General features: G+C 36.7%; 1 protein-coding gene and 1 non-coding gene across 3 annotated transcripts; one reads left to right on the top strand and one right to left on the bottom strand.

Moving 5' to 3' along the window:
* Positions 1-23,204: 23,204 nt before the first annotated feature.
* LOC125494032 (small nucleolar RNA R71) lies at positions 23,205-23,311 on the top strand. The gene has a single exon (XR_007270422.1). It is a non-coding gene; the product is annotated as a small nucleolar RNA R71 (small nucleolar RNA).
* A 19,489-nt stretch (positions 23,312-42,800) lies between these two features.
* On the bottom strand, positions 42,801-68,613 carry LOC104897210 (mRNA export factor GLE1). 2 transcript variants are annotated; one of them, XM_048637480.2, is made up of 15 exons: positions 68,239-68,610; positions 67,976-68,155; positions 67,713-67,877; positions 66,403-66,523; positions 55,987-56,135; positions 55,577-55,745; positions 54,028-54,226; positions 52,316-52,425; positions 50,746-50,816; positions 46,803-46,884; positions 45,919-46,002; positions 45,221-45,304; positions 44,790-44,921; positions 44,567-44,689; positions 42,801-43,752 (listed from the first exon to the last, which is right to left on the bottom strand). In XM_048637480.2, coding segments are annotated over exons 1-15 (1,956 nt in total). In that variant the 5' UTR covers positions 68,241-68,610; the 3' UTR covers positions 42,801-43,467. The 2 variants fall into 2 exon arrangements, 1 of the variants encoding a protein (XP_048493437.1); XR_007270346.2 differs by having other exon boundaries at positions 43,611-43,752; positions 44,830-44,921; positions 68,239-68,613.
* Between the last annotated feature and the right edge of the window lie 3,476 nt (positions 68,614-72,089).

Here is a 72,089-nt window from a genome sequence, read left to right as displayed (position 1 = left end):
ATACTTGCATATTAATTCACTTTTCAACCAAGACTCAATGTCAAAAGAACTCAACTCAACACAAACTAGACATGCACTCCACTTTGGGGAAAGTTTGGCCATGCCTTATTATGAGGGTTAAGCAAAAATAGGATAGAAAGGCTCAGATGGGTTGAGAAGCGGATAATTATGCCGGTATACAAGCTTTTGGCTTCGGAGCTCCTATTTCTAGCAAAAAGTAACGCTCTAAATCATTCTTCTAAAGGCTCGGTCTTATGCAATCTTGGGGAGCTAAAATGCAAGTCACAAGTTAGGCGATCAATGGTGAGGGTTGTGAATGAGTCTTACGAGGTTCTTGGCCCTCCTTCAGAATTCTTCGCGCAAGGGGCAAGGCAATCCATTCATCCAACTCGCCTAATTTCAAAAAGACTCTACCAAAAGTTATCATTCTCAAGAGTCGCTTAAAGTCACAACATGGCTTCCAAAACCATCAAGTCTAATGTAGGGAAGGTCTTCCAATCAAGTTATGAACACTTTTAGACACAAATCATGCAAGCAACCAAGCTATCCTAAATGCATAAAAATAAAAAGGAAAAGAATAAAAGAGAAAAATGTTTTTTTTTTTTATATGCAAAGCAAAACTACCAAAACAAACTATAAAGCACACGATGTACAGGTGAAAGAGAAGAAAACAGGGGTGGGAGGAGAGAAGATCAACAGATAGGATCAATCACCGAATTACACCGAAACCCAATAAAACCCCTAAATCACTAACTATCGATGACCCCAAACTCCCAAAGACATAAACATACATGCAAGACCCCCAAGCTTAAGCGAAACTCCGCGCTCGAAGTTGCAAAAGGAGGGAGAGGGAGAGGGGGGGGGGTCATGAAAAGCACCTAATAGTTCCCACCATCACCCCCCATCGGGAGGGGGGTTAGGCGGGAAATACCCACCAGAGTACCCGTCAGGAAAGTAAGACGGGTAGTGGGGGTAAGGATGGAAAGGAGGCTCCTCAAATGGCCCTTGGCGAGGTTAGGGAAAGGGGGCTCGTGTCCGAAATGGACATTGGCGAGGTGAGTGCGCCAAGCCACCCTAGACACATGGTCAAGGTCGATGCGGATACCGGCGAGAGTAGCAGTAACCGCACGGTGATTGGCCTCCTGAGAGGCCTGCATTTAGGCGATGGACGCCATGATGGAGCCCATATCGAAAGACTGAGAGGATGAAGGTTCGGCCACCTCACTCTCAGGAATGCGGTGGTTGGACCTCGGAACTCTCGGAGCCCGTGGTATGCCCTCTGCAAGGGTGGACTGAATGAAGGTCCTATCAGGAACGTCCTGAGGGGCGATATGGGAAGGAGGAACCCGCCAACGGTTTTCATAGTTAGCTGGGGGTTCCAGATAAACTCGTTGTTTATGTAAGTGTAACAATATGGTCTCCCCCTACAAGCCAAATGTAGTTTGGCTTCATGTAATGCCGCAGAAATTTCATCTGGCTTGCACCATCCAATTGGTTACTGACCAACAGAAGGTACGCTAGATTCCAAACGAGCCAGGTCCTCGTCCAACCTGAGGTAAGACGCTATCCAGGTGATCATTCCACCACAAACAATCTCCCCAGATACCGTAGTACCCCCCCGAATCTCTTGCAGTCCATTAAGGAAGAGAGCTGCAAAATTAATTCTGGCTCCAAGGTGGGCCTCGTCACTGGCTACCCAAAGAACCAAAAGCTCTTCCTTTCTCAACTGTCCGTCTTCCTGTTTAGGAAAGATGGTATAAACCAACATCCTAATGGAAGCAACGGAGAGCGATGTGGATAATCTCCGATGCTTTGGACGAGTTTGTCTGAAACGGAGTGGTGCCATTGGTGATCTTAGCCCACCATTCCTGTTCGTTGTACCCCTGCCAAATGGTACCTAAAGGGGCATCACAAGGGGCACTGAAATTCATCCCAAAGGCTTCACAAAATTCGTCGAACGAGAGTGTTCTAACATGATTGAAAAGACGACATTGGATAATTAGAACACCCGTGTCCGCCTCTCGGCTTATGTTCAACGTACTCAAGAATTCGAGAGTAAGCTGATCATAAGTAGGCTCACGGACGGTGAGAAAGTTCGATAGCCCTAGATTATCTGTCATCTCCCTTATCATCGATTCGATGTTAAGATTAACGCAGGTAATGTAGTCATAGAACGCACGTAATACAAACTCTCCACCTAGTGACAGTTCTAGTGAAGATTGTTTCTCCTTTCTCATTCTCAACTACAGTCATGCCTCCTTTTTTTTGGAACCACGTGAATCGGGCTCACCCACTTGCTATCTGAGATTGCGTAGATGATTCCCGCGTCACACAGTTTCATGATCTCCTTTTTCACAACCTCTTTGAGGTTGCGATTGAGCCTTCTCTGATGCTCGATGGAGGAGGCATTACTATCGATGATATGGATACGATGCTTAGCAAGAGAAGGGCTTATCCCCTTAAGGTCATCAATTGAATACCCAATGACATCTTTATATTTTTGTAGTATTTCAATCAATTTTGATATAGAGATGTCATCAAGACTCGAATTAACAATAACAGGATAAATACATGCATCATCAAGAAAAACATATTTGAGAGAGTAGGGAAGGGGTTTGAACTCTACCTTTGGAGGAGGCTAAGAACACTCCTCTTTGTCATTGGATGAAGCTAGAACCTGATGGGTTTTAAAATATACCGCAAGTGCACGGTGTCTATTTAGCAGAAACTGGCAAATACGGGTCGATCCACAGGGAGAGGAGTTCTACAAATTTATGCTCAATTATCTAACTACTTCAAGAAAGGAAATGATTGAAGAATTAATAACTAAACTAGAATAAACTAGAACACAAAAGATGGAAATTTATCAAATAATTAAAAGCCTAGGGAAATCGATCGGTCCACCATGCTTATACCAATTTAATCACTACAATGTAGTTCAACAATACTTGGATTGAGATTCGAATAAATAGGGTATTTCGTTAATCCTTAGTCAGGCATTAACAACCCTTAAATTAACAAATGCCAGTACGGTCGCTCAACATAATCAAATCTACCTATTGTAACAAGCCTCTAACGAATACGATCTTTCCATTCTAATTCTTATTAGCTAAACATAACTCATGATATTGCGCAATTACATGAATTAAATAAGCATAACAAATCAACAGGAATTATTCTAATTCAATCCAAATATCGAAGAACATCAAACAACAATAAAAAAGGTATAAACATGGCTTCCCTCTCTAAGCCCTAGAAAGAAACTACTCACTCATGATAATAATAAACTCAATAAACATGATCAAAGTAAAAGAATTCATTAAATTAATGAAAGTAAAGAGGAATACCGAATGATTGAAGAACAATGAAAAGGAAATCAACGATCTCTGTAATCTTCAAAGGTAAAAGTTCATACAAATCTAGAGAGAGAGAAATTAAGTGTTTAGCCCTTAAAACGTAGAAAATAAGATCCCCTAATCGAAAATACTAAAAATCTATTTAATCTTTTTGCAAAACCGGCTAAATAAGGCAAAATAACCCGTCTCGGAAAACGGCCCGGTCAACCTGGCGAAATCCGCCCGGTCGGGCGACGGTGATTCGACTTCTACGACAAAAAGAAAAATCCGCCCGGTCAACCGGGCGAACCCGCGCGGTCGGGCGCGCAAGAAATTTTGGCTCTTTTCTCGCCCGGTTGACCGGGCTAACATGCCTTGCATCCTGGTGAAATTTTCATTTCGCCCGGTCGGCAAAACCGCCCGGTCGATCGGGCGGGAAAACTGTGATTTTACGTCAACTTGTGAATGATGTATCTCTCAAAGCAGACGTCGGATTGGGGCGTGTGACCTATCATTGGAAAGCTCTTGAAGTTTAGTTTCTAATACAACTAGAAGTTTTTGATTATCAATTTTGTATCAAAAGTTATGATCAAAATAGTGAACATGAGTCAGTTTTGGCACTTCTTTCACTAGCTCTTTGCTTCATTCTAACTCGAAATTGTCCCGAATGGAAATTGTGATCCTTGTGCAAGCTATCTTCATCTTCAATGATTAATAGGCTCGATCGTAGATAATCATAATCAATTTACATCAAAATAATCTGAAAATCATCAAAACACGCAAACGGGGAGTAGTAGAGCACAACTTACGTTATTCATGCCATTATGCACCTAAATGCTCTAAAGGGAGTCTAATTGAAATCAAAATGCATCTAAAAACTATATATAAATGTGAGATATCAAACTCCCCCAAGTTAAGCCTTTTCTTTTCCTCAAGGAAATAAGACATGAACATGGGAACAATTGCCTCACCCCTCAGATAGAAAAATCACTGTTCAAAATTTTTTCGTGACTAAGAACCGTTCAAGTAGGCAAAATTCAAGTTCAGCTGTTTAGATTAATCTAACTACCAATCGCCCAAGCAAGCAATCAAATGCTGGTGCCTTATATGACATGCAAATCTCGAAAAAGGCACTCACTAAGATGTCACTCCTCTCAACATTTTTGTGGCAGGCAATCGATGTGCGTGATCACTCACCATCCCAACCATAAAAACCCTTCCCACTCACACTCTCATGTGTTTAAAAAGGTAATAATGTCACTCATCCTAATCATGTCGACTCAAGTAGCGAACGTGCTCTTTAACTTTGACAAACTGACTCCACATCGATCCAATAAACAATGTAAACACAAGCTCAAGAGGACTTTTTCAGGGTTTAAATGGGGCTTAGGTAAGGGTAGGGAATATGTATAGGAAATGTGGTGGAAAAACCTAGAGTGGGGGAGCAAAAGTCACTAGAAGCATCAACTAAAACACAACCAATAATAATGTCCCAACTCTATGAATCAACAAAATTTCAATAAACCCATCCTTGAAGCAGTGTAATGAATTTTTCTTTCCAAGCAATTGTGGAGGAAAGAATTTTTAACCCTTTGTTTATTTTTTCAATCTTATTTTTTCTTTGCATCTTTTTGATCCAACAATCATATTTATTTCACTTTGCTTATTATTTTCTTTTTCTCGAACTTTGAACCTTACAAAATACAATCAACTCCATCCAAAGTAACTCATAAAAATCATTTCAGATACTAACTTAGACAGATGCTCCCCCAAGCTAGGCTTGGGATTAATATCAAAATAAGTGCCATGGGCATGTAATGAGGTTTAGTAACATGAAATAGTCATTAGGCTCAGCGGAGTTAAGGAGGATAATAGTATGTCAAAAAAAATCACTCTAAGGTTCGAGAATCAGACAGAAGAACGCCTCTATCATAGCAATTACCATAAGTCATCATATATCAATAAGTACGTTATCAAAATCAAGATTAGTCAGCTAATGAGGAACTAACACCCAAGAACATAATGGATATAGAAATAAATCCATGGCTAAGAATGAATCCTCACAGTTTAACCAGTTCAAGCAGGCAGTCAAGATAAGCGCGTTATCGTCAAAACTCACTTAAAGTCAAGGCATTTAAATTTCACATTCCAGCATCACAATCTCAAGTGCCCAGCTATCCAGATAAAGAGCCCAAATATACTTTCAAAGAACATCATGGGGCATAGGGAAGCAATCACATCAATCTAGTCAAATCGTATTTTCGGTATTTTTTCAGCAATATTTGTTTTTTTTATTTGAAAGCAAATAAATCTGGCCTAAGAAAGCAAAAAATCTACACTAAAATGTAGTAAACGAGAGAGAAAATACATACAAAAATCCTCCCCCAGGCCGAACGTGGCAATGTCCTCAGTGCCGCAAGATGAACTATAGGACGATGCTCAGAGAAAAATTAATGTTAGTACTCTCCCGCTCTCTCACTCTCTAAAAGGGAAAAAATGAAAAAAAAAAGAGATAAGAGAAAAAAAAAACTATGGGTTGCCTCCCGCATAGTGTTGGTTCATAAAGGTCCCGCACGATCATATTACCCCTTCAATCTCAAATCGGAGGGGCTTGACAATGAGTGCCCCCCTCATCAAACATTTTCCTCCTGCAGCAAGTTTGCTCAAGCATAGGAGACTTAACATCATTGGTTAGTTTAAAAGTGACATTATCATCACCAACACTCAAAGTTAAAGACCCAGACTTGACATCTATAACAGCACCAGCAGTACACAAAAACGGTCTACCAAGAATAATAGGAATTTGGGCATCCTCCTCCATATCAAGCACAATAAAATCAATAGGAATATAAAACTTTCCCATCCTAACAGGAACGTCTCCTAAAACACCTAGAAGGTATTTTATAGAACGATTGGCCATTTGCAAAGTAATTTAAGTGCACTTAAGTGCTCCCATATTCAGTTTCTTACTAACAGACAAAGGCATGACAGACACAGATTGTTAAGTTCCCTGGTTTGACTTTTGAGTGATGACAAACCACATTGAACTATTATATTGCATGCATGTTTCTGTTTACATGTGTAGGTGCCAAAGTACAAGTTCAATGGATAGAAAGACGAAGCCAGTGAAGCTAAGTCTTGAAGAATTGCATGAAGACCAAGATCAAGTTGTAGTATTTAGGTCTTAGATGCAATGTAAGTGGTATAAGGTTTTGATGCACTATAAAGGTTTGAAACTAGAGAGATGAGTAGTTGTGGATGACAAGAAACCTCAGTTGCTTGTCATACACAACTACAAGTAAAACTTGGTTGATTGAACAGTCTGGAACAGATCTGAACCAGTCCTCTAGGATTTACTTCATGCATTCGTATTTTAGGAAATTTTCTTTCCGCGCAAAATTGATTCTCAAAAACACGGATGCATGGTTTGTTGTGTAAGCAAGATTTCTTAAGTATGGTAAGTGTGTTATATGATATTATACTGAGTATATTTTCCTTGGAATAATTTCCATACTTCCGAGGAAAATATACTCTCATAATATCATGTAACATTTATTTACCAAAGGCTTATTTAAGGAGATCTGCTAGCACACAAAAGCAAGTTTTGCACGCATATTTTCAGTATACTCTAAGCAGAAGCATCCTCTCTCTCAAGCTCTCAAACCTAGCATAAACCCTAATATCACATAGATCTTAAACTACTCTCATCCTAAGCATGTTAGGCTGTTTTATTCTTGAGAGAAAACTTGTTGTATTTGAGCATTCTGGAGTTCATTTGCTGGGAAGTTGTCAGGGATCAACTTCATTTGACCATCATAGTTGGTTTGAGTCGAACTTCCATAAGTGGAAGTTGGGGAATCATCTTGTGCATAGGTGCATAAGTGATTGAGGTAATTCTTTTGTTATTCTGAGTTGATTAATAAAAATGAGTGAGTGTGAGGACCTAGATATATATTAGAAGTCGATCCTCGTTAAATCCTTGTGTTGTTTATTCATTGTTTTTGTTTCCGTTGCTAGAGAATTGTTCTTACTATAATCGAAAAAGTTACAACATTCGGACAAACACTCAATTCACCCCCCTGTTGAGTATCTCTTGCACTTACAATTTGTATTAGAAGCCTAACTTCTTAAAGGGTAACACCTAGAGAAGGAAGACACAATGACTACTCAAGAAACAACCAGTGGACCCGGAGAATCAAGGTTGCCAAAGTTCAATGGAACCAACTATCCTTGGTGGAAAAATTGCATGAGAAATCTGATCATTGGCACTGACTATGAGTGCTGGATGATCATCAAAATGGACCAAAGAAGGTGGCTAACAATTCATATAGAACAGAGAAGAAGGAGAGTGAGTACACTACTACAGATATGAAGACTCTCGAGAAGAATGCAAAGGCCATGTCACTACTTCAACAAGGTATTGCTGATAACGAGGTAAGCCGTATTTAGCATGCTCATACTGCTAAGGAAATATGGGAAACCTAGAATTAGCCTATGAAGGCACTAGTGAAGTCAGGAGATCTAAAGTTGATATGCTTATGTCTAAATATGAAACTTTTGATATGAACCGAGATGAAAATATAAGAGATATGTTTACTCGTTTCATGCAATTATAATGAACTTAAATCTCTTGGAAAGAACTTTACTAATGAAGATTTGGTGAGAAAGATCTTGAGAAGTTTGACAGGTAAATGGCTGCCCAAGGTGACTGCTATTCAGGAGGCTAAGGATCTAACGACCTTGTCCATAAACAACTTATTGGGTCATTAATGACTCATGAGATGTTGGTGGATTCAAAGGAGGAAAGCACAACCAAAAGTCGTGGGTTAGCTTTGAAGGGTGAGGAAAATGATGAAGATCTCGATGAGATTGGACTCATGGCTAAGAGGTTTGAGAGGAGTCTCAGAAGCAGTTCAAGGGGAAGTCTTGGAAGAACAAGGGCAACTTGAAGAAGACCAGCTCCAGCACTGGTTGCTTCAAATGTGGAGAAACTGGACACATGATCAAGGATTGTCCAGCATGGAAGAATGATAAAGGAGGACAGAGAGAGAAGAAAATGACTAAGAGGGCTATGCTAGCCGCCTGGGGTGATTCTGATTCAGGTGGTGAAAGCGAGGAAGATGAAGCCCTAATGTGTGTGACTGCACTGATTGGAGACATAGACCAGAAGCAGACCAGTTTAGGAAAGAAAGGACACATGTGTCTCATGGCAGGAAGCAGCTCTTCGACGAAGAACAGTAACTATTTCTAATATGCAAGAACAAATGAGATATTGTGATAGAGATGAGTTACTAGGTTTTATTGATTCTGCTATTGAACAAAATGTTAAAGGTAATGCTGCTTATAAAGCTAACAAAAAGAAGTTGAGAGAGGTAACTCGAAACTTAGACCTAAGTGAAAGCCGTTCTGCTGAACTTGAACTTATTTGTACAGAACTGAAAGAAAAAATTTCAGAGCTTGAAATAAGTTTGGATCAGAAGAATATTGAGCTTGAGATGCTAAGACCTCAATCAGATTTTTCAAAAACTGATTTTTATCAAAACAATGATAGAGGATTTAGTAAACTCAAGGAGGCTGAAGTTGAAGGTATAAATTTCGAGTTACTCAAACAGAAAAACTCTACTTTAGAACATTCTGATTTAATATTGGCTCATAATTATCTGATTGATGATGTGGAAGAATTGTTCAATGAGTATGTGGATTTGAAAGCTTCTTTTGCTAGCACAAGTGGTCCTAGTGTTAATGTTGAAGACTTATGTTTGGAATATGAGGGTAAGATCTGTGATCTTCAATCCGAATATAAGAACTAAGAAAAGGCAAGAACATTGCGACCACTTCTGAACAGATCCGAACTGGTTTCAAAACTTAAGGATGAGCTTCATAAGGCAAAGTTGGATCTTGCCATTGCTGCAGAATTTAATGAAGCTCAACTTAAGAAACTTGAAACCAAGGAACAGGATTTGAGTGACTGCTTGAGACAGATGAACAGGCTCTCGATGCTCAAAGTACTTAAACATTCTGACCTCACAACCTGGTAATCCTCAGAGGTTTGGATTAGGGTATTCTGGAACCAGTTCCCAACAGCCACCAAAGTTGGGAAGAGATGAGACTTGGATTTCTGAATTCAAGAGAGGTAAGTACGTGTTTGCAAAAGGGATGCACGTGTGTACCTACTGTGGTAAGAATGGTCATGTTATTAATACTTGTTGGACTAAGCAAAAACATGATAAAAGAAACCAGTCTCATGTTCACAATGCCATTATCAGAAGGGTCAAACACACAATTGGTCTAACAATGGAAAACATGATAAAACAAAGAAGACCAATGTAAAACAAATCTGGGTTAGAAAGGACAGAGTCAAACCAGTTTCCAAGGACAAGGAACCCAAGAAAATCTGGGTTCCTAAAACTAAACCTTGATTTGTTGTGCAGGTTAGAGTGAGAGCAAAACCATACTGGTATTTGGACAGTGGTTGCTCAAGACACATGTCAGGAGATAAAAGTCAATTTCTCTCACTCGTAGCCTATGAAGGAGGAAGTGTCACCTTTGGAGACAATAGCAAAGGTTTGATTAAAGGTATAGGTAAAGTTGGTAAGACACTTTCTCAAGCTATTAATGATGTTTACTTGTAGAAGGTTTGAAACATAACCTCTTGAGCATTTCTCAACTATGTGACAAAGGAAACCATGTTGAATTTGAAACCAATCTTTGTCATATAGTCAACACTGAAACAAGGGAACTGGTCTGCAAGGGATTTCGACATAACAATGTTTACATAACATTTTTAAGTCAGATTCCAAAGACCAGTGCCACTTGTCTTAGTGTTATAAAGGATGATCATTGGCTGTGGCATAAGAGACTTGGACATGTAAGTTTTTCTTTGCTTAATAAACTGAGATCTCAAGACTTGGTGACAGGTTTACCTAACATCAAGTTTGCTGCAGATCATATTTGTCATGAATGTGCTAAATGTAAACATGTCAAGTCCTCTTTTCAGCCAAAGAAGTTTGTAAGCACAACTAGACCTTTCGAACTTGTACACATGGACTTGTGTGGGCCCATGCGTGTGCAAAGTCGAAATGGTCATAGTTATGTGTTTGTGTTAGTTGATGATTATTCTCGTTTCACTTGGACAATCTTTTTGAAGTTTAAAAATGAAACTTTTGAAGAATTTGAAATTCTGGTAAAACAAGTCCAAAACAAGATTAGTCATCAACTGGTCTCTATCCGGTCTGATCATGGTTCTGAATTTGACAATGTCAGCTTCGTAACCTACTGTAATGATCATGGTGTATCTCACAATTTTTCAGCTCCTAGAACTCCACAACAAAATGGAGTGGTTGAAAGGAAAAACGCACTCTAGAAGAAATGGCAAGAACAATGCTTCTAGAGAGTGGTCTTCCTCAAAACTTCTGGGCTGAGGCTGTGAGTACTGCGTGTTATATTTTGAATAGGTAATGTTGAGACCTTTACTGAAGAAAACACCTTATGAGCTCCTTAGGGGAAGAAAACCAAACATTGTACATTTACGTATTTTTGGGTGCAAATGTTTTGTACACAACAATGGTAAATCAAGTTTGGACAAGTTTGACCTAGGAGTGATGAGGCTGTTTTCGTTGGATACTCTTCACACAGCAAGGCATACAAAGTTTTCAATAAAAGAACCTTGTGTGTTGAAGAAAGTATCCATGTCTTGTTTGATGAGACTAACATGTTCAGCAAGCATGTGCAGGTTGAAGATGCTGATGAGTTCGAAATTGGTATGCTGAACTTTACAGGAGCTAAGGATGAAGAAGGTGCTGAACCAGGCTCACCACACAACTCTCATAGAGAGGAAGAGTCTGGTCCAGCACAGAATCAGGTAGCTCAAGAGGTAAGGGAAGGAGATAGTGACTCAGATGCTCATCCACATGAAGATGATGCAGATGAGACCACTATGGAAACTGGTTCACCTGCTCAAAACAACAATGAGACAGGGGGAACCAGTACAGGAACAGGTTCAACATTAGAAGGCACAAATGAAACTTTGATATGAACAAATCTTTTAAGTACAAGTCCTCTCACCCCACTGATCTAATCATTAGTGACATTAACAAGGGGGTGCAGACAAGGAACTCTACTTTGCAAAACTTTTGTGCATTCTATTCCTTCTTATCAAATGTTGAACCTACTGACTATAAGGTTGCTTTAACGGATCCAGATTGGGTTCAGCCATGCAAGATGAACTCAATCAGTTTGAGAGAAATCAAGTATGGCATCTTGAACCCAGGACGGAGAACATGTCTGTTATTGGAACTAAATGGGTGTTCAGGAACAAATTGGACGATTCAGGAATTATAGTCAGAAACAAAGCTAGGCTAGTGGTTCAAGGGTTTAATCAACAAGAAGGAATTGATTATGATGAAACCTTTGCTCCAGTAGCCAGGCTTGAAGCTATCAGGATATTAATTGCATTTGCTGCTCAAATGAACTTTAAACTCTTTCAAATGGACGTTAAGACAGCCTTTCTTAATGGTTATTTGAAAGAAGATGTTTATGTAAAGCAACCCCCTGGTTTGAGGATAGTGACTTGCCAAATCATGTTTTTAAACTCGACAAAGCTCTTTATGGTCTCAAACAAGCTCCTAGAGCTTGGTATGAGAGACTTTCCAGTTTTCTTTTAGAAAATGGTATAAGAGAGGATCAGTTGACAAGACACTATTCTTGAAAGAAAGGGGAACTGATCTGTTAGTGGTCCAAATATATGTTGATGATATTTTGTTTGGAGCTACTAATCCTGATTTGTGTAATGAGTTTGCAGATTTGATGAAGAGCGAATTTGAGATGAGTATGATGGGAGACTTGGATTCTTCCTTGGCTTCAAATCAAGCAAACCAAAGATGGAATCATGATCCATCAACAGAAATACCTCAAGGAGCTGCTGAAGAGGTATGGTCTGCAAGATAGAGCAAGTCCTATGAAACACCTATTCCAACTTCTACAAAATTGAGCCTTGATGAGAAGGGAAAGGATGTTGAGGGCAAGCTATACAGAGGTATGATTGGCTCATTGCTTTACTTAACAGCCAGTAGGCCAGATATAGTGTTTTCAGTAGGGTTGTGTGCGAGATTTCAAAGCAACCCTAAAGAATCTCACCTAAAGGCTGTTAAAAGGATTCTTAGATATCTCAATGGTACTGATGATTTGTGTTTGTGGTATCCAAAGGGCAGCAGCATGAGCCTCATTGGATACACAGATGCTGACTTTGCTGGTTTTATTGTGGACAGGAAGAGTACTTCTGGAATGGCCCACTTCTTAGGTTCTTGTCTCATTTCATGGGGATCTAAGAAACAAAATTCTGTAGCATTATCCACAGCTGAGTCTGAGTACATTGCTGCTGCTTGTGTGTGCTCAACTCTTGTGGATAAAGTCACAACTAAAGGATTTTGGGGTCTGTTTCGGAAGTGTTCCTATTTTATGTGATAACACAAGTGCAATCAATATTTCGAAAAATCCTGTCCAGCATTCTAAAACCAAGCATATTGAGATTAGGCATCATTTTCTAAGGGACAATGTTGAAAAAGGTAATGTTGAGTTGGAGTTTTGCAGGTCAGAAGATCAACTAGCTGACATATTTACAAAACCTTTGAGCAGAGAAGTGTTCATCAAGCTTCGTACCTTGTTGGGTATGATTAAGATTAGACAATGAGCTCTTAGGTCTTGACTTGTCCCTTTGGCTATTCAAATGATGTCAATTTGTGTATATATTCTTTTCTTCTGTACTTTTTTTCTTTTGCTTTTAGGGCTTACAAAGTTCTTATGCGATGCTGAACTGATCATCTTAGTACTTGGGTACTTAAGCATAAGTCTTAAAAAGGTAAGTTGGCACAGACCAGTTGCAGACCACTTGGGAACCAGATTCTTGAGGCGGTTATTCTCTGAATATTTTTCAAATTTCAAATTGGAAAATAAATGAAGTGACGGTTGTAATTAAGGCAACTGCAGTTTGGCGTGGTTAGTAATTTTTCTTCCATCTTATTTATATTCTTGCATGTGATCATACTTTCCTTATTTCCTTCTTATTATCTTTGATCACATATTTTCCTGATTTTTTTCTTTCTTGCTTATTTCTCTCGATCAAACCCTAATTCTTTCTACTCTTTCTTTCTCGAATTCTTGAAACACAAATTGTTCAAGTTTTCTTTTCTTGTTCTAAGTGCTCAAAACAGAGTGAATTCAGTCTCATCATGTCAAAGAGGAGTCAGGTTGGTAGAAAAGGAGGTTGAAGAATCTCCGAAATTATAAGAAACAAAGGAAGTGGTGATCGTGAGACCGATTATGGAGGAAGAGGTTGAAGATGAGGAAGAAGAACCTTTGATTCGAAGGAATTCAAAGAAGCCAGCAACCACAAAATCCACCTCTACAAAAATACTCACCAAAAATCCACCACAAAATCTCCCACAAAGCGGTTATTCCAAAACAACCGCCAAAATCACCAAACGCACTCCCAAATTACAAAACCACCACTCCCAAAAAGCCTGTCACAACCAAAAATCAAGGCTCCCTCACCAAAACGGTTGAGAAGTCTAAAGCCAGAGGAGTCGGAGAAGATGGAGGAGTCAGAACGGAAACGGATCGGAGCCGGTGGGTGAGTCAGAACCGGAAAATCAGGAGTGGAGGAAGAAGAAGTTGAAGAAGGAGGAGTTGTAGTGAATTAAGGAAAGTGAAGGCAAGAAAGTTGTGCCAAGAAACCGCCATCAAAAGCGGTTAAGTCTGTTGAGAAGAGGTTACCAAACCATCTCCCACAAAACAGCCAGTCAAAACCACCAAGCCCAAAATCTTACCCTAAATCACACCCAAACCAGTGGAGAAATTAAAGAAGAAGGAAGTGCTGATGTTGAGGGGGAAGTTCCTAAGAAGGAAAATGTTAAGGTTGTTGTTAGCAAGGGCACAAGGGTAAAGACGGTTGCTAGGAAGGGTGTTGAATCTTCAAAGGCAAGGAGATTGTGCAGGAACCAGAACCAGACGGTTCCAGCCGACAAAAAGAGGAAGTTGCCTGCTATTGTTGCTGCAGAGGGTTCTAAACCCAAGAAAAGTAAGTCTATCACTCCCGAGCCTTTGTATGATTTGAGGGATAGGTCTATTCTGGTTGGTTTTTCTGTTGCAAAGAGTTGGGTTGATCAGAAATTCTTGCATGAGGTTAAGGAAGCTTTAGACTTCAGAAATGGTCTGTTTAGTTGCCAAAGAACTTGATGTGTTTATGCCTTTGGTTGAGGAATTTTATGAACACCTGCATACTAAGGACGATGGGTCCTACTTTGCTTTTGTTAAGGGCACTCCCATTAATTTATCTGAGAAGATTTTGGCTGAAATTCTCAAAGTCCCAAACAAGGGACTTGATGAGTACTCAAGGGAGAACTGGCCCACAGTTAAAGGCCTCACAGCAGAACAGATCCAGACCAGGTTGTTCACTGGTCCACCTGACCCTAAGCAGGGGTACACCATTGGCCACTTAAGGGAGCCCATCATGAGGATCTTTCATACCATAGCCTCAAAGATTGTGTTTCCCAGAGCACAAGGCCGCATGAGTGTCCGGTTGATGGATAGTGTTCTCATATACTGTCTCATGGAACATATTCCAGTCAACCTCCCTGCTATGATATTGGGTCACATGATCTGCTGTGTGGAGAAGGCTAAGCATGCACTGCCCTATGGAGGATGGCTGACCTTAGTATTCACTCATTGGAAAATTCGTATGGTGGGAGACTATGGCACCATGTCTCACCTTACGAATCAGATTATAGGTCAGAAGGGCATGTCATATGCAGGTGGTGTTCTGAAAATGAAGAGTGAAGCAAAGGGTGCTGCTGTTGGTAAAGGGACCAGTACGGAATCAGTTCAGGCTACTTATGCCTTGGTGAAACAGTTGAGTGACCAGAACCAGATGATGCAGAATATGCTGAATAGTGTTACTCAACTTTGCACTGCTCTTCAAGAATCCTACAGGAGAGTTGAGGTTCGCCTTGACAAAGCTGGTATTCAGGGTAGAGAGGATTCTGAGGCAAAGGAGAGTCATCCCATGCTGCTGGTGATGAAGATGATGATGAACTGGTTTCCGAGGAGAAAGAAGAGAGAGGAGGAGAAGAGCAAAGAAGAGAGGAGAGGAAGAACATGAAGAAGATGTTTCAGAGAATCTTGAGGAGGAAGAAGATGATGGGACTGAAAACGACTCTGGAGCTGATTGATTTCTTCTCTTCTTATTCTATTTTGCTGCTAACCCCTCTCTTTTATTGAACTTTATCTCTGGTTAACCCCCTTTTCCCAAATTACAAAACATTTGATCTTATGTAATTTGGTCTACTACTGGTCTGTAATAACTCTTAAAATAGCTTTTGGTACTCTGCAGGAACTTTGGTAGAATCAGCATCCCTAGAATGCTGTTTCAGCTGCCTATTTAGCTTGACATAGTACTTATCTATTGCTTGTATTTTGTTCCTTTGATAGTACCCTTGATTTATTTTAATGATGCCAAAAGGGGGAAGCAGGTGTGAAGTTCTGTGAGACCTTTTCCACCTACTCTTAGGGGGAAGCAGGTCTGGTGTTACAACCTGTGTGTGTTGCAGCAACTAGAACAAGGCTGAGTGCCTTGTTAGAGGTGACAGACCAGAAATGGTTTGGATTTGAGTGTATTCAAAGCACTTTACTTCTTTTCACCCTAATGACTTAGAAATAAGTCTGAACAACTACTGATGTTCTTCTTGCGAATACATGTTTAAGTCTAAGAGCTCTGAGTCTAGTTGGTATTTGTCCATGGTACTTAGAAACTCTTTCTTAAACTGTTGTCAGTTAGTTGTGAACTGGTGTACTTGTAAAAATGATGCTTAATCTACAGGAACAGTACGAGACCAGTGCCTTGAATTCTTTCTTAAGAATTCAAACTTTTTGAAAAATTTCTCAAAACTAATGATATTATTTGCAGGGGGAACTTCAGGTTTGTCATCATCAAAAAGGGGGAATTTGTTAAGTTCCCTGGTTTGAGTTTTGAGTGATGACAAACCACATTGAACTATTATATTGCATGCATATTTCTGTCTACATGTGTAGGTGCCAAAGTACAAGTTCAATGGATAGAAAGACGAAGCCAGTGAAGCCAAGTCTTGAAGAATTGCATGAAGACCAAGATCAAGTTGTAGTATTTAGGTCTTAGATGCAATGTAAGTGGTATAAAGGTTTTGATGCACTATAAAGGTTTGAAACTAGAGAGATGAGCTAGTTGTGGATGACAAGAAACCTTGGTTACTTGTCATACACAACTACAAGTAAAACTTGGTTGATTGGAACAGTCTGGGAACAGATCTGAACCAGTCCTCTATGATTTACTTCATGCATTCGTATTTTAGGAAAGTTTTCTTTCCGCGCAAAATTAATTCTCAAAATACACGGATGCATGGTTTGTTGTGTAAGCAAGATTTCTTAAGTATGGTAAGTGTGTTATATGATATTATACTGAGTATATTTTCCTTGGAATAATTTCCATACTTCCGAGGAAAATATACTCTCATAATATCATGTAACATTTACTTACCAAAGGCTTATTTAAGGAGTTCTGATAGCACACAAAAAGCTAAGCTTTTGCACGCATATTTTCAGTATACTCTAAGCAAAAGCATCCTCTCTCTCAAGCTCTCAAACCTAGCATAAACCCTAATATCACATAGATCTTAAACTACTCTCATTCTATGCGTGTTAGGCTGTTTTATTCTTGAGAGAAAACTTGTTGTATTTGAGCGTTCTGTGAGTTCATTTTGCTGGGGAAGTTGCTCAGGGATCAACTTCATTTGGACCATCATAGTTGGTGGTTGAGTCGAACTTCCATAGGTGGAAGTTGGGGAATCATCTTGTGCATAGGTGCATAAGTGATTGAGTGTAATTCTTTTATTATTCTGAGTTGATTAATAAAAGAGTGAGTGAGTGGAGGACATAGACTTATTAGAAGTCGAACCTCGTTAAATCCTTGTGTTGTTTATTCATTGCTTTTATTTCCGCTGCTAGAGAACTGTTCTTTTAGTGTTCTTACTATAATCGAAAAAGATACAACCTTGGGACAAACGCTCAATTAACCCCCCCTCTTGAGTATCTCTTGCACTTACACAGATGCACCTAAATCACACAATGCCATATCCATAAATAATGCACCTACATGGCAAGGGATGGAAAAACTATCAGGATCCTTCAACTTAGGTGGGGTTCTATTTTGTAAAACAGCACTACATTCTTCGGTTAGAGCGACTCGATCTATCCCACCAAAGTCTTTCTTTTTAGTAATCATGTCTTTCAAAACCTTAGCATAAACAGGCACTTGAGAAATAAGTTCAGTAAAAGGAATTTTTACCTCAAGGTTCTTGACCATAGTCAAGAACTTACCAAGTTGTTGATCGACCTTCGACTTCTGCATCCTATGGGGAAAAGGTAGCCTTGGTGTAATAGGCGTTTTAGAAACCTTTTCCTTCCACTTTCCTGTCTGATCTTCCTTAGCTAGTTCGACCTCAGACATCGAACTCTTCTCCGCTTCTTCCTCTACCACCTCTTTCTCCTTGCTAGGAGCAACATCATCAATGGGCATGGGAGGAGCATCATAAACAGTGTCGCTACGAAGTGTAACGGCATTGACAGTCTCCTTGGGGATGGGTTGCCCCGGCAGATGACCTGGTTGCCTCTGTGCATTATATTCGGCCACAATTGGACAAGTTGAGTCTCCAAGTGTTTGGTAGTATTCTTCAACTCCTTGATGCTTTCCTCATGATTTTTCTGCATAGAAACCATCATTTTTATTAGATCAGACATAGTAGGCTCTTGAGAGTTGACATTCTGAGAAGCTTGCTGCTGATAGCCTTGATGTGAAGGCCTAATGAAACCAAGAGGGAGGTTCTGAGGAGCCCCTTGATAATATTGTTGTCTAGCAGCATGTGGTGGTTGGTAGGAAGATTGTGGTGGAGGTTGATGATTTTGAACATTGTTGTTCTTGTAGGATAAATTAGGATGATCTCTCCAACCTGGGTTGTATGTGTTAGAGTATGGGTTGTGTGGAGGTCTCTGCTGAAAAACATTTGCATGCGCCATTTGATTCGGATCAGGTTGATTGTAGCAACAATCATGACCAAAGTGGCCTTGAACACCACACACTTCACAAAAGGAAGAAGTAATAGGCCCACTACTACAAAAAAGAGCAAAGATAACTGTTAAATAAGGCTTTACATAACAGTTTTGAGGTGTTATCTAAGTCAGTGTAATGTAAAGTAAACATAACACCTGATGAAAGTGTTATGTTTGGGAGAGAAAACATAATAGTCATTTATAATACACGTTATACAACTAGATAACACACTTTGTAAATAAGCGTTATGTTTGTTATTTATCTCTATTATATAAGGGAAGGGGGGAGCAATGGTGTCCTCTTTTGAAACGCCTATTTTGCCCCCCTTCCCTTTCTAAATTACAAAAGGAATGTCAAAATTAAAATCGCACCCAAAGAGAACTACCGAAAATAAATTTACAACACTCACTCACAAATCACTTAAAACAGAAACTTTACAATTTACTCATACAATTGAGAAAATCATATTATAAAAATCACGCAAATCACTCAAATAATCAGGAAACTTTATTATTAAAACTTAAAATTAACATGCAAACTAAAACTAGCTAATAACCTAGAACGTCAATACATACAAAAACATTTACAAAAATTTACTTACAAATCACTATTCTCAAGAACCATTCACAATTTATGGTGGGTCATGATAAAAAAAATAGAAGATATTTGTAGTAAAATCAGAATTTAGAAGTTAGACAAGGAAAAAAAATATTTACTTTTTATAGTGTTTCCTATATATAATAAACCTTTTACGTATATTTGGACCTTTTTTTTCTATTATATAATAGCGATTAATTTTCAAGGTAAAAAGGTTTGTGTAAAAAATCATTCAAGAATTAAAGTACAACATATCTCTATTATATAAGGGAAAGGGGAGCTATGGTGTCCCCGAATGAAGAGACTATGTTACCTCCTTCCCATTCTAAATTACAAATTCACTTACAAATCAAAGGGGGCTGCAAACAAAAATATCAAAAATATAATTATAACAATCACTCACAAGTCAACTAAAATCATAAAATTGCATAATTTACGTTATGCAAATCACTAAAATGAGGAAACTTTACAAAAACTTAAAAATTCACTTACAAATTACAACCTATGAAAAAATTGACTTGAAATCAAAGTGTTCACTTTCTTTCCACTTTATGAAGTACTGTATTTAATTCAAAAATCAACTAAAAAATTATAATATTAGAAATCATAAATAAATTCAATAAAATTTCTATTTTGTTCATAGAATTTAACTTTGAAAAGTAAAAAAACAAACAAAACAAAAAGAATGGTGAGAGACTTAAGTGACAGAAACCAAACCAATCAAATTTTGCAACTAAAAACAATTATACTTCGTATGTCTAATGTTCAAATTTTGACTCTTATGCCGAAGAAAATCGAGTTTCTGTTTCGAAAAAAATCAAGCACGCATCGCGTGCAAAAAATTCTAGTATGACAAATTGAAAGAAGGAAAATTTAACACCTATCTTGAATAACTGTTATGTTTTCTTATAATATATGTAACAGATTTTACCTATAACTGTTATCTGTAATATTTGTTTTTTTTAATAATCAGATTCTTAACTATGAGCATATTACAGCAGCTCAACAATTTCGTACAATACCTGTTGTATAATACTCAACCCATAGGATCTAACAAATTTAATATGATATTCCAAACCTCCAAAATTTTTACATCACAACAATTCAACCAATATTCATAACTCTAAACTTCCAAAAACTACTATATATACATATCAATATTAATCTAAATCATAAACAAGATCAAATCTAGTCTAGCCACATCCACATGATATTAATATCCAAATCCAAAAATATAACGTAGGTCCAAAAATGGATTAAGGTAAAAAGAAATAGGCGGAAACTTATAACTCATTCATCATATGTCCGTCGTGTTAATCTCGACATATGTAATCCACAACTCCCTGAGTTTCCTGAGAATAGGTTGGACCAATGTTGTGATAATACTGCAATAAAGGTAATTACATAATAAGTATTCAGAAAACAATTATGGATATCATTAAAGCCATGATAGTACTAATTCTCATCATCAAAGCGAAAAAGTAAAAGTGCTTAGTAATTCTCGATAACATTAGCCATTAGCTTAACAATAATTTACCATATACACCTAACAATTTTTTCTGAAATCAGGTTAAAACAAATACACAGGATTTGATTATTATCACATTAAGTCCTGAACATGAATTCCCATTCGATCCCCTGCAATCCAACTTTATTCGGATTTTTTCAACTTTTTAGGCTCACAATTGTATTTTAGATCTTGTCTTGCCTCTTTGAGTTGATAAATACCCCAACATCATCACTAAGAAAGAGAAAGGGATGCTAAAACTTGATGAAAATATTGGTAAGCTTTTACGAGTTCTTTTGGGAGTGAATCAAGCCTCTCAAAAGCTTGAATAGCTCTTTACATTTTGCTGTATTTTTAGTCAATCAAATACTCTTCTTCCATACTTTTTACCATTAGCCTAAGCTATGTTAATTCATAGCACATAGCTCTTAACAGTCAGGCGCCAGCCAACATCTTCATATTATGACCCCTAAAAAATTGTAAAAACAAGTAATAATGGAGGTTCAAGCCATAAACATTTACTTAGATTGTGTTTCTAAAAAATGAAAAACAGGAACTTCCCAGGTTCATGTTAAGCTCATTTCAAACACAAATCATATCTCATTTAAAGTTAAACAGCATTAGCTAAGATTTTGTGAACAGACTCGAAAAAGATGACAAGTAAAGTGAAAGGTAGGTAACTAGAGCAATATTCATGAAATACCTGTTGCTCCCAAAGGATGCCCTATGGCCATAGCCCCTCCAATTACATTGATCTTTTCTGGATCAAGATCTAACTTCTTACAGCAGTACACAAACTGAGAGACGAATGCCTGTAAAACGGAGATGTGAGAGAAAAAAATATCGTTTACATGTTATGTAAAGCAAAATATCATCAATATAATCTGAAATACAGCATAAATCGGCTTCAAAAAGGCCCAACTCAATTATCACCTCATTTATTTAAAAAAGATCAATGTCATCAAGTTCTAAGCCAGCAGCCTTGACAGCAGCTGGAATTGCGACAGGCTCTAGGACAATGTACAGGTAATAACTGCAATTTTTCGGACAGTCTGTAGCTCATTGTGTGAGTTACATGCACGTCCTATGTGTTTATAATTCATTCATTCCCTCAAGGAGGAGAGGTCTTTATCTTCCAATTATTGGTTATCCATGACAGTTCAGAAAAAAAAAGCATCCATGCAAGCTTGCAATCTAGTAAATCTACAAGTGCCTAACAAGCCAACATAGAAAAGACTGATAAGCTTACGATACAAAGGGAATCAGATGTATGTGTTGTAGAGGGAGAATAAGAGAAAGATTTTAGAAATTTGAGAATTGTGAAATTGTTGTGAATGAATCAAGATTGATGAACATCGTGTGGTATTTATATATTTTTTCGTGGGCTTTGGGGGAGGTAGGGTGCAAATTAATTTGTCAAATATTGGATTTTCGATAAGCTTTAGAATTTATAAAAATAAAATTGGGGGCAAAATTAGGGGTTTTTGTGGGTCAAATTAGGTGTTTTCAGCGATTTGGGAGGGGCGATTTAATTTGCTGCATGTTGAATGCTCTTGGAGAAGTTGATAAACAAATTTAATTGATGATTTAACGTTTGAATTTGATGATTATATCTTAGTATCTTTCGATTATGTTTAATTACAAGCGATGATTTTTGCCGACGAAAAATTCGCGAACAAGCTTTCTGATTGAAAATTAAGAATTACCTATAATGAAATTGCAAATTGTGATGTAGTAGTCGATTTCTCCCAAAACGATTTGCTAGGTAGATTGAAATTGCGAATTGTGATGAATTTTTGACGCTGTCTACTGCAATGGAATTGAAGTGTGATGGGCATAACGTAGCCGAAGTTGAGAGCCGGAGGTAGTAATTAAGTGATGATGCTCGTTTTCCGGTGGAATTTTCGCTGCCTGGAATTCCAGGTAATTCAAGAATCATTCGCATAAGGAAGATGAAGGGTTTACGTACAAAACTTAGAACTTGAAAACGGGGGTTTAGAGCCAAAATTTAAGATTACATACTTAGTGCTCCTAATTTTTAGCCATGACAGTTTTTTTTAATTTAATTATTTAAACAAATTTATTATTATTAATAATAAAGCAAAGATAATAGCTTTTATTACTCTCATAAAAAAATTAAAGCATCACGCATAATATTTTCATAGCAAAGATAACACATATTAAGATAAGTGTTAAGTGATATATTATGAATACAACCTAAGATAACAGTTCTACTGTTAAAACGTTAAATTTAGACTTTATATAACGGTTGTTTAAATAAGAGTTAATTTAGGGGTGTTATGTTTGCCCTTTTTTGTAGTAGTGAGGAGCCATGGAAGACATCGCATTAATACTCATAGGAGGAGTACTAGAATGCAAAGATTTCAGTGAGTCCATCTTCATGCTCAACTAGGTTACTTGTGAAGACAACAAGGCATATGCATCAACATCCAACTTTTTCTTTGTAATAGTCCTGGAAGAACTATGATCATTCGATGCTAAGTTGGCCAGAAAATTATACCCTTCATCCACCTCCTTATCTAAGAAGACAGCCCCTGCAGATGAATCAATTGTACTCTTGATATGGGGTTGTAGACCATTGTAGAATGCTTGGGTGATGAACCACTTGTCCAGATTGTGGTGTGGGCATTCTCTCTGTAGATCCTTGAACCTTTTCCATGCTTCCTTCAGTGTTTCATCGAGTTCCTGTTGAAAAGTAGCAAGCTTATGTCTTATTTCTGCAGTCTTGGTAGGAGGGTAGTAATCTTTCAGGAATGCTTCAGATATGGCACTCCACTCGGTTTCATTAACATCGTTCAACCATTTTTGTGCCTTGTCCTTTAATGAGAATTCGAAGACCATGACCTTCAACTGATCAGGAGTGACCCCTTGGTGCTTAACGGTACGACAGAGTTGTTGAAATCGTTGTAAACGATTTGCAGGGTCTTCAGATGGATGCCCGCCAAATTGGTTCTGTTGGATCATATCAATGAGAGCAGGCTTGATTTTGAAGTTGGCTGCCTGTATATCAAGCATAGTAGGGCTGTGGGAACATTGCCAGGAGAAGGTACCCAATAAGACTTCAATGACTTAGGAGGCACAATTTGTTCTGTTGGTTCTTCCGTGGTTCTTTCCTGATTAGCAGATTGCTATTTCTTCTTTTGTGTCTTCTTGAGTTGCCGGAGGGTTTTCTCAAGATCAGGATCATTTGGAACTGCAGTACCTGTTCTTTCAAACCTGGGCATAAAAGAAACAAAGAAAAATGTGCAGTGAGATGGCCTCAATTGGAACTGAAAATTCCAATGAGACAGCAGAAATAGTTTAAATAATTAATCATAAAGCTATATAGAAACCAGCCGTCTCCACGGCAACGGCGCCAAAAACTTGATAGGTTTTAAAATATACCGCAAGTGCACGGTGTCTGTTTTGCAGAAACTGGCAAATACGGGTCGATCCACAAGGAGAGGAGTTCTACAAATTTATGCTCAATTATCTAACTACTTCAAGAGAGGAAATGATTGAATAATTAATAACTAAACCAGAATAAACTAGAACACAAAAAGATCGAAATTTATCAAATAATTAGAAGCCTAGGGCAATCGATCGGTCCACCATGCTTATACTAATTTAATCACTACAATATAGTTCAACAATACTTGGATTGAGATTCGAATAAATAGGGTATTTCGTTAATCCTTGGTCAGGCATTAACAACCCTTAGATTAACATATGCCAGTACGGTCGCTCAACATAACCTGCCTATTGTAACAAGCCTCTAATGAATACGATCTTTCGATTCTAATTCTTATTAGCTGAACAGAACTCATGATATTGCGCAATTACATGAATTAAACAAGCATAACAAATCAACATGAATTATTCTAATTCAATCCAAATATCGAAGAACATCAAACCACAATAAAAAAGGTATAAACATGGCTTCCCTCTCTAAGCCCTAGAAATAAACTACTCACTCATGATAATAATAAACTCAATAAACATGATCAAAGTAAAAGAATTCATTTAATTAAATATAATAAAGAGGAATACCGAATGATTGAAAAACAATGAAAAGGAAATCAACGATCTCTATAATCTTCAAAGGTAAAAGTTCATACAAATTTAGAGAAAGAGAAACTAAGTGTTTAGCCCTAAAAACGTAGATAATAAGATCCCCTAATCGAAAATACTAAAAATCTATTTATACTTTTTGCAAAACCGGCTAAATAAGGCAAAATAACCCGGCTCGGAAAACGGCCCGGTCGACCGGGCGAAATCCGCCCGGTTGGGCGACGGTGATTCGACGTCTACGACAAAAAGGAAAATCTGCCCGGTCGGGCGCGCAATCGATTTTTGCTCTTTTCTCGCCCAGTTGACCGGGCTAACATGCCTTGCATCCTGGTGAAATTTTCATTTCGCCCGGTCGACCGGGCGGAAAAACTGTGATTTTACGTTAACTTGTGAAGGTTGTATCTCTCAAAGCAGACGTCGGATTGGGGCTTGTGACCTATCATTGGAAAGCTATTGAAGTCTAGTTTACAATACAACTAGAATTTAGTGATTATCAATTTTTATCCAAAATTATGGTCAAAATAGTGAACATGTGTCAGTTTTAGCACTTCTTTCACTAACTCTTTTCTTCATTCTAACTCAAAATTGTCGCGAACGAATGCATTGTGATCCTTGTGCAAGCTATCTTCATCTTCAATGATTAATAGGCTCGATATTAGATAATCATAATCAATTTGCATCAAAATAACCTGAAAAATCATCAAAACACGCAAACGGGGGAGTAGTAGAGCACAACTTACGTTATTCATGCCATTATGCACCTAAATGCTCTAAAGGGAGTCTAAATGCAATCAAAATGAATCTAAAAACTATATATAAATATGAGATATCAAGCCTCAAATGCTTCATTTTGTGTCTCCTCAACGGTAGTGTCAAGAAGCATGGAGAATTCGTTCATCTCTTCCATGTCCAAGCTAGGGGCTTCAGTAAGAGTAGCATACAAGTCATTCCCTGTGTGAACCACACTCGCGGCGTCCTCTATCTCATCCTCCACTAGACTTACACGACAAATTCTCTCCATCATAGGCCTCTTCAAAGTCTTAGAGAACTCAAATACAACCCGCTCATTGGCTACCTCAACCGTGATTGTATCGTTTTTGCAGTTTATCACGGCACCTAGTGTCTTTAGAGCTTCTCTTCCAAGAATAAGAGGATTCTATATATCTTCTTCCATATTTATTACTACAAAATCGCATGTCACAAACACATGCCCAACTTGAATCGGTATATCCTCAAACTCACCATAGGGGACTCTCACAGTGCGGTCCGCCAATTGAATCATTTTTCGCGTATGATGAAGAGGAAATTTAGAGGCGTCAAATTTACACTCGCTCCTAAGTCGGTAAGAGCACCCTTAGGCTCTAAATCACCAATCTTCACCGACAAGGTGAAACTCCTGGGGTCCTTTTGCTTCTTGGCATGGTATGTTGCACAAGAGCACTCACTTGGTAGGGTAGGGTGATAAGCTCATCTTCAAGTTTGCGTTTGTTGGAGAGAATTTCCTTCAAGAACTTAGCATAAGCCGGCATTTGAGACATAGCCTCAAGAAAAGGGATATTGATTTGCAGGCTCTTCATCACGTTGAGGAATTTAGTGAACTTGTCACCCAGTTTTCTCTCTACCAACCTTTGAGGATAAGGAACCGAAAGCACATAGGTTTTGGTTGGTGGAGGTGATGGCAATGGAGTTTTATCACCAACTTAGACTTGTAGCTCATCATTTTTCACAACTTCTTCTTTCTCACTTTCCTCAACTTTATCCTCCTACTCAACAATTTCAGCTTCTTCTTCCTTCTCTAACTCCCCATTAGGGATCTTAGGACCCTCGTAACTTGTTCCCGACCTCAAATGGATGGTTTTGGCTTGATGGAGGTTGGGGTTAGGGATGGATTAGCCCGGAAGTTGATTCGTGGGAGTTGAGGGATTCTTCTCGGCTACTTGGGCGATTTGGGTTTAAAGCATTTTATTATGGGCTTCTAACTCTTGAAACCTTTGCTCATGGTTTTGGAGAATTTGGTTCATGGATTGGAGTTGTTGGAGAATTCAAAGAGAGGTTGGATCGGGGGATGGAACGGGTTCAGGATTTTGTTTGGGGAATGGAGGATTAGAGGGAGGTTTTTAGGTATTGCCTCTTTGATGTAGAGCTTGGTAAGTGTTTGACCCTTGTGAGGATGAACCACCTTGGTTATAGTTTTGGTTATACCCTTGCGCATACCCTTGGTTCTGAGCTTGGTTGTACCCTTGTTGAGGTTGATTCCATCTTTGATGAGGTTGGTTGAAACCTTGGGTGTAGTTTTGTTGAGGTTGTCTCCAACCCCCTTGTTGATTACTTCTATACCCTTGGTTCTCTTGATATCAAATTCCTCTAGAATTTATCGCCGCCATGATGGGTTATAAAATATACCGCAAGTGCACGGTGTCTGTTTAGCATAATCTGGCAAATACGGATCAATCCACAAGGAGAGGAGTTCTACAGATTTATGGTCAATTATTTAACTACTTCAAGAGAGAAAATTGATTGAAGAACTAATAACTAAACTAGAATAAACTAGAACACAAAAAGATGTAAGCTTATCAGATAATTAAAAACCTAGGGCAATTTATCGGTCCACCATGCTTATACCAATTTAATCACTATAATATAGTTCAACAATACTTGGATTGAGGTTCGAATAAATAGAGTATTTCGCTAATCCTTGGTCAGGCATTAACAACTCTTAAATTAACATATGCCAGTACGGTCGCTCAACATAATCAAATCTACCTATTGTAACAAGCCTCTAATGAATACGATCTTTCGATTCTAATTCTTATTAGCTAAACATAACTCTCATGATATTGCGCAATTACATGAATTAAACAAGCATAACAAATCAATAGGAATTATTCTAATTCAATCCAAATAACGAAGAACTTTAAATCACAATCAAAAAGGTATAAACATGGCTTCCCTCTTTAAACCCTAGAAATATACTACTCACTCATGATAATAATAAACTCAATAAACATAATCAAAGTAAAATAATTCATTAAATCAAATAAAGTAAAGATGAATACCGAATGATTGAGGAATAATGGAAACGAAATCAACGATCTCTATAATCTTCAAAGGTAAAAGTTCATACAAAGCTAGAGAGAGAAAAACTAAGTGTTTAGGCCTAAAAACGTAGAAAATAAGATAGTTTAATCGAAAATACTAAAAACCTATTTATACTTTTTACAAAACCGGCTAAAAAGGCAAAATAAACCGTTCCGAGAAACGGCCCGGTCGAGCGACGGTGATTGCTAAACTACGAGAAAGAAGCAAATCCGCCCAGTTGGGCGCGTAAGCGAATTTTCCCATTTGGTCGCCCGGTTGGCCGGGCGAAGTGAATGTGCTAGCAGCTCAACTTTCGTGACTCACACGGTCGGGCCAAACCGCCCGGTCGACCGGGCGGGTGTGTTTTCTCGTCCATTGTCCGTGCAATCCAACTGAATCGCTCGTGCAATCATTCGGATACTCCTTGGACATTGTGTGACCATTGGACTCACGTGTCACGACTTAAATAAAGGTATCAAATGCCTAATCTGCATCAAAACCGGCAACACACGAAAATAACTCCAAATGCATCAAATCCACAAGTAACGAGCTCAAAAGAGCTCAAATCGACTATCAAAACTAAAGGGATTGAAGTAAATAATCAATAAATAATAAACACATCAAAATCCCCCAAGCTAACCTTTTGCTTGTCCCTAAGCAAAACCATGACATGAACATGAATATGATTGCTTCACCCCTTTATATATGAAAACAAAGATCAAAATCTTTTATAAGGCTCATAAATCATTCAAGAAGGCACAATTCAAGTTCAAGTGTTCAGATTACTCTATTTACCAATCGCCCAAATAAGCAATAAAATGCGGCTGTCTTATATGACATGCAAATCTCGAAAAGGCACTCACTAGGGTGTCACTCGTCTCAACATTTTTGTGGCAGTCAAAAGATGTGCCTGATCACTCACCATCCCAACCATAACAACCCTTCTCACTCACACTCTCATGTGTTTAGAAAGGTAATAATGCCACTCATCCTAACCATGTCGACTCAAGTAGCAAACGTACTCTTTCACATTGACAAACTGACTCCACATCAATCCAATAAAGAATGTAAGCACAAGCTCAAGAGGGCTTTTCTGGGTTGTAATGAGGCTTAGGTAAGGGTAGGGAATATATATAGGAAATGTGGTGGAAAAACCCAAGAATGGGGGAGCAAAAGTCACTAGAAGCATCAACCAAAACATAGCCAATAACAATGTCCCAATTCTATGAATCAGCAAAATTTTCAATAAACCTATCCTTGAAGCAGTGTGTTGAATTTCTTTCTTTGCAAGCAATTGTGAAGGAAATAATTTTTAACTTTTTGTTCATTTTTTCAATCTTTCTTTTCTTTTTCTTTGCATCTTTTCGATCCAACAATCACATATATTTCACTTTGCTTATTCTTTTCTTTTTCTAAAACTTCAAACCTTACAAAATACAATCATCTCCATCCAAAGTAATTCATAAAAACCATCTCAGATACTAACTTAGACATATACTCCCCCAAGCTAGGCTTGGGATCAATATCAAAATAAGGGTCACGGACATGTAATGAGGTTTAGTAGCATAAAATAGTCATTGGGCTAAGCGGGGCTAAGGAGGATAATAGTCTATCAAAAAAAATCACTATGAGGCTCGAGAATCAGACAAAAGAACTCCTCTATCACAGCAATTGCCACAAGTCATCAGATATCAATAAGTACGTTGTCAAAGTCAAGATCAGTCAGCTAATGAGGAACTAACACACAAGAAACAGAATGGATATAGAAATGAATCCATTGGCAAGAATGAATTCTCACTGTCTAACCAATTCAAGTATACAGTCAAGATAAGCGCGTTATCATCAAAACTCATTTAAGGTCAGGGCATTTGAAGTTCACATTCCAGCATCACAATCTCATGTCCCCAGCTATCTAGATAAAGAGCCCAAATACACTTTCAAAGAACGTCATGGGGCACAGGGAAGCAATCACACCAATCTAGTCAAATCGTATTTTTGGTATTTTTTTCAGTGTACTTATGAAAAATCTCCCCCGAGCTGAACTCGACAATGACTTCATTGCAGCAAGAGGGAAAGAGAGGACTCACATGTCATCATCAGAATAATCAATAGTAAAACCGCCACCAGAAGTACCTGCAGCACCAAAAACAACATGGCCAGAAGTGCCCTCCCCAACATGGTCAGTGAGGTCAGGTACATGTGGCGTATACCAAGAAGGATGGGTGGCATCATGGGCAATAAGCCCCTGGTGGTAGTAGTCATGATAGATGGGGTAGAGGGCGTAGCGCATGTCAGACTCCACGGTGGTCAACCGTGTGTCCAGGGTGGTCATGTGGGTCTGAATAGTGGCATGACCGAGCTCAAGGCGGCCCATCTATGAAGTAAGCGACTGTTGTCCCTGCTCAATTCTGGTAAGGGCGGCCATCATAGGGTCAACATGCGCGGAGGAAGAGGCTTCCCCAGCGGACTGCCTATGGTAAGTCCTCAGAGGTCGTCTAGCAATGGGCTCCTGACCGCGTAGGGGAAGTAGGTACGAAGCTACACCAGGTTCAAGGCGGGTCTGGGCACGATCAGGAAGAAGGATACACTCCTTCTTGGCAATGTACCACCTAAACTTATTGGCCGATTGGGTAGTTATCCACTTGGCATTGATCATACAATCGATGCCAATCTCTGCAAGGCTAGCTATTGCATTGTTAATGTCAGGCACATAGCCAAAATGAACAGTGATAGCGGTAATGAGGCCATCTAAAATAATAGGTTGCCCACTAACACTACCATCCTCAAGTCTGGCAGGCAAACTAGCTGCTGTCCATTTTAGCTAGGACACAAGTAAGTAGGGGAGGCACAAAGAATAGTCGAACTCGGGAAACAAATAACTCCCCATCAGAAAAATCTCCTGTTTTTGACAGGAGTGGGGCTCAGCACGCCCAAAAAGTGTGAATCCTAGAAATAGCTGCAAGTAGCGAAGACTGTGAAAATGTAAATGGTCGGCAGACATGTGTTGGGTGTTCACTTCCTCTTCTCCCGTAAATGTTGCCCACAATGTATTTATGCGAATGTGGGGAGGGTGGCGATGGTCCTCAGTTATGGGTAGGCCAAAAATAGCAGCTAATTGACCTAGAGTGAGTTCCCGATCCTCATTCATGAGGCGAAAACGAAGAACCTGATTTTTGTTCCTTACTTCTAGGGAACTCAGAAATTCAAGTGTGAGGTGCCTAAAGGTCCAAAAGAACATGTCAAACATAGTTCCTAATCCCAGTTTCTCAAATAAATTCTTAGTATCAGCAAATATACCCGAAGTATGCAATGATTGTGAATCAATAAAACGAGCTGGGATTATATTCCGGAATTTCAACTTTTGAAACTTTTGTTTTTGCTCTAGAGATTTAAATATTACCTCGGGAGAAGTTGAATCCGGTGGAATTTGGTTGCTTGATTCCCCTCTTGTGCTTTGCCTCCTCTTGCTTGGCCTTGACATGGTGAAAGTTGTGGGAGAAGGTGAATTGAAGTGAGAGGGAGAAGAGATGGAAAAATTCTGAATTTTTTTGTGAGAAAGATGAAGAAAATTAAAGGAAGGAGGGTGGAGAAAATTTGAAGGAGGAGATGAAATTTGTGAGTGAAGAAAGGTAGGAGAAGGAGGAGGTTGGAGGTAGTGTGGAGAGAGAAAGGGAGGGTTTGGAGAGGATGAAGAATTGAGAGAGGATGAAAAGAAAGAATGAAGAGGAGGGTGAAAAGGGGCACACAAATATCTGTTGGGGATGAAAAGAAAGAATGAAGAGGGTGAAATTTTTTTTCTTGTTTTCTCCGCTTCGCTGGGCTTTCGCAAGTAGAGGCAATCCTCCCGGTCGGGCGGTTTCTAAACTTCACTCAACTTTTTTGCCTGGTTGACCAGGCACCAAGACCAAAATTTTGCTTGCGCGCCCGGTCAGGTGACCTTTCCCGGTTGACCGGGCAAAAATTACGTTACTCTTTTCTCCATCGAATTTTTCACTCTGTTTTGAAACGGTTACGCGCCCGGTCGGGCGGTTTATTTCTCGCATTTTTTCGTCCAAATTTCCCCATGTTATAAGATTTGCCTCTTGCACACACGAAACTCGTCCAAATATCAGTACACTCTCCCTCACCTCTCTAATACAATAACAAAAAAAAATGAAAAGAAAAGAAAAGACGGGTTGCCTCCCGCAAAGCACTGGTTTAGATGGTCCCGCACGATCGTAGTACCTTTGATTTCAAAATCAGGGAGTGTCTAGGTACATAACCTCTACTTGGCCTATGAAAGCTCCCTCATGGTACAGTTTCAGACGCTGCCCATTCCCCTTAAACTTGTCCCAGTTGTATTAGCCACTTCAATACCTCCGTGTGCTTTCACATCAGTGACAACAAAAGGTCCAGACCATTTTAACTTAAGCTTTTCAGGAAAGAGCCGTAGTCTAGAGTTGTATAATAGAACTTTGTCACCAATATGAAACTCCCGCTTCACAATCATCTTGTCATGAAATCTCTTTGTTTGCTCCTTGTAAAGTTTGTGGTTTTCATATGCTTCCCGTCGAAGCTCATCTAACTCATTCAATTGAAGAAGTCTTGCCTCCCCTGCAGCCTCCAAATCCAGGTTAATTTCTTTAACTGCTCAAGTTGAGAGATACCCCATTTCAACTGGTAAATGACAAGCTTTGCCATAGACCAATCAATGTGGGGTGGTTCCTAGAGGTGTCTTAAAAGCAGTTCTTAGAGGCCATAGAGTGTCATCCAATTTTTAGGACCAATCCTTCCTTGACCTGTTGACTACCTTCTCTAAGATGCGCTTGATCTGACGATTGGAGACTTCAAGTTGGCCACTAGTCTAAGGATGTTAAGCTAAACCAACCTTATGAGTGACTCCATATTTCTTCCGTAAAGCTTTGAAGGTTCTCTGATGAAAGTGAGATCCCCCATCACTGATCAAGACTCTCGGGACTCCAAAACAAGGAAAAATAATCTTCTTGAAAAGCTTCATGACTACCTTAGAATCATTGGTAATTGAAGCCACATCTTCAACCCACGTAGTCACATAATCCACAGCAACCAATATATGCCTGTTTCCATAAGAAGAAGTGAAAGGTCCATGAAATCAATGCCCCACACATCAAATGGTTCAATCTCCAGAATTCCCATATATGGCATCTCCTGCCTCTTTGAAATATTACCCGTTCGTTGGAATTCATTACAGGAAAGACGGAAGGCACGAGCATCTTTGAAAATAGCAGGCTAATAAAAACCACTCTAGAGAACTCTATAAGTTATAGCTTGTGAGCCAAGATGTCCACTACAAGACATACTATGACAATGTTGTAGAATCCCAACTATCTCCCAATCAGCAATACATCGTCGGAACAAGCCATCTGAGCACTTATTGTATAAGAGTGGGTCTTCCCAATAGTAATGATTGGCATCATGATAAAACTTCTTGCGCTGTTGATAAGTCAAATCAGGAGGATAAGAACCACTAACACAATAGTTGGCAAAGTCAGCATACCATGGAGATTGAGTAGACACGGCAAAAAGATGGTCATCTGGAAAAGCATCATCTATGGGACCATTAGCACTTCACTCAAATTTCAACCTGGAGAGATGATCTACAACTACATTTTCAGCACCCTTCTTGTCGCGGATCTCCAAATCAAACTCTTGTAATAAGAGTATCCATCGTATAATTTGTGGCTTGGCTTCCTTCTTGGCCAATAGGTATTTCAGTGCAGCATGGTCAGTATGGACAATCACTTTCGAACCTATGAGGTAGGTCCGAAACTTATCAAGAGCATAAACAATGGCCAACAACTCTTTCTCTGTAGTAGCATAGTTGACTTGGGCTTCATCTAAGGTCTTGCTGGCATAGTAGATGGCATGGAGGACTTTGTTCTTCCGTTGACCAAGAACAACACCAACTGCATAATCACTAGCATCACACATGATCTCGAAAGGGAGACTCCAGTCGGGAGGTTGTATGATAGGGGCAGTGATCAATGCGTCCTTAATCCTGTCAAAAGACTCCACACACACATCAGAAAAATCAAAAGTGGCATCCTTGAGAAACAATTGAGTAAGTGGTTTTGCAATTTTTGAAAAGTATTTTATAAATCTGCGATAGAAACCCGCATGGCCCAGAAAACTCCTCACTCCCTTGACATTCACAGGAGGAGGAAGTTTCTCAATCACCTCAATTTTTGCTCTGTCCACCTGGATGCCACGCTCAGATATGAGGTGTCCAAGTACCACTCCGTCATTCACCATGAAGTGGCACTTTTCCAATTAAGAACCAAATTAACCTCAAACAACGTTTCAGAATTTTAGAGAGATTATGCAAACACACATCAAAGTCAGAACCATAAACACTAAAATCATCCATAAATACCTCCATGATATTCTCGATGAAATCAGAAAAAATGGCCATCATACATCTCTGAAATGTGGCAGGGACGTTGCACAAACCAAATGGCATTCTGCGATATGCAAAAGTGTCGTAGGGGTAAGTGAACGTTGTCTTCTCCTGATCGGGTGGGTGAATGGGAATCTGAAAGAAACCTGAATATCCATCCAAATAATAGAAAAAGTTATGTTTTTGCTAATCTTTCTAACATCTGATCAATAAAATGGAGAGGAAAATGATATTTTAAAGTGGCTGTATTTAATCTGCGATAATCATTACACATCTGCCAACCTCTTTCCGAAAAAAATGGGTCTGGAGTATGATAGTCATCGTTCTCGGTTTGAAGAATTGAAAGCAAATCTTCATGAAATAAAAGAGCCAGCGAGAATTTGTCCACCACTAGTTCTCGATGCTTCCTCTCAAACCAATATCACACAAGAACGTGAGAATAATTCATATTTTTAGAGCATCGTGTGTAAGAGAATATTATTGTTGATGAAATTAAAAAAAAAAAAACTAAAAAAGAGGAAATAAAGGAAGATTTGGTGGTTCCTTCTTTAATGGTCGATGTTGACCCATAGTCAACCAATGACTCTAGTGTTTGCAAGTAACCAAATAAGGTTGTTGTTAGAGATTTTGAAACTATTTTTGAACCCCCTCCGAAAAAGTTAATTTACAATTTTGGGGTTGACAAAAGGCTTAGTGATAACAATTATGATTGTCAAGTTGAGGCTCAAGATGATGTTCTGATACTTCCTTTCTACTCTTTCTGGGGTTCCACGACGCAATGTACCTTGTTTAAAGGGGTTTTCATTTCTTTTGTTAAGTTTGTGCTTGATAATCGGCCAAATTTTTGGTCGAATTTTTCAAAGAAAGAGAGAATGACACATGTGCAGTGCGGTGGCTCAAAATATTAAAATTAGATGATCTTTTCAATTACTAGATTTGGGTCATCTTACAATGCATGGTTGCTCAATCCCGGGTTTATCACATGCATTACTTGGATACATGATTAAGGCCTAACATGAAGCAACAACAACAATAAGTGGCGTGAAAATAGGCGTGTGTTGAGCAGCCCAAAGTTCTATTTTGGGCAAAGCTGTTTTATTTGCTTTTGTAGTTTCATTTATTGTTGTATACATCCTTGAGTGTACTCTTTAAGTTACTCACAAAGGCCCACTGATTCGAGTATGTTTAGGAGGATCATTAACTCATCATTTGCTATTTGTAACAACTCATCAATGAGGGGTTATGATTAAGAGTGAATTTAGGAGGTTTTGTAACTCCTTAAGGACGGTTCGACTTAGAAGGTTTTTAGGTGGTTTTTCTCTTGTTTTGTTTGCTTCTTGATGTTGCTATTCACTATATAAAAGAGAGCTAATGAGAGGAGAAGTTAGATTTGAGATTTTGTTAAAACTGTGAGTTTTAAGCTTAGCTTTGATTTTGTCTCAGGTTTAAGTTCCTTTGTTGCTTTGATTATGTTCTTTAGCAATAAGCTTATGGGAGGTTGAATGGGTTTTGCCTCTGACCTAAAACACCAAAACATTTTGTTCTATCATTGTTTTTGGATGATTTGTAGTGCTATTGTGAATATTATTATTCTTTTGAGTTTAAAAGTATCATCTCATACTTTGGAGGGTGCTTTTAGACTTACATCACTTTTTTGTCTTTAGTCATTCTCAATTGTGTGTTCACCAACGAACATCACACCATTGAGCCTTAGTATAAAGATAGAAAATTCATGCATATGGAAAATGATCTATATTATACTCATTGCATCCCAATAGTGCTTTTATTTCATTTTGGGTGTCCCAAAATGTTTTTATTTTTCATGTTTCTATTTTTAAAATGGTACTCATCCCGAAAATATCCGTACTAAAACAATTTTTATTCTTGTTTTATGCTCGTTTTTATCTGAAAAGGTGTAGTCACATGACTCACATTTAATATTTGTCCTCATCTTTACATGAAAAATTGTAGGCCTAATTATTATTTGTATTTCCCAATGCAAATACTTATCTTTCCAATGCAAGTACTATAAACATTTTTAAAAATGGTGAATTATTTTGTTTTTGGTGCAAAATGAGAAACAAACACTATAAATTGGGTCGGAGGAAATAGTAAATATAATTGCTTAGAGTATAATGGTACTTACAAAAACATATCTTAAAAGGGCAGTTTTTATCATCAACTGCTCAAATTATCCGCATATTTACTGTGTCACAAAATAATCTTGATACTTATTGTGGCATATCTATAGGAGATTAATTATTTGGTTATCAATTGTTATGTATTTTATTTGTCTTGATAAATTTTGAAAAGTTTTATAAGCCATTTCCCTTTTTAGTAGTTCATGTAGCACAGGTCTATTAATACATAACTAGCTTTTAATGCACGCGATGCGTGCGATGATATTTTTCCCAAATCAAACCACTACTCCCCCAATTACCATACCTATATTTCTGAATTTCACGCAAAATTTTTCTCTATCTATTCAACAAAACATCATCTTCATCAATTTTCCCCAATTCAAACCACACAATCGATTTTTTCTCTCTCTAAATTGAGACCGTCGATTAGTAGCCGAGGATTATCTCAAGCAAGTTGCACAGCTAGCTTTGGCGGTCATGAAATTGGCTTTCGCTCTGCCCGTCATGGATCGTCGAGCTTGCTTGGCAGTTGTTATTTCCCTAGGAACACTAGAAGAGGGGGGGTGAATTGTAGGTGTAGAAATAAACGTAACTTTTTGCGGAAATTAAAACTTAAACGAATAAACAAGCTAAAGGAACACAAGGGATTTTTACGAGGAAAAACTTCTTGGGCCCAACAAGAAGAAACAACCTCGACCACTAGGGATTTTAAACTCAACACTTTCACTAATTAGGCCAAACAACTCTGTTACAACCTAATTCTAACTCGAGCCCTTCCTTGAGTTCCTAAACTCAAGTTCCTGAACCACTGTTCCCTTAACAGCAGTTCCTCTCAACTTCACTCGAATTTTCTCACACATACAAGCTTCACTCAAAGCCTTTCTCTTACAGAACTTCACTCAAATTCCCTTACCCCAAAAACCAAAATACAATTGATCGAAATAAGCTTAGTGGAATTAGAGTAAGAAGGCAAAGAACAAATGGCTATTATGAGAGAATGAAGGCACTGACACTTAATAAGTTAAACTCACTTAATTACTTAGTCAGACACAATTTTGAACTTATCTAGACTTCTATATTTATAGTGTTAATCATAAAGAACGTGGGATTAATGTTAGAGTACACGTTTTAACCCATTTACCCATGATGTTCCTTCCCCTAAGGAACACGTTTTACATCATGTCCCATGATCCCATGAACTAACAATGAACGTGGATAAATTGCAGCCATTACTCCTAAACAATAGGAGTTCCTTGAGCATTATCCGAAAATCAGTTTTTATAAACTCTTTTTATCTTTAAATCTGAATTTCTAATCTTTAAGAAAATAATATCTTTGAAATAAAATCTTTCTAACAACCGGATATTTATTTTCTTATTTTCCGAAAAATAAAATCTTTTCCAAAACAGATTTTTTTTTTAAAACTGATTTTATCATTTGAAATTAGAAATAACTAATTTCCTATAATCTAGGCATGACTTACTCCATTAACTCTTAATCGTTATACTAAGTACACGCCTAAGTCTAGTTCCTTATATTAGTTCAGTTCCTTTAACATATTTGCTAAGTGCCACTGAGTTTGTTCCTTACAGAGGAACAAACGCTTCATTCTCAAATATTCTGCCACATTTCCTTACCACTCTTTCTTTGTTCCTTTACATTGGAACTAGAAAATAAAACGCCTAGCTTATATTATTCTTGATCCAATGCTTGCTCCAGTATCAACATAGAAACTTCTTTATTTAGCCTTTGAAATCCTCTCTTGACTTCTTCATTGACTTTGTATTCTCCCAGTTCCTTGCATTGATACCTTAGACACCATACACTTAAATAATTCATTAGTTCACTACTTAGTTTGTTCCTTTGTTTCTTTGTCATTATCAAAACTAGGGTTCAACAGCAGTTTATGTTGAAATTTGATTGCGGGCATAATTTTTTGATTTTAATATATGGGTTTAAGTATTTTTTTATTTTCCCCAAATTCGAGTTCTCATATTATGTCTCAATTTCTAATATTTGAGCACGAATATTAAAGTTATATTAACGAAAGTTGATTTTTTTGATTTTAATATACGGGTTTAAGTATTTTTTCTCAAATTCTTTTAATTATTTAGGAACAAAAATAATTCGAGTTCTCATATTTTGTCTCAATATTTTTATATCTAGGGTACGAATATTAAAGTCATTTATGACGAAATTTCATTTTTTTTACCATTTACTACATCCGTTTCCTAAAGATCTTCCTTGTTATTGTTCCTATAGATACCAAGGAGGATCCATTTGTGTGGGGTATGTGATAGGTAAAGTAGGAGAGAGAAAAGGGTAAGATAAATAAACAAATAAAAAGGAGGTAAAGTAGGGGAGAGAAAGGGAGTAAAATTGAATTAATAATGTAATGGTGGACCATATGATAGGGACATGTGAGGGTAAAAAGGAAAAAAAATCCAAATAAGGAATAAAGTAAAAGAGGGAAGATCTTTTGGAAACGCACTTAAACGGAAAGCTAAGAGGGAAGATCTTTAGGAAACGGAGGGTGTATGATGTAATTTCAATTTGAATTTCAACTATCTTCGAATTAAACTTTAAATAAATCGTAATTTAATTTTTTTTTTTTTGGAAAAAATATAACACAACACATATTTGTAAGAGTTACCGTAATTTGAGTTTAATTTTACTCGAACATAATACATATTTTTAAGATCTACTAAACATATAACAACACACATAATTTTATTTTCAATAACGAACTGCGTACCTAATTAACAGAAAAGAATCGGCAAATTTCAGAGTTCCCTATTGGAGAATGTCGTGAAACACCAAGCTATGAATATAACTGTATTTTTTTTTTTTGGAGTTTGTGTTTGTAATTGAGTTACTGGTATGAAAAATTAATTTGAGAGGATGTTATGCCGTGTAATTTTTTTTTTTGTTATTGTATGTAGTATTAATGTTTGATAAGTCTTGATTATGAATCTTTTTTATTGGGAAGTTTGTATGATTGAATCTTATATGAGTTGATTGAGTTTAAATTTGATTTGATTGATTTTTTTTTGGCAAGTTTATATGATTGAATCTTATATGAGTTGATTGAGTTTAAATTTGATTTGATTGATATTTTTGTTTTGGCAAGTTTATGCATGAAATTGGAGTTGATTAGGTGGTCAGAGGGTATTTAAGTAAATTCTAAGAGGGAGACCATTGCTCCCCCTTGGCTTATATAATATAGATAATATGATCCCCCTCTTGAGTTTCCTTAAAAAAACACTAGCCTTATATGCACGCGATGCGTGCGTTAATTTTAAAATAGTGTTTTAAATCCACTTAAAATAAAAAGTTGAAATGGAAAATGATTCTTAAATTGTTTCTTTTGTAATTTTTTTTATTCTATTAGATCATAAAGGGCTATATAGAATTTTTAAACGGGACACTATCTTCGTCACCCCTTTCCTTATATAATCTCTATTCTATATGGGAAGAGGGGTGGGACACCAAAATATTAGAAATCCCATTTTACCCTTATTACATCTCTTTTCAATTACTTACTTTGATTAAAAATAAAAAAAAGAAACTACCTAATTAATTTAAAAAATAAAAAAAGACATTACAAAAAGAAAACCATCAACAATTCAAATATCCCTAATTTATTAGATATAATGAACAATTAATTAATTTTCTACGTCCCCTAAAAAAATTAATTTTCTACGTATTTTCGCACGCATCGCGTGCATATAAAAACTAGTAAAGATATAAACTAATAATACTCTCCCAATTCCTTTTTTTTACTTTTATAGTTAGAATCTTCTTTAGAGTTTAGACATAAAAAAAAAAAGTCAAACTAGAAATATCAAACAGATTCAAAGAGAGTATTAAAATTAAACAAAGGAAAGAAATTGTTGCTAAACAGTTTCCATACTTTTTTTTTTGAATAGTAAAATTAATTCATTAATAAAAAGTCATACGACATCTACATAAGCAATCGAATCAAACAAATACATAAGTTGAATCAAAGAATCAAACAAAAGTTTCCTTCATAAAAACTACGATCGTCAAACAAATCTTGCAATGTGGAACATCTCCCGCTTATATCGCTGGAAAATACAGCCTTGTTGGAGACAATCTAACAATCCCTTGTAGTCGTGAGGATGATTTCCGTCGGATTCATCTGACCGTATTCGAAAAATTGATAACCTTTGTGATCCCGCATAATTCTTCACCAACAAAATAATTTCACGGCAATCCATTAGATCTAGTATCCCGGATTGTAACCTGTAGAAATTCCCCCTCTAAAAGAGGAGAAAAACCCTGTCTTTGAAGGAGGTCGAAAAACCTTGTCTTTCGAAGGAGATCGAAAAACCTTTTCTTACGAAGGAGATCGAAAACCCTTTCTTTCGAGGGAGAATCGTTATTGGAAACCTAAAAACAAATAAAAAAACAAAGGTGGGGGCTTTCCAACGGTAAAAACCGATGGAAGCCCCTTTAAAAATCAACAATGGAGTCTAGGGTTTTTGAAAGTAGAGAGGAGAGAGGGGAGAGAAGAGAGTTTTCCCGAATATGTAGTTAGAACAGTTTCCATACTTTACGCTCCTTATTAATATAAATTTCATATTTTATGCTCTTTAATAATACAAAATTTACTAAAACAATTTGCAATTTATATATACAAAAGATTTTAATGTGAAATTTTAAAGTGTCACTCTAATCTGTTTCCAATCATTTTAATACAAATAAAATAATTGTTTTTTCAGGGAAGAAAAGAGAATAGTTATTTTGTTGGGATAGATTTAGAAGTATTTCCTAAATTTATCTAGAAGTTTTTATTTAGAAATAATATTTCTTTGATTTTATATCTTATTTCCTATATGTTTTCTTAGTTCTACTGAAGTTAGGTTTTATTTGATATACTATAAATATCCCCTTTGGGATATTAATAATAATTAAACCTTTTTCTTTCATTCTATTTTGTCATAATATCAAGATTAAGATCTTGAGTGAAAGCTCGAAAATATTGTTCTCCTGCCGATGAATTTGAGCGATAAACCCACTTGTCAGATTTTTCCTTCAAATTAGAGATTTTTTTTTCCAATTATCATTGGCTATTATCTTTAGCTACATGATAATCATTATATAACCCAACACATGAATATGTCCAAAAACTTCATGCTCGCAAAGGTCGTCTAATCATGATGTGTGAAAAAAGGTGACACAACATCTATCCACCCAAAGGAAGACCCTAATAAGCCAATGTGAATAGATCTATTTCAAGTTTGCGTTTTCTTTAGTGCGTTAGATTTCACCTTTAGTTGCAAGTTTGTTAGAGCATGTACAATGGTAATGGCTCTTTAATGTCCTCTTTACTATTCTTTCTTTTCAAGCTACTTTAAAAAATCATATCTAAAAAACACTCAACAATAATAAAGTTTTTCAAAGAGCTCTCCATTATATATTTCACTATGCAATGGTCCCTATATTAATTAATGAAACTCATTCCTTTATGCCATGTGTCACCAATTTATTACTTTGAGCAATAGAGAGCCATTTCCCATTTCTTCCAGAGCCATTGTTGGATAAGAACTTAAAGTAACTTTCCATCTTCTCACTCCTTCAAAAGCTAGTTGGAAAGCCTTTTCAAGAGCTAGTTGGGAAGCCTTTTCAAGAGCCCCATGGTACAAGCTCTTAGTTGTTAACAAGTGTCGTTTGCCCTTAAGCGAAATGTATTGGTTGATGCTTGAGTTTGTTTTAGAGAACCTGACTTGGTTCTTTAACCATGAAGTCCCTCCACTAATCCAGAATCAAATTTACTTGATTCTTCAACCATAAAATCCCTCCACAAAAAAAGAACATAATTTACTTGGTTCTTCAACCATAAAATCCTTACACCAATCACAAGCCTAAGGTTTATCAACCACAAAATCCCTCCTCCGAAAGTTTCGGCCCTCCTTATGTTGTAAGATAAGATAGAGCTTCTTGGTTTTCCTTGTACTGTAAGACTGATTCTCCTTGTACAATAACACAAGGTTTATTACAAATTAGCTCTCCATGTCATAAGACATTTTCATTAGTTCTACTTGTTGCATGAGACAAAGGTTTAATATAATATTTGCATGCTTTACTCCAGAAAAACACAAATATTACAACTTTGAAAAGAACGACGTTCCTATTTTCTTGAAATATTTGGTAAGTTCAAAAGGAATGACAACGTGCATGTTACCATCGTTACAATAGCAAGAATGTTAAAATAAATTTAGGAGTATTTCTTAAAGCTAAGTAAAAGTGTTAACTTAGAGATAATATCTCTTAGTATTATATTGAGTTTAGCATATATTTTTCTAATTATACCTAAGTTGCTTTTATTTGATACACTGTATACATCCCCCTCAGGTTAATAATAATTAAACCTTTTCCCTTCCATCATTTTTCATGTTCTAATTTTCGCAAAAGGTTTAATCTTCGATATCTATAATAGGACTTTAGGAGTACAATTACACACACTTCCCCTCCCCCCAGTACTTATAAACCTGATATAACACAACAGAAAGCGAGCTCTGATTATCGAAGGTTTAAGCTATAATCCTTTTTCGTTTTTCCCCTTAATAAATTGATATCAGTTTCTTACAGAATATGCTTCATAACCAAAAAGAAAAAGAACTCTACCTATTTGAGCTACAATCTCCTGCTGATGCAACGCTGCTTCTGCACGAGGTAGCTCAAAATCATATTCTGGCACCAACAATTTTTAGCAGACCCCTCTAGCTTATCCTCATTCAGATACCGGTATTGGCACAACATAATCTTGTCTCCTGCAGTCCTGCTTATAGCAGCAAAACTCCATCCTCAATTTCTGCTTATGAAAACCAGGCAGCCTATGGCTTATCGCACTACATAAGAATCAGTTTTTTTTTTTTTTTTTTTTTTTTGGGGGGTGGGGGGGGTTTAAAGATTCGGTATATACAACAATAAGAACAAAAACATACGTAAACTACAACTACAATATGTTCATCTTACATCATAATCAATTAATTGTAGGATTTTTGAGAAGAGTCTCATAACCCTAATAAAGTTACAGCCACATTCAGCAGAGAGCAGATTTTTATCTTTTATGAGCTCATGAGCAGACCATGTTGCCTTCTGGATATTAAATTTTAAGTATACGCATCATCTGTCCAATAAGTTTAAAGCAGCTATGTTATCAACTATCTTTGATAGGTAAAACGTCTTGGTGTATTATGGTTATATTGCTCTTGCTGGTACTCAGCATTCGGAACAGAAGTATGAGATAGAAGAGTGCTCTGAAGTTGCCATCCGTCTGGCTCTTGTAGAAACTGTTGTGATTCTATGTAAACCTGGAGCATTCTTATCACAGAACTAACCCTAGGGTCTTCACGGGATCTCAGTGTATGCACAAACTCCTTATATATGGAGCTCAGTATCTTCCTAAACTGAGATTTGTATTTTCTGTGGAGAGCAAACCCTGCCATCTGGGTAAATAGGTGGAAGAAAACAAAGGATATATTACATCAGCATTCAGCAAGACGACAATAATTAAAAAGAAGGGTTTGTCTACATTCTACCCGTGTTTTGTTATAAATCCACATTGCACCCGCACCTTTTTCAAAATCTCCACAGTACACCCCATGGTTTCCTATTGTTATCTATTCACTGATAGATATCACTGGGGAAGTGTTTTATGCGTTAATCTCATTACAGGGTTTAAAAAAAAGAAGTTATTTCATACTTTTTGTCAAAGTGGGAAGAAATTGATTAAAGTTGAATTTTCAACACTTTAGCATCTTAATTAATTAAAACATCTCAAGAACAAAATATGTTAAATAACACCTAAAAGTATGGGCCTCATTGAGACACTTACACAACCACAAGGGCACTATGGAGACTCTAAAAAAGGTGAGATACAATGTAGATTTTCGAGAAATACAGGGGTACAAAGTAGAAAAACCCAATAAAAAACATATTCCCCTTTGTCCCAAATAAATACCACAATCATCCTTCACCTTTCAATTCTTAAGTCTCCACCATACTGTTGTAGTAGTATTTCTTTGAATTTATACCACAATCATCCTTCACCTTTTGAATTTTTAAACCTCCACCATACTACTGTAGTAGTATTCTATTGATTTTTGAGTAAAGGGGTATCTTTAAGGGTAAGATTAAGAATTCAAAATTCAACTTGATACATTTTAAAAGTGGCCTACTGTTTTGGACGGTCTTATATGGAATTTAGACAAATATTTATTGACGAGAGGGCTATAATCTTCTAAACATAAGACAACTTACTCCAAGGAAAGCTTCGAGAGCAACAGCAGTGTACTTATTGGGTGGGATAGCATTTAAGAACCTTGCAAGCCATCTCCAACCTTCTTCCAATCCATGCATATTCTGAACTCCTTCAGCTTCAGTCTACACAAGAAACACATGACGTTTATTTGTTTTGATGTGAAAGAATTGCAAAAAAAACCATTTATGAATTGTGGAGTCTTTGAAAGGAATCTATGAAAACCTGGACTAGAGCCCCATATAGTTTCATCACAGATCCTAACCGTTTCAGATAGTTATCTGTTTTCTCTAGCTCCCCATCTTCTTCCTTATAGCCTATGGCTTTGAAATAATTATCTTCTGTTCCAAATGCAGACTTATGTATGCAAAAGAGAGAAGATATCAGTATTTGAATTTCAGAAACTTGCATTGCTTAAGAATTAACGACGGATAAACAAAATAAACACATTATAAAGGAAAAGCCCATTCTTGGGCTCAAAAAAATCAAGCAATGCACACAATTGATGCAGGGTTGTATCTAAATGAGTCTAAATCAAATGAGAACAATGGTCCAAGTATTGTAGAAACAACAATATCATTAGAAATAACAAAGACAAGACAGAAGAAGTCAGTTTCAGATGAAAGGTGACAACACAAACATTAAGTTCGATATACCTTTGATCTCATTATATGTTTCGGAACAGTGTAGATACAAGCTCTGTGAAACTCTGCAAGAAGACATTCCATGACAGCTGGGACCTGGGTCATTAGCAGTATATACATGAAATAATCAAGAGTAATTGCATAATATAAATAAAGGTTTTAACCCCTAAAACCTTTAACAACCCTGGTGACTAATCTTTTCACCCAAATTTGCCTAATCTGTAATTGTCTGAGCTTTAGCTTATCTGAAAATAAACGTTTCTAGCCCTTGCAGGAACTTATCTGAACTTAATTTTTCCTGAAATAAGATTTTCAAGGTAAAGAGAAAAACCAAAACCACTAAGCAGCTTGGAATTTATATCCATTTTGTTGCCCTGGACGCATTTTGTCATCCCAGCTGTAAGCCTGGCCATATAAACCTAGTTACCTTTTCGGAAGGGTCCGCAGAACTTTACCTAGCCTCTCTAACAGAAGCATTTTAATTGACAAGGAAAAAAGCCAAGAGAGACAGATCTCTATAAGAAGTTAAGGCCACGTTTTCTTGGTGAGCCAAGATAAGCAAAAGCAAAGTCGATACTTATAACTTAATTCCACCCCTTTCTGCTCTCATGTCACTTTTGGTCTCAAATCATTCTAAGGAATGATAGCATTAGTTACACGGATAAAGCTGGATATAAATTTCAGCATAAGCATTAGAAACCAACCAGTACCTGTGCACTAACATAAGTGATTACATGGCAACATGCAAAATAAGAACCATTCTTCTGCTCTGACGTTTCAAAATAAGAGATGACCTGTACAATCAACCAAAAAAATAAATAAACCACTATAGGATATGCACTAGATGAAGGTGGGAGGACAATCAAACATTTTCCAGATTTGGTCGATTCACATACATATTAAAGCATCCACATACAAGAAACTGAGTCCTACAAATGGGAACAGACTATTGCATTATTAGAGCAGGTTAAGTTCTATTGTTATACTACAAAATTGTTCGTATACAATTTTTAACAAGTTCAACAAGCTAATCCTGAACTGCCTGTTAAAAATGCAAAGTTTCGATATCTCTCTGACTTATGTTCAAGAGAATTTATCAGTAGATGTGCTTGCGGTTTGATTGAGCAGTAGCAAACGCCTATAGTACTGTCAGTCTGTCAGTATAGGTTACTTTACGGAAGAGAAAATCAAACAAAGACATTCGACTCGTTATCACACTATTGCTAATTGGGGATTCATAACAATTAACAACACTCCACAGAAATATGTAATGGCATGAAACATTTTTATCTTAATATTCAATTCTATATGAATTTTTTTATTTCATGAGTAGATCATTGAGTGACAAATCCCCAAAAGTGAAAAGAACTGAGACAATTAGTTAGTAAATTGGACAAGTTCTATAAAGAAGATTAAGTGGCCGCATTTTTGTATCACAAACTTATGCATCAGAAACATAATTTATATTCAATAGTCTATAACACAAGGAATTTTTCTGAAAAAAATAAAGGAAATGATTGAGCAGGGAAAGAATACTATGGTGGGTAGTGAAGATTAAAAGAAACTATATGACAGCTTATATATTAGGCAGTACCTTCTTCGCAAATATTGCTACAGTAACAGATTGAGGAAAAGCACGATCGTTGAATATATTCACTAGGTTATTCGCTTTTGATCTGCATAAAGTAAATTCTTTAGAGCATGGCCATATATTTAATCCCACAAACCGATTACACATAATTTTGAAAATTTAAACGAGAGAGAAGATGGCATTCCAAATCATGGTTTGAAATATAGGCTAATACATGAACATGCATATATCAGCCGTCAGATAACCGTTTTACAACTTGCTGCACCAACATCTGGTCGGTATAGAGCAGATATAATACGGGCCGACCCTAGGTCAATACTGCAGAGTTGATCGGTGTAAGAATCATGCTATATCAATCATGACCTTACACGCAACAGTTAACAAATATATGTTCGCATGTGCAAACCATTACCATGATACAACCGCAAGTCCGCAACGCAATTTGTAACTGGCAATGCAAGATGATAATTTGATCAACAAAATGCAGCAAACATGGTAATTGCCAGCTTTATTGCAGCAATAGCAATTCAGTATGAATGCTGCCGTAGGTCATAGGCATTACAGACCCCTGGGAGGCCTAAAGGTAGTCAACTACCCAGTCATACCTTTGGTCAACCTAGAGCATTAGACACTGTTCTAAACTTGAAAACCATAAAGACACCACATCCTACCAAACCCATCTCGTTTAACAACATATCTTCAGACTTCAAGCTCATTTCAACTACGGAAACTATCCAGCAAAACCTGAGTCCTTAGCAAGACAGGATATATTGGGTTATTACAAGTCATTTGTATCAGTTATAACAAAACTTTTTAGGGAACAAAATAAATGCTACATCCCAATTCCCACCATCTTCAACATCACATTACTAACCCCTACTTTTCTATTATATCTAACATCTTTCCAAATTACAAGTGCACTGCCATGGCCTAACATCCTCTCAAATTACAATTGCACTGCCATGTCCTATCACTGTCATCACCTAACAACATTCATGATTCACCTGAGAGACATCTCTTATCAAAACTACCTCTTTTTTTAAAAGTAAGGAGAATTCCCTTGCAAGGAAGAGGGGAAATTGGGGATCCTTATTGCAAGGGGTGAGAATCGAACCCTGTCACAGGGGTGGAAGGAGGACCTCACAACCACTAGGCCAACCTTTACCTATGTTTCTATTTAATATACACAATTGGACTTTTATGTTTGCCAAAAAACTTTAACCATTATTATTAATCATCAATAAAAAAAAGGTATTCTGAAAATTTATATTGAGATGAATCTCATAAGATTCCACATGAGTATAAATCACAGACAATGGACAAAGTGGAGTATATGAATAGTGCAAAAGTACAAAGGGTAGACTAAAAGAAAAGGAGGGAGTTCTATTGAGGAAACACTTTCTCCATCCCATATTAGTTGTCAAATTTTCCTTATAATGTCCAAAAATAGTTGCGAAGTTTCTAATAGTAAGAAACTGCACCATATAATTTCCCATAAAACAAAATTGGCTAATGGCTGGAAGTGCAATTGATGCTTGGAAACATAAGAAAAAAGGAGTTCCCTTATATTCATTTAATCCCTAAATATGAAGAGATGTAAGAGTAAGACACAGAGAGTAGGGCATCTAAATAAAATAGGGCACTATTGTTTCTAGAAAGTTATACTAACCTCCGTTCCTAAATAAGTGCAACAGTTTGACTTTCACGCTTGCCAACGCACAACTTTGACTATTAATACCTCCAATTATGTATTTGTAAAAGTTATGAGAAGTTGATATTATGAAAATATTCATAGATACAAGTTCAACAACATTTTATATGTTAATCTTTTTGTTTTATATATTTGTGAAAAAATACGGTTAAAGTGAAACGTGTGCATAGTGCAAAAGTCAAAGTGTCGCACTTAAAAATAAACGGAGCAAGTACTCCCTCTGTATTTTTTTATCTTTCCTACTTTGACTTTGCACGTTTGCCAATGCACTTATTCTATATTAAATATCTTTCATTACATATTAGTAAAAATTATAATAATTACATATTAACGAAGTACTCATTGAGACGAATCAAACAAGACCCCACATGACTATAGTTTTTCTTATATATTGAGAAAAATCTAAAAGATTCCCTCCAAGTATGAATAGTGTCAAGATTCTAAGTGAGAAAGATAAAAAAATACAGAGGGAGTATAATATAAAGTATCCACAGAACTGATGCAAAGGGGAAGGGACATTTAAGTATGTTAGTTAAAGGTAACTTGAGGAATAAGTTACGAGTTAGAAGGGAAGAAACTCCATATATAGAATATATTAGGGAGTGGGAAAGCATGGAAAATATTGTGAAGAGGTTTTCGTTAATTCTTGGGAGAGAAACAATCCTCCTGAAAGCTTGTTACTATATTATTTTACTGTGATTTTCCAGATTATTGATCAAAGATCCGTTTTCTTTCTTAAAATCTTCTTTTTACATCTGCTTTTTCTCTTTTGAGGAAAACTTTAAACTGCTTTTGAGATATCAGTTCATTACATAATACTACAATGCACGTAATAGATTTAATAAATGGGTTATAACGGTTAATACAGCAGCTTAATAACCTCTAAAAGTCATGGTGTGATTTAAAATATGCAATGCAACAGCTATTTGTAACCTAAATTAGGCAGATGTTATGTTAGCCTGCCCTGCCAGTGGGTTTCAAGGGAAGAAACGGGAACAGGTAAAATACTTCGGTGCACCCAAACATAGCAAGTTGGAAGAAAATGGCTTCTATCAGAAAAAAAAAGAATTCAAGGCTTTCACAATCTTCAAGATGACGAAAGAACTCTCATAAATGTGGAAATTTTGAAACTGTGATTGAAAATCGTCATGGCATTGGCAAAAATATGATCAGTCATCAGAGAGCAGAGACAAGAATGATAATTTGGGGGAAAGGGACGACTCACGGAGCCAATTAAGACTAAGGCTGTGTATAGTTGGACATACTCTTGACCCAGAAAATGATTTCCACCAATCCACCCAACCAAACACAGAGCCTAAATCACTTAACTGAAGCTCAATCAAAGGTACAAATCTGTATCCAACACAACAAGATACACCTTACATCCATATAAACTTCATATTTCCTTTATGGGGACTGAGGTTCCCCAAATAAACTTCATTGATATCATCTCCTCGGTAAATGATACTTGTTCATTATTGGAAGGCTATATGGGAAAGAATTTTCCTTTATTTGCTTTGTCTTCTGTCTACTTATACTAAACACTTCTAATCTGTGCAAAAAAGACAGCAAAGTTGATATTATAATGACAATGACCTTCAATTATGACATTTCCACATCACAGACAATAGAGTAAATTAATTTTTCTTTCATTTAGTGCCCACTAGAGTTTCGAAAGTCCCCTCTCGAAGTCCTAAAGAGGAAGAGGCATCTTTAAATTGCCGGATATATTGGGCTATTACAAGTGAACTTTATGACATAAAAAAACATATGATACTTTTTTCTCTCCATTTTTACACTTCCTTTTACTTTTTTCTCTCTTTATCCACTACTCTTAATCTCCATGCAAAATGCAAAGATAAAGTTTATTGAGGGACGGAGGGAGTACATCAAAACAAGGTAACTGAAAGCATAATCCACCAAATATCCCACAGACCCTAGAGCGTAGGATTAGACAACTTACAACTATGTTTCATGGACCCATTCACTTCAGCTCAAGTACCGTATTCAACACTTAACACTCCAAAAATAAGTTTGGATACTACAGGTGTTCATTTGGACCAATTTCACATAAAATTGGTTTAGTCCAACACTTGGACACTATAGGTGCTCAACACTGACAGCTAATCTGACTAACTACTTAACAACTAATAAAAAACTCATGTAAAATCTGTGTGCCTTCTATCACTTGAGCATGCCAAAGTAGAAACGGATTACTTGAAGAGAAAGATATACCTTACACTGCTTATTGAACAAGTTACTTGATTTATTTGCCTAACGATTTCCCGTTCTTTGGGGCGGAAGTCCTGTCCAGGGACACATATCAATTAGTTTCTGTAAATTGTAGATAACATGTATCTAATTTAGAAACTTGAAATATTTTATAATCAAGACCTTAATACCCCTCCCCCCTGGTCCCTCCAATCCAATAAACACACGCACAAGAGATGACTAAAGGATAGAGCTTTTCACCAACTCATGAACATACATACATCATTGACTTCACAGTAAAATAAGCACTCAGAAGTCAGAATTAACCAATGAAACGAACCCAAATAATGGGGAAAATTTCACTAAAGTACTATGAGGTGTGATTTACACTGAGGTGATAGATTTTTCTAAATAAGAAAAATCTAACAAGAGATGACTAAAGAATAGAGCTTTTCACCAACTCATGAACATACATACATCATTGACTTCACAGTATTCCAAAAGAAGCACTCAGAAGTCAGAATTAACCAATGAAAAGAACCCCAAAAATGGGAAAATTTCACTAAAGTACTGTGAGGTGTGATTTACACTGAGGTGATAGATTTTTCTAAATAAGAAAAATCTATAATTATTCATAGCTGAGAGAAGATAACAAAGAAGGGGGGACAAAATGTCCTCAATCAGAAAAAAAAAAATTATAGTAAAGCCAGTGATTTTTTTTTTGGCAAATAATAAAGTCAACGTCTTTGAATCTCCCAAATCAAATAACTAGCTTAAGTATCCTAAAATCAAACTACTAGAAGTATGGAGATTTCTGATGCCTATAGACAGTAAAATCAAGCATTCAGGTTCTCTCCTTCCCAACTTACAGCAGTTCACCTCTCAAATTATATAGCACAGCAACTCTATTAATTTCCTATGGCCAAAACAGGGGAAATTTAGACTCGAAAATTTGAGATATCTGTGGCATCCAAAACTAATTAACAAGGGTGATAAAAATGGTAGTCTCATATAGTCTTTTGTAGTTTTATCAAAGATTAGAATACCAAATCTGCTCAGATGATAGGATACCTCTATATAGTTATTAAAACATTATGGCTTGTTTTGTTGACATAAAAACACATGAGAAGTAGATGTCTCTAGGAAGTAGCATAATATGAACTTATTTAGTTGGCAAAAATATAGAAAGCACGGGAGGAAGTTGCTTATCTATGTCCTCCTAAGTAGAGCCTTGGATTGGATGTTATGCTTCCTATGACCAACCAAACAACTTTTGCAGCACAATGAAAGCAAAATCCTGGAAATACTACTTCCTGTGTTCAACCAAACAACCAGTATGAAACTTTAAATCTAATTGGCCTTCGATAAGATGCTATGCTTCCTATGATCAACCAAACAACTTTTTGATTTCCTAGAAATTTTACTTCCTGTGTTCAACCAAACAACCACTAAGAAACTTTAATGTAATCGGCCAAAAACTTCAAGCTACCTCATTAACTTTCCCATAAAGGGGGAAAAGGACACGAACCAAAATATGAACAACAAAGAGAAATTGACTTTCAGCTGTTAGAGATTCCCATGGGTACAGCATTACCATGTTAGAACCATAGATGATTGATTGGTTCCTATCCTCTAACTCCTTGTAAGTCTGAATCCTTCTTGCCTCAAGCTTCAGAGCATTTTCTGCAGCCCTAATTAAGTTGCCTACAATCAGAATGAGCATTCAGTTGGGTTAGATGAAGACTAAGGGGACTGATGTTTTCAAAGGAACAACTGTAGCATCACATACTAGACGCACAAAATTGGAAGCCACTGTCATGGAAGTGAGTCAAAAGATCAGTCTAATGAATCTCTTAAACGATAAACAATGTGCAAGCTGACACAATTTTCAATAACAAGTTTGCATCACAGTAAGACAACAAAGTAGATTGTAGGCATGTGATTATCATGTTTTAGCCAACACAATTTTAATGATGTTTTGATTTGAAGAGGGTTGCCAATAAATTCTTAGGAAAAATCAATAAAACCAAAAAAAAAGATCTTGAGTTCGGGGTGAATTTCCTTAAATTTTCAATGAAATATTCAAATACATGCACATAGATTGATTAATTGCATAGATAGACAAACATGTTAAAGGTTGGTTTTTAACACATATGATCTAAGTTTAGTGATCACTTAATTAAAATCACAAGAGTAATAGGTACCTATATCGGTTGTCCAATTTATCTTATAAGGCATCTGATTTTAGCAAAAAAATAATATATTGAGATTTGGGTGATCATTCAACTACAATTAGAAAGGCATAAAAATATTCAAGACAAGAATAATTATGAAAATATTTATAAAAAGTTGAGACTAGAAAGAATGTATTAACTATATTTACAAATTTATTCCTTTATGAATATAAAGATCAACATCATAAAAAGTAGATTGCTAGTATAATAGGAAATATATTGGAATCGACCCTTGCAATTTATACCTTTGTTGCCTAGGTCTGACTATAAGGACGCCGGTGAATTCAATCTTTAGCCTTGAAGAAAGAAGAATTTAAATGAAGATACAAGGAAAGGGAAGAATGAATATTATTGTTTGAATGTGGTTTGAATGTGTTTAGATGTGTTGTTTTACACTGAAGAACATTAGAGGTTTTTGATGTTTATTTTGAGTTGTATTATATGAAAAGTCCGTCTAAAAATACAATTGATATGGGGTATTTATAGTGAAAAATATGATCTGGATTTAGAAAACAGAAGCCGCGGACAAAAATCCCTGCAGAATCATTTATTCTCCTTGTGATTGTCATCCATAATGCCAAAAAGTGATTGTCATCCATAATGCCAAAAAGGCAAAGATATATGTAACCAGAATCATTTATTCCCCTTGTGTCGCCTGTAAAATTGCAAATAATACCCGCAATCTCAACTGTATAACTTATTCAAGTGGCATCAAATTCAATCATGTTAACCTTAACATTTTGCACTTGCCTCTTGTGCTAACACTTCAAGTGCAAATTTTCAAAATGCTTTTTGAAAAATTAAAATACATATCCTAGGTAAAGCTTATCAGATTGGAAAAGAAAAGTACATGACTCCAACAAACTAAACAGGTGGGTACATCAATTCAATCCCCAAGAAGTCACGCAGAAGTGTTATCTACTTATCTAGCATCCAAGTTAGCTACCCCCACAGAACAAGAAAAACTTAACCGAACTAGATGCGTAAGTTATTTAAAGCATCCAATAGCACGAGAGTATATTAATTAACCCCAACCAACAAAGAATTGTTAATCATGCTAAACGTCTGATACCTGCTGACTTGACTGCCTTTGAATCATTTGGTGTAGATGAAGTTGATGGTGCATTTGGTAAAGCCGAAACTGGGCCTGTTTTTGCATGAATAGCATCCTTCCCAGATTTTTCCTTCACCAATTTATCTGCAGCTTCTTTAGCCAATCTTTCAGCTTCCTGTGCAGCCTCTTCAGCTTTTTTAGCAGCCTCCTGCCTAGCCTGCACAACAGCAGAAAAACAAGTAAACTAAATATAAGAGATGGTATAACAATTGAAGCACAGCCTAATTTGCTAAAATCCTGCAAGCTGTGATCTGAAGAAGGCAACATAGTACATGCATAAGGTGTAATTTTGGGCTAGTATTCCAAAGCTGGCCAGCTAGGTAGCGCACTAGGTTCCCGTATCCATTCTACAATAAACATACTTCCTCCGGTTTTTAATATTTGTAACATTTCACATTTAGGAAATTCTCTATTACTTGCCACTGGTAAAATATGCTTTCCTCTCTCTCTCTCTCTCTCTCTCTCTCTCTCTCTCTCTCTCTCTCTCTCTCTCTCTCTCTCTCTCTCTCTCTCTCTCTCTCTCTCTATCTATCTATCTATCCATCTCTCTCTCTCATCTCCTTGGTCACTGTGCACTTTTCAATGTTGCAACTTGCAAGTTCTACTAAATGGAGGAAGTACATTATGGGGATCCAAAATCACTCTGCCTAAACAAAAATCATAAAGTCCTTTGAAACATTTACTTTTGGTAAAAAATATTCTACTGTTTTCAGAACAGAGAATACAACAACTAAGGACAAAACTTCCCCATAATCAATGGACAAAAATAGTTCACTGATCACGTTATCGGGTGTATGTCATTTGCAGGAATCCCAGGAGTGCTGTATAACTCGCGTAAAAGAAAAATCCAGGTAATGCATGGATCAGCATTAGAAAGCCTAAAAAACAACATCTGCAACATTTAAAATAAAAGCGATAGCAGCTGCAAGGGGATGTTTCTTTTGTGGATTTAGAAGCCAAAAACAAATAAAGATGGTCCATCCTATTCCCTGGAGATCAGAATATTCTTCCTGATCAAATCTAATACCTCACTAAATGTGAATTTGTGATAAATCAAAAAATTTAAAATCTCTTACCTAAATTCCCCCCTATTCTCCTCTAACTCTCTTACTTCTTTGGTAATTTCATTCTTCACCATATACCCCAAGGCTTCACGAAATTTACTAGGTATCACAATGTTTTAGAAAATAATTTTATGAAGCCCCTAAACCTAACAACATGGTGGAGAAAAAGGTAATCTTTACCAAAAGAGGTCGGGAAGAGAGAGATTGGTGGCAAGGGTAATGCGAATAAGACGATATGGGAGTTAGGGGAGGAATTAAAGAAGTAAAGCACAGTCAGAATTAGAGGCATTTATTGCATTATGCCAAACGTCCAAGTACCTGGTGAATATTTGAAAACATGGGGGCACATGGTTGACTAAATTAAACCTTAGGGGTACTTGGTGAAAATTCCATTCCCCTTTCAAGTCTTTTGCTGGAATGACATTGTAAGGTTTACAACAAACCTCTTCTTCTTTTGCCTTCTGTAGGCGAATTCTTTCTTCTTGTAATGCCTTCTCTTTTCTTTTGGCTTCTTCAAGTGCAGCGTCATCTCTTATTCTTCTTTCTTCCATTTGAGTTCTGTGTTCATGATCCCTTTGAATAGCTGTCAAGTGATTATCAAGAGCTTCAGCACTGCAGTGATTGCAAGACACGATCAAACAAGAGAAAGTTAAGTAGGCTTGTCAACATACATAAATAACATGTACTACATTACATAGGGTGAAAGCTATAATTTCGGGGCGGGGGAGTGGGGGAGTTGCCTTCAACCAAATTTGACCTCAGAGATGGTTTGAATCCAGCCAATGCCAAAGCCTGGAAATAAAAGAATGAAAACCACAACACTCGAGGCAAATAAAACTATGTGACATCTTACATCTTGCGCTGGTAATGCAAGTCCAGCTTTCTGTCCATTTGCCGTCTAGCATCATTATTTTTCTCAACTTGAACGTAGGCCGATGTAGACTTCTCCTTTTCAGCAACCAACTGTGTCTCCAATGTGACAAGTTGGTTCCTTATTTCTTCCTGTCAGATAGTATCAATACATTATTTCTGCCCCAAAGTAGAAACCATAATCCTTCCTTCAACAGAGTATCACTAATTCTAGTTCACATGTCTCCTGGAGAATAACTTCCCTAAAATAGGACACTTACATCAAGGTTTAACTTCCAATTCTTATGGATTAATGCAATTTTTATGAAGTTCCAGAAATTGACTCTTATTTCATATATGAAAAGACACCCATAGTACCAAGAAAAAAAATGCTCGCTTAGTTCTCCAATAAATGTCATTTAGGCTTATGCACATGAATCTTGGCCAATTTCCCTAATTGCTGTAAAACATTGCACAAATCTGCCATTTAGGTATAAAAGAAAACGCTGGAGACATTTGGCGACATATTCATTAAAGTTTATAATATGACACTGGCAGTGTTCACTATCTTATTCTTTTCTCATATTTTAACTACCTTGTTTTTACTATCTAAGCTAATGTTTCCTCAAAACAAAATGGGATGCGAAATGAACCCCACAAAATTGTTTAATCATTGAAAAAGGATTATAGGATTGTTGAAATATACTTCCCCTGTCCTTTTTGTATTGCAACATAATTTTTCATGGTTAAATTTGACAAACTTTGACCATATATTTATTCAAATGCAATCAGACTTAGTTCTCAAGTGAGATACCGTTAGATTCGTCTCAGTGTATACTCGATGTTAGTGATCAAAGGGGAGGGGGAAAGGCTAAGAAATTCTAAATACTAGCATGCACTAATAGAGGATGGAAATGAAGATGATTGAGGGAGAAAATGCACAAAAAATGCAATGCTAGCATGCAAAGACTATCAAAATATATACATGAGTGAGACTAAATTCTCACTCATCAAAATTTCCCCAAGCTTGCCAATTGTTTGTCCTCAAGCAATCAACAAGGCAAGGGAAATATGCAAAAATAAAGTAAAAGACACATTATCAAGAGTTATCAAAAAATAAAGCACTTTTCACCGTTTTGCTGAAGTCAACTAATAAAGAAGTGGTTCGAACCAAAGAACAAAGAGCAATTTTTCAAGACAAATTCATTCCAAGTATATCCACGGGTTAAGGTAGAGAAAAAAAAAATCAAGATTCCAATTAGGATACTTTCTTAAATCTTTTACTAGCTCATTAGAGACACTCCTAGCTATTCAAAAAACAATGGCTCTTCTAAAGGCATAGAAGCTCCAAATGCTAGTCCACCTTCCCTAAATACACAATTAAGCTTTAGACTCAACTATACTTGAAACCGTGGCAAAAGTTGAGAGCCCATATTGACTATCATGAGGTCTTTTCTGGAAGTTGTTAAAGTCATAGGTTTTTCCTAGATTCATTCTTTACACGAATTCATTTTTCCATGAATTGCTCAAAACCAAAAAGTTCATCAAAACTCAAGATCTAATAAATCAAATAATTCAAAACGACTCTTCAACTTAAATACTAAACATGGGAGGCATCCACAAGCTCACCTCTTTTATTAACTTTTTTACTCTTTTTGTGCTTTTCATTTTTCACTTTTTTTTTGTTCCTTTTTCACGTCTTTTTGGTTTTGCTTTTTTTTCCCTTATTATGGGTCTTTGCTATACAAAGATGAGATTGACTTTCACTAGAAAATTACAAGCACTTTTGGCTTTTGTGCCACTTATTACACATAATGTAAAGTAAAGCCTAAATTTCTTTTTTCGGACACAAGGATTACATCTAAGGATACACGGAGATTGCAAATGGGAAACAAAAATACCCAAGCATGAGCAACTTAGTCAAAATTCAAGACGAGACGTGCAATTGAAAACACTTTATAAAGAGTTATCAAAAACTAAAGCATTGTTCACGGTTTTGCCGAAGTCAACTAATAAAGAAGTGGTTCGCAACAAAAGAACAAAAAGCAATTTTTCAAGACAAATTCATTTCAAGTGTATCCACCGGTTAAGGTAGAGAAAAAGAATAATCAAGATTCCAATTAGGATACTTTCTTAGGCCTTTTACTAGCTCATTATAGACACTCCTAGCTATTCAAAAAAACAATGGTTCTTCTAAAGGCATAGAAGCTCCAAATGCTAGTCCACCTTCTGTAAATACACAACTAGGCTTTAGACTCAACCATACTTGAAACCGTGGCAAAAGTTGAGGGCCCATATTGACTATCATGAGGTCTTTTCTGGAAGTTGGTACAGTCATAGGTTTTTCCTCGAATCATTCTTTACATGAATTCATTTTTCCATGAATTGCTCAAAACCAAAAAGAAGTTCATCAAAATTCAAGATCTAATAAATCAAATAATATAAAACGACTCTTCAACTTAAATACTAAACATGAGAGGCATCCACAAACTCACCACTTTTATTAACTTTTTTATTCTTTTTGTGCTTTTCATTTTTTCACTTTATTTTTTCCTTTTTCACGTCTTTTTGGTTTTGCTTTTTGTTCCCTTATTATGGGTCTTTGCTATACAAAGATGAGATTTACTTTCACTAGAAGATTACAAGCACTTTTGGCTTTTGTGCCACTTATTACACATAATGTAAAGTAAAGCCTAAATTTCTTTTTTGGATACATGGAGATCACAAATTGGACACAAATATACCAAGCATGAGCAACTTAGTCAAAATTCAAGACTAGACGTGCAATTGAAAACACTTTATAAAGATTTATCAAAAACTAAAGCACTTTTCACGGTTTTGCCGAAGTAAACTAATAAAGAAGTGGTTCGAAACAAAAAAACAAAAAGCAATTTTTCAAGACAAATTCATTCCAAGTGTATCCACCGGTTATGGTAGAGAAAAACAATAATCAAGATTGCAATTAGGATACTTTCCTAGGCCTTTTACTAGCTCATTATAGACACTCCTAGCTATTCAAAAAAACAATGGTTCTTCTATAGGCATAGAAGCTCCAAATGCTAGTCCACCTTCCGTAAATACACAATTAGGCTTTAGACTCAACTATACTTGAAACCTTGGCAAAAGTTGAGGGCCCATCTTGACTATCATGAGGTCTTTTCTGGAAGTTGGTACAGTCATAGGTTTTTCCCCGATTCATTCTTTACATAAATTCATTTTTCCATGAATTGCTCAGAACCAAAAAGAAGTTTATCAAAATTCAAGATCCAATAAATCAAATAATTCAAAACGACTCTTCAACTTAAATACTAAACATGGGAGGCATCCAGAAACTCACCTCTTTTTTTAACTTTTTTATTCTTTTTGTGCTTTTCATTTTTCACTTTTTTTTCCATTTTCACGTCTTTTTGGTTTTGCTTTTTGTTCCCTTATTATGGGTCTTTGCTATACAAAGATGAGATTTACTTTCACTAGAAGATTACAAGCACTTTTGGCTTTTGTGCCACTTATTACACATAATGTAAAGTAAAGCCTAAATTTCTTTTTTGGATACATGGAGAACGCAAATTGGACACAAATATACCCAAGCATGAGCAACTTAGTCAAAATTCAAGACTAGACGTGCAATTGAAAACACTTTATAAAGATTTATCAAAAACTAAAGCATTTTTCATGGTTTTGCTGAAGTCAACTAATAAAGAAGTGGTTCGCAACCAAAAAAACAAAGAGCAATTTTTCAAGACATCCATTCCAAGTGTATCCAAGGGTAAGGTAAAGAAAAAGAATAATCAAGATTGCAATTAGGATACTTTCTTAGGCCTTTTACTAGCTCATTAGAGACACTCCTAGCTATTCAAAAAACAATGGCTTTTCTAAAGGCATAGAAGCTCCAAATGCTAGTCCACCTTCCCTAAATACACAATTAGGCTTTAGACTCAACTATACTTGAAACCGTGGCAAAAGTAATACTAAGCATGGGAGTCATCCACAAATTGACCTCTTTTATTTTACTTTTTTATTCTTTTTGTGCTTTTCATTTTTCACTTTTTTTTTTTCCTTTTTCACGTCTTTTTTATTTTGCTTTTTGTTCCCTTATTATGGTTTTTTGCTATACAAAGATGAGATTGACTTTCACTCGAAGATTACAAGCACTTTTGGCTTTTGTACCACTTATTACACATAATGTAAAGTAAAGCCTAAAATTTCTTTTTTGGGACACAAGGATTACATCTAGGGATACACGGAGATCGCAAATTGGAAATAAAAATATCCAAGCATGAGCAACTTAGTCAAAATTCAATACTAGACGTGCAATTGAGCATTCATTAGCTTCATTCGGTATACTCTAACACAATCAAGATTAGGCAATTCCTAAATGACTTAACCCATGCTCACACTCTTCCAATGAGTCTCTATTCATATACTCTAGAGTCGAAGAGAGGAAACCACATAACTCATTATTAAGCGTCATTCTTGGGCAAGCAAACCATGTTTAGTGCTTTTACTAAAATAAATCTATTATTTATTTATTTTGATAAATATGTAAATGCTCTACATGCAACTAACCAACTATATCACATTCAAAGAGATAAGAAATTATTAGTTCAAAAAAAAAAACAAGTAATTATCATCATTAACAATCCAACTTTTTAACACTAAATTTTGCATGACCCTAGTGGAGTTACATGGGTTTTTGGTTGGCCCTCGGAGGCGAGGATTTACCACCATCACCTTTAAAACTTCCCCAATTACAACCAATATGCCTTTTGGAGGCCCATTTCCCGCTCATCCAACTCTCAATCCTCGACCACTACCTTCTCGACCATTATCGCTTCGGCGCGTCTATACTAAGCAAGAGCTTAGTAAAATGACTAAGGAAGACCTTGTTGTATTTATATGGAAACCGAGACCTCACTCGTTTAGGGGAAATGTTAAACTCCAGTTTCAATTTCCTAGAAAGGTGTGTGGAGATTAAAGAAAAAGGGGAACTCTATAAGGGGCACATAAACACAGGTGGCATGATATCTTTGATAGCTATCTGCAAGGGTTTTGGGGAGCACCTAAAACAACTCAAGGCCGTAGATAGTAATTCTTTCCGCAACCTTGATGCATTGCGGTGGATACGTCTTACCCTAGCGTGGGAGTTGGCATGTAAGGCTCACCACCATTATTGATCGGGAAGCAGATAATGTTTGGAATGTAGCTAGTGAGCCCGAAAATGAGAATCCCCCTCCCCGTGTGGAGCATATTGTTCCCCTCCCCATGGTCTCCCTAGTAGGTAACCCCAATCTTCCTCCTCTTCCTCTATTGATCTTAAACATGCTACCACCTCCCTCTCTCTCACGCAAAATCATATCCTTTCTATGACGGAGGACATGCGGAGTGACCATGATGATATGATGATACAAACCAACCAAATCTACAATTACCATGTAGAAAGAGGTGATTTTGCACCATACATGAACTACCCCCATTGGCCCCCTCAACATGGGTTGGTCCCCTGTTGGCAAAACAACCAACCCACCTACCCCTACCACCCCCACCGTTATCCACCCTATGTTTATAAGGAACCCAGTGGCACAAACCCGATTGGTGATCCCAACTACCCTTATGTGCCACCCCCCGTGACGGTGGTGGTGGTAATAGTAGTTGTATTCCCCCACCCCCTTATTATGGGTACCCTGGGATACTTCGGCGGTTGGGACACTCATCTGATGCCTCCTTATGGCAACTACGGCGATCTTCACCCACAGATGAACTAGACCCACGGTCTAGTCATTGCCCTTCCCCTCTTTTTCCTCATTAATGGATATAGGGGTGTGCACCAATCCAGGACCGGGTTGTACAGGAATTGGCCAAACCGGAATCTGGTATTTTTTTGGACCGTACCGGCCCGGAATTTTCCGCTCCGGTCTTTGACCTATTGGATCGGAATTTATACTTTTAAAAAAAATCTTTTTTATTTTACATATTTATAAACTGAATACATCAAAGATTAATAATTTTAGGGAAAATTTCAAAAACTACCTTTTATAAACAACTTCATTCAAAAAACTACCTTTTAAAAATTTTCTTTCAAAAAACTACCTTATGTACAAATTCCTTTCAATATACTGCCATTTAACATTTATATTTAATACTACTTAATTAATAACAGTCGTTGTAGGTGTTGCTGCCAATGGGGTAGCGAGAAAAGAAGAGAGAAACGAGAGTGGAAGAAAGAAAAACAATTTACGGTGACTCAATTATTAGTGATTAAACCCTATTTATATTAAAATGGTAGTATATTGAAACAAATTTGTTATATAAGGTAGTTTTGTGAAATAAAATTTTTAAAAGGTAGTTTTTTAAATTTTTTTGATTATAAAAGGTAGTTTTATGAAATTTTCCCATAATTTTCTTAACAATAATCCTAAGGTTCGTCTTTAACTTTCTAATTTTCTACCTTATTGAACATTTTTTAGCCTATAAATTTTTTTTTACTAAAATAATAGAAATTCGGTTCCAACCGGTCGGAACCGGAATTTTCCGGGTTTGGACCAAACCGGATAACCGAAATCATTTTTTTTTTTTTTGAACTGAGGACCGGAATCTCTGGTCCAATCCATATTGCGGTCCAGTCCATAATCTAGTCCGACCTTGGTATTTGCACAGCCCTAAATACATATGCAAATCTTGGGGGTGCGTTTATTTTACTTCAATTAAGTGCTTGAATGTATGCATGACGGGTGATGGTGGATATTAGGGGGTATGAAGCTTTGAAGGGGTAGTCGTATTGAGGAACAGTCCATAATCTAGTCCGACCTTGGTATTTGCACAGCCCTAAATACATATGCAAATCTTGGGGGTGCGTTTATTTTACTTCAATTAAGTGCTTGAATGTATGCATGACGGGTGATGGTGGATATTAGGGGGTATGAAGCTTTGAAGGGGTAGTCGTATTGAGGAAATAGGAAAATTGGTGGTGGTGTGGTGGTGATTTATGCTTTTTGGTATGTATTCAAGTTGTCCCATCAAGACCACTAGATTGTTAATGATGATAATTACTTGTTTCTTTCAAACTAATAATTTCTTATCTCTTTGATCCTTCAAATGATGATTCAACAACAATACATTCATTGGGAACTCCTCTCACCTTTATCTTGTAAATAATTCAATTGCTTTTGTCGTATTGTTGCATGTCGACCATTTCCATATTTACAAAAATAAAAGAACTTTTAGATTTTGTTACAGTAAAAGCACTAAACATGGTTTGCTTGCACAACAATGACGCTTTATAATGAGTTATCTGGTTACCTCTCTTTGACTCTAGAGTATATGAATAGAGGCTCATTTTTGGAATAGTGTGAGCATCACTGACATGACTTCAATTGCTTGTCCTCAAGCAATCAAGTTGCGAAGGGAAATATGAAAAAAAAAAGTAAAAGACACAATATAAAGTGTTATGGAAACTAACGCACTTTTCAAGGTATGGCCTAAGTCAACTAATAAAGAAGTAGTTCGCAACCAAAGAACAAAGAGCAATTTATTAAGATATTCATTCCAAGTGTGTTCACGAGTTAAGGTAGAGAAAAAGACTATCAAAATTGCGATTAGGACATTTTCTTAGGAATTTTACTAGCTCATTAGAGACACTCCTAGCTATTCTAAGTCTTCAAAAGGCATAGAGGTCCAAATGCTAGTCCACCTTCCTTTAATACACAAAGGCCTTATGCTCCACTTTACTTGAAACTCTGGTGAAAGTAATACTAAGCGTGGAAGGCATCCACAAATTTACCTCTTTTGTTGAACTTTTTATTCTTTTTGTGCTTTTCATTTTACTTTTGTTTTTTTCCTTTTTCACGCCTTTTTTTTACTGTTATGGTTTTGCTTTTTGTTCCCCTATTATGGAACTTTGCTATACAAAGATGAGACTAACTTTCATTCATAGAAAAAAAACGCGTTCGCGGTAACGGTTGCATTTTTGCGGGAATGTCCCATAACGGCCAAATAGAACGTTTCGCGGCCGTCGCGACGTGAATTTTTTGGAAAAATTCACATAAGTGGCAATTTAATTTTGTTTTATGTTTTTTTCTTTAAATTGTGTCTAATAGTATTATAAATGCACTATTATGGATATTTACAAATATATTTTAAATTTATTAATATAGTTTGAAGTTCAAAGGTTTATACTAACAAAAAGTAAAATGAAAAAAAACCCAATGGTTTACACTTTACTGTATATAGTTGTTCACTGTTTGAAAGAGGAAGAGAAGAGGTGTACCGTCTACTACTCTTAATTATACTGTGGTACAGCTGCACTGCTACTTTTTAAATATAAAAAAAGTACAATTGTACTACCACTTTTTAAATAAAGCATTGCTTCAGTTTTTGGTTTACATGGTACCATGTAAAAAGTCAGCAAGTCTTAGATGAGAGAAAAGCCCCGTGTCCCATCTTCGATTGCTGTCGCCGGAGACGACAACCGGCAGAAGATTCAACGTGATTCGGCTCGCCTCCATCCCACAAGTAAAAGCCCCATAAATTAATTTCTTCTTGTGATGGATCTTGTCGTCAATTTCTAGATCTAAGGTTTCTCCTTCCTAATTCTCCCTCTTTCGCTTCTTCTTCTTCCTTTAACTTTTTTCAGAAATAACGGGCATTCTTATATAAAACCCGTTACAGAACGGCGTTCCACCGTTACAGAACGGTATCGCGGCGAGTTTGGTGTAAATTCCAACTCCCGGCGTTTCTCGGAACGGTGGGTCTGAAATCCGTTACAGAACTGCTATTTTGTAACGGAACGGGCTGAGTTTTTAATCCCTGCTTTCATTAGAAGATTACAAGTACTTGTGGCTTTTGTGCCACTTATTACACATAGCGTAAAGGAAAGCCTAAGTTTCTTGAAGAGTTTTATTTTGGGACACAAGGAGTACATCTAGGATACATGGGACTCCAAATTAAAAGCAAAAATACCAAAGCATGAGTGGATAATTTTAGGGCTAAGGTCTACACGGAGTATGGATAATATTTCAATTGTGCTCCAATCGGAGGATTCCGCAGACAACAAGAGTTAGTGAGATTTAGCTTTGGTGAAACACCAGGAGCTAGCGTAGGAACCAGGGAAGAAAAACTTGGTTGTTCCGTTCTAGAACGGGCGCTTTGTAACGGGTTTGAGAGTTGCCGTTTCGAGAAAACCCGTTCTAGAACGGTGCAAGGAAATTCACACCAAAATCGGCCGGCAGACGGATTCGCATCGTTCTAGAACGTTTTCTTGGTCGCTTTGTGTAAAAACGCGAGGAAGAGAAGGAAATATGAGAACAAAAGCACAAAACTGACTTAAATTTCTCAAATTAAATCTTACTCGGGTTCTTTGTACTCTAATTCGACGCAAACCCCTCAAGTAATTGCATTAAAGAAATGGAAACCCTAATTTTAAAGAAAACCCTAATTGCGTGTGGGAGGTAAATGATGTCCCCTACTTCGTCGGTCACGACAAGCAATATTGTTGACATACCGTGGCTGCTTCAGGTAACAGCCACCGGCAGCAGTCGCTGAAGCAGATTAGTGCTCTCTTTCCCTCTTTGTCGATCTGATTCTTCCTCTTCTTTTCTCTCTCTTCTTTTTTCTCACGTCTCAACTCTCACGTGACTACGTGAGAATTGAGATAAATATCTCTTTCTGTGTCATCTTTCTTCCCTTTTTTTAATTTTTATTCTCTTATTCTTTTTATTCCAACACACAGTCACATATTTACTATTTTTTAATTGCACTATTCTTTTTGGTAGTGTTGTCTTCCATTTTACTTATACACGAGCTCTTGTAAAGGATTGTATGTTCAAATATCATCAAAAGTACCCCCAAAGAGTGTATTTAACTATTTACTATTTCTTTCAATCAATCACGCTTGGTTTCGTTTTGTTGATTCAAAAATGTGCACCAGTTCTTTTGAGTTGTTATATCTGTTTGAGATTAATAAAGTCGCAAAAGAAAAAAGAAAGGAAAAAAAATCCTTAGCTAACATTTTCAAATGTGTCAGATGTGCTTCCAGAAATTCTTATATAAAGCCTTCTACTACATATAACTTCCAATCCATACAATTGGTAGAGACACAAATTAGGGGAGCTAGAAATGTAGAAGGCAACAGCTCCAATAACGCTAGTTCCATAAATGTAGGGTGTGAGAAATTAAGAACATCCTAATTGGAGATTCCAAAGGTTTTTTAAATATATGACGATAAAACAAAGTGACGTGGTTAACAGACACTACCCAGGAATAAAGTAAATTTCAGAGAAACATTAATTGACGTTAGAGAACTTGTGATATCGTTAAAACTTGTGTCAAACTTGAAACTATATTCTAGCACAATTCCAAGAGAAAAAAACCAGTCATGGTCTAGAACAGCAGTAGACATATCAAGTATAAGCAAAAAATAACAGACCTTGACGCCAAGCTGGTATTCATGTTCTATCTCATGGAATGCACCTTCTACCACTCCAATTGGATCCATGACAGTAACTTGCAATCGCTGCATATTTTCGCCATCTGAATCATCACTTTCACTGGAAAAAATATTCACTGTTTTTTAGTATAGATTACATATCAGGGGAAAGAAACTCGATCGCGGTCGAATTCGCGGGAATGGCTTGTAATGGAGAAATAGAATGTTTCGCGGCCAACACGGCGTGAATTTTTTTATAAAATTCATATTTATATGTTCTAACCTTATTTGCATTGTTTTAGTTTATTAAGCATTATTACAACATAATGTAATCAAATCTATTAAAATCATGCTTCATCAGCTATATAGTTAAATCATAAAATATTTTGGCCAATGTTTGGAAGAGAGGACGTAATGGGGATAAAAACATTCTAAAGTGGCGAGTTCGCGTTACGGAACAGACAACGCGGCGAGAAGTATGTGATATTTATTATGGCGTTCCGTAATGGAATTTCGCAGAACGGCATATCCAAAATCCGTTACAGAACGGCCGCTGTAATGGAACGGGAGAGTTTTAATTCCATGTTCCATATAGATAAAGCTCACATGCGACCAACCAAATTTAAAGCATAATCCCCAACTCTCCTCCATCCAAGTCAAATGTATTATTTCCTATTGTTCACACTATCAACTTCAAAAGCTGTCCCCTATTCTTTCTAACGTCACACGTAAATTTATCATCATATGCTTCAGACAGACATACTGTTCAAAAAGATCTCTAGCACATGCAAGACAATAGACATGAGAATATGATTAAAATATCCAAAATGTAATTCAACCATGTAGATGGTGAAGATAATACTGCAGCATGAGAAAAATTGCCATTTTATGTTCGCAGTGTCCAAAGAAGACATTAATATATATTCTTATGCAAACTGCAAAGTAACATTAAAATCTTAATTCCCTTGTTACTATTTCAACAATTGCCTCAGTTTATCCCATCCATCTCCAATTGTCACTTTGCTTAAAAAGCTTATACATATTATTCATTTTCTTGATTTTTACTCGCTAAAATAAAGTGACAATCGTTGTTAGGACTTAGGAGCATATAATTCCTGCTACTGGAAAGACATTCACTCTAGAGTAGGCTCCAAATTAATTAACAAAAAAGGTAGAATACCAAAGATTGAATTTATATCCATGACATAAATGAATTATTCATCTAAATGCCAACTAATAAACATAATCGACGAACACGAGCACAAATACGTTGTACTATATATGTAATTTGGATACAATTATTACAATACCTGAGAAAAATATCATTGCAATCAAAACGAGTTGCTGGCACCAAGCTTCTATCCTCAATTCCATCCTCGGCGTCGGAATCACTCATCAAATCATCATCCACTCGCATCACAAACGCCTTCTGACTTTCCACATTCTTCTCTCTTCTCCCAATCCTAGAAATTCCTCTATAAAGCAATAATAACACACAAACAAGAATAAGTAAACAAATAGATATAGCGCATTTTAGCTAGTATGATTAGTACAGCAAGAAAGAAAAGATTACCGAGATGCTGATTTAATGAATGCTGTAGGAACTAAAGGAGAATTAGAAGCATTATTGTAAAGATTAGACTCCAACGAATTCAACTCCGATAAAAGATCATTGAAGCTCCAATTAGGGTTCGGGTCGATTGATAACCCGTTTACAATTTTTGAAGGATGCAGCTCCAGTTTGATAACACCCCTTCAGATTTAAGCATAAAACAAGTTAAGAAGTAGAAAATTGTGAGAATAATTGGAAATGAAAACATGAAATTAACAACTTACATAATTTAGGGATTCGAGATGAATGTAATAGAAACCCTAGTTTTGGTGGAAGAGTATGAGAGAGAATGAAATCAAGTTGCTGGTGAAGGACTGAACTCTGAAAGTATTGATGTAAAGAGAGAGAAAGTGTGAAGACAGAAGGGGAAGAGAGCTAGAGAAGGAAAAGAGAGGGAGTTCGAACTTCAAAGCTTCTCTTCTACTTATCAGCCACTCAAAATACTCAAGAGTCCCTGCACGTAAAGAGCAAAAGAGTATTAGCAAATGGAGAAGAAATTGAGAAAGTGAACGTGAAAACCTTTACAAAGATCCTCTTCTACTAATCTAGTTCCCATAGCTAAACGCATAGGAATGAACCAGATAATAAACATGTAAGGGAAGTGTGTTAACTTGAGCATAATGACAATTGAGGTGAACTATAGGTATGGTGTTATATAATAATATTTCACTAAAAGTGCAACTTTAATAGTAATCTTAAATTTCATTGATAGTTGAAAGCAAAGTTAAATTTACTACAAGCAACAATATGAACTGCAATAAATATGAAAAACTGCCCAGATAAAGAAGGCGCACACACTCAATAGGAAAGCTAGTTCTCCTCTCTACAATCAGGCCAATTCAATTCGTCATTAACAACTTCCCAAAAGTGTACGATGAGTCACAAATCACTATAATCAATCCAACTTGGAGCTTTATATATATATCACATCTGTTTTTCTCCAATTTGTAACCTGAATTTAGGACATTGTTTGCTAACAAGGAGTATGTCTTCTGTTTTTGTTTTTCTTCAGTTGGACTGATTCAAGATAGGAGAAATTACTTTTACTTATGAGACCACCACTGCATCATATTCTCCTCATAGAACATATGCATCTAAGCATCATAGAGCATCTTCATCTAATCTCTCACTTTTAGCATTTCTTTTGTCAGGCTTCTAGGCAGTGGCGTATCCAGGATTTCACCCACGTAGGTTCAAAATTAAAGAGACATAAACAAAAAAAAAGACCAATTTAAATTGCTTAAAAATAAAATACATCAATTCAAGTTCGGAATTACAACCGATAAATACAAGAATAATTTCTTGAATTACAAGAAAAGAAACTAAAAAATCATTCTACGAGTTTTCATATTTTGCAAGCATTCTAATACATCATCACTAACTCTTGCAAAAAGATCTCTCTCAAGAAAGGTGACTAAACTATCATTCAATAGTTGATCACCCATGCTATTACGCAACTTGTTCTTCACATAAGTCATTGAGGAAAACACTCTTTCATCCTTCATTCACAAATTCAATTCAACATCACTAAATTGTATTTGACATCACTAAATTATACTCTAAATTTCTAATTTCTAATGATGAATAATTCAATTCAAGAAAGTTCTCTTCAATAACCAATAACAACACCCAAAATCCAAATTAAACTTCAATAACAATAACAAATTCACCCAACAAAGTTGAAACTTGAGAGTCTCAATTAATCTCATGGCAATGAGGCAATCAATAAGACAATAATTTCAATTCATTTAAGCATTCCATTAATTTAATTTGTCAATAACCATCTATTCAAGCATTTCTTGATTACTAATTACTAAATGAAAGTTTAAGCAAAGAAATTACAAATTAGTCAATTACATAAGCAATTTCGAGTAGAAGACAAAAGAGGAGAAATGAGCAATGCTTCGTGCGAGAATCGGAGTTGCGAGTTTGCGACTGTGAAGTTGTGCGAGAAATCGAACTGTCGAACTGCGAGCAACGCTTACCGGCGTCGGAGACTCAGAGTGCGAGAGGAGAGTGGTGACTGACGTGTGCGGTGTGCCAGCACTCAGGCAAGTTGACAAGTTCTAAACTCTAAGTTTTGTGAGAACTGAGAAGAGAGGAGAGAAATTGGGGAAAGTCAGAAGAGGGGGGAAATGAAATCAGATTTCCAAATGAAAAAAAAAGGGGAGATGGTTCGGACTCGCGTGGACTGGCTGGGCATACATGCTTTAAAAGAATGAGACATAATATACAAGAACCTTCATCACAACTCCAAATCCTCAAAATTCTCACACAACATCAGTTCAATATGACCACTGTCAATTCACAAACTCACAACACATCTCAATAAAAGAACAACCAATTCAAAAATCAAATCTCAATAATATGATCCATACAATAAGGTAATTTAACTTTTACAAAAAAGAATTGAAGATTAGTTCAAGAAACTGACTTTGGGTGGTCTATGCTTCCGGCAGGAGCAGTGCTCGAAGTGCAGATTGGAGGGCGGGTGTCGTCGGCAACGCCAGAGGGACGGTTAGGGTGGGAGGTCGTCTGGGTCGGGCAACGGGGTAGATTGTGGCTTCATTCACCAGCGTCGGCGCGTTGCACGAGAAGTAGGAGGAGGAGGGGGTGGGACGGTGTGTCACCACCGTTGGCTCTCGCACGCTGCTGCAACCTGCAGTGGAGTGGGGAGATGTATGCGTTGTTGTGGTGTCACTGGTACGCAGGGTAAGGGTGGTTTTTTTGTTGGGGTTATATTTCAAAAGAGTGGGTTAGTCTTTTAGGGCCTGTTTGGTTCAGTGAACTGGAATGGAATGGTATGGATATCGTATGGATCCAGAACCCCATACCAGTTTCAAACTGTTTGGTTCAATCCTGTAATGGATTCAATGTCCATTTCTACTATTTGGTTCACTTTTGGAATGGATTCTGCATCCAGTTTTTATTTTAATATAATTGTACATATATATATATATATATATATTATATATATAATATATATATATATATATATATATATATATATATATTATATATATATATATATATATATTAATATATATATATATACTTTACAACTTGCATCCAGATCCAAGTAGCCATATCAATACAGTAAAGAAATTTGGTGGCACAACTTCTATCAAGCGACAAAAAAAAAGATGTAATCAAAGTCTAAACAAAATCATTGTATATTACACCAAACTTATGCACAAATATTCTACCAGAGGCAAAAAGATGAAAAAAATGAAAATTCATAGAATACCTTCTGCAAATAAGATGTTCGCCGGTCGGTCGGTGGTCGGAAAAGGGTGGTTGGCGACGGTGGTGGTCGGAAATGGGTGGTCGGTGACTGATGGCTTCTCTTGTCTAGGTTTAACCCCTCTCTCCCCCTTCCACAAAAATTAGGGTTTGAAACTTGAGTGGAATGGAGTTAGAAACTTAGGGGGGGAGGGGAGATTGGGATTCTAGGGGGATGGGGTGGAGATAGATACCCATGGGTATGAGACTCTACCCTAAATATGCCCAACCAAACAATGGAATGGATGTCATTCCATTCCATTCCATTAAAAATACCCCAACCAAACACCCCCTTAATGTTTTGTTGTATATGGTTTTTTTATCTGTATGTAGTACACTAGGTGATGAGGATGTTTGACAATTAGAGTTTTGGAGTAAAAGGCGAGTTTTGGAGCAAAAGGCGAGTTTTGGAGCAAAAGGCGAGTTTTGGATCATTTTTAGAGTTTTGAGTAGTCAAAAACTCTAAAAAGGGAGTTCGGTAAAAGAGAATTTTAGAGAGAGTTTTGGAATAAAAACTCTCTAAATGAAAAAGCTCATAATAGGAGCTTTTTCTTTAGAGGATTAGATAAAAATATGTTCAATGACTTTTTTGCCTCTAAGAATAATACTACCCATATGTATTAAAATGTTTATAAATGTCATTCACACAAACAAATGGCACTAAACTTTTAGTAATCAGTTAATTGTTACCAAACACATTTATAAAAAAAAAAAAACAGTTGTCAAATTTGCTGAACAAAAAGTTAAAACTCTAACAGCAAACTCTAAACTCTAATAGTTAAACTCTAAACTA

This window comes from Beta vulgaris, chromosome 6 (genome assembly GCF_026745355.1).
Source record: "Beta vulgaris subsp. vulgaris cultivar EL10 chromosome 6, EL10.2, whole genome shotgun sequence".
NCBI lineage: Eukaryota > Viridiplantae > Streptophyta > Magnoliopsida > Caryophyllales > Amaranthaceae > Beta > Beta vulgaris.
This window is presented reverse-complemented; position numbering and strand designations above follow the sequence as displayed.

Excerpts from the sequence above, each read along its gene's own strand:
- LOC104897210 (XM_048637480.2), bottom strand. Across the intron at positions 44,690-44,789 it reads TATATGGGGCTCTAGTCCAG|ACTGAAGCTGAAGGAGTTCA; the intron begins GTTTTCATAGAT and ends TTTCTTGTGTAG. Across the intron at positions 43,753-44,566 it reads CTCTCGAAGCTTTCCTTGGA|ATGGCAGGGTTTGCTCTCCA; the intron begins GTAAGTTGTCTT and ends CTATTTACCCAG.